The sequence below is a fragment of the Salvelinus namaycush genome, chromosome 28 (genome assembly GCF_016432855.1).
Source record: "Salvelinus namaycush isolate Seneca chromosome 28, SaNama_1.0, whole genome shotgun sequence".
In the NCBI taxonomy this organism is placed as follows: Eukaryota; Metazoa; Chordata; class Actinopteri; order Salmoniformes; family Salmonidae; genus Salvelinus; species Salvelinus namaycush.
The window spans coordinates 10,616,077-10,688,165 of NC_052334.1; the positions used below are offsets into that span (position 1 = coordinate 10,616,077).

Genomic DNA, 72,089 nt, shown 5'->3' on the forward strand with positions numbered 1-72,089 from the left:
TGCCCTGCACCTGTGGCATGTCCCAGACCAGGACCATGCTATTAGACGGGACCTACAGCGAGGCGGACACTAACAGCCTGGCCGGCTACACCTCAGGAACTATGGGGCCCGAGGAGGACATGGATATGCCCCGCGACATGATGACTGAGAAGCAGCCTCCTGGAGAACACACAGTGGTCCACCTGTCTGCCAGCAGCGAGTCAACGACAACCAAGAAGAAAGGCATCAGGGCCCTCAATATTATCCAGAATACACACGCCATCGACAAGTACTCCAGGATGTTATTCCCTGGCTCCTATATTCTATTCAACATAATCTACTGGTGTTCATACTGTATAGGAGCGTAGGGTCTAATGTTTAGGAGCGTAGGGTCTAATGTTTAGGAGCGTAGGGTCTAATGTTTAGGAGCGTAGGGTCTAATGTTTAGGAGCGTAGGGTCTAATGTTTAGGAGCGTAGGGTCTAATGTTTAGGAGTGTAGGGTCTAATGTTTAGGAGCGTAGGGTCTAATGTTTAGGAGCGTAGGGTCTAATGTTTAGGTGCAGTATTGGGCCTGGTCAATAGTAGTGCACTATCTAGGAAATAGGGTGCCATTTGGGATTCATCCCATGTTCATCAAATGAATGTGTTTAACACACTCATCAAGGAGAAGAGAGACTGTAGTTGGTGTTTACATGGACATTTGGTACTAATGACTAATATTTAGGATGGACTTTTGGCACTGGCCTATATGAAACTGATCTATACTGAAAAAATATATAAATGCAACATGCAACAATTTCAACAATTTTACTGAGTTACAGAAATCAACCAATTGAAATGAATTTCTTATATCCTAATCTATGGATTTCACATGACTGGGCAGGGGCACAGCCATGGGTGGGCCTGGGAGGGCATAGGCACACCCACTGGGGAGCCAGGCCCAGCCAATCAGAATGAGTTTTTCTCCACAAAAGGGCTTTATTACAGACATAAATATTCCTCAGTCCCATCAGCTGCCTGGGTGGCTGGTCTCAGATGATCCCACAGGTGAAGAAGCTGGATGTGGAGTTCCTGGGCTGGCGTGATTACACGTGGTCTGCGTTTGTGAGGCCAGTTGGACGTACTGCCAAATTCTCTAAAACGACGTTGGAGGCGGCTTATGGTAGAGAAATTAACATTAATTTCTCTGGCAACAGCTTTGGACATTCCTGCAGTCAGCATGACAATTGAACGCTCCCTCAAAACTTGAGACATCTGTGTTATTGTGTTGTGTGACACAACTGCACATTTTAGTGGCCTTTTATTGTCCCCAGCACAAGGTGCACCTATGTAAGTATCATGTTGTTTAATCAACTTCTTGTTATGCCTGTCAGGTAGATGAATTATCTTGGCAAAGGATAAATGCTCACAAACAGGGATGATATTTGTGCATATGGAATATTTCTGGGATCTTTTATTTCAGCTCATGAAACATGGGACCAACAATTTACATGTTGCGTTTATATTTTTGTTCAGTATATATAGGTCTGTGCTTACTATGTATATTAAGGTAAGTGTGACTCACTCGTGAAGGATGAAAGAGATGGCGAGCATCTGAGAGACAGAGACTGAGTTCTATGTGGATATTTGGCACAGATGACAAGAGAAAAGCAGAGACGTTCTTCATCATCCCACTCTAGCTTTTGTGAAATCCTCTTAATGTATTCCACAGCGTGATTGATTGCTCTGCAAGTGCGTATCAGCGGTTGTTTAAAAACTATTTTGTCCACAGAAGTCTTTTGTACAAATGTACAGTATGTCTACAATGTTGTTAACTTTGCATTCAGGTCTATTTGACCAAGTACCAGTTCAGCCTGGTAGTGGAGTATAATGATTGTGTGTCAAATGTAGTGCACGACAGTATATAGAGAATATGATGCCATTAGGGACACACACGGTGACTGTACAGTAAATTGCTCTGGATTAGAGCGTCTGCTACATACAGGACCAGTCAAAAGTTTGGACACACCTACTGATTCAAAGGTTTTTCTTTATGTTTACTATTTTCTATGTTGTAGAATAATAGTGAAGACATCAAAACTATGAAATAACACATATGGAATCATGTAGTAATCAAAAAAGTGTTAAACACATCAAAATATATTTTAGATTTTAGATTCTTCAAAGTAGCCACCCTTTGCCTTGATGACAGCTTAGCATTGTCTCAACCAGCTTCATGAGGTAGTCACCTGGAATGCTTTTCCAACATACTTGAAGTTCTCACATACAGTATGCTGAGCACTTGTTGGCTGCCTTCACTCTGCTATCCAACTCATCCCAAACAATCTCAATTGGGTTGAGGTCGGGTGATTGTGGAGGCCAGGTCATCTGATGCAGCATTCCATCACTCTCCTTCTTGGTCAAATAGCCCGTACTATCATGACTCAGGATATGACCCAGATGCAGACACAGGAGGCAGATAGTACAGTTCTCAGATGATTTATTGTAAACATGGGTCAGGCAAAGGGCAGGTCGAGGACAGGCAGGGGTTCGTGATCAGGTCTGAGTCAGGCAGGTACAGGACGGCAGGCATGCTCGGGGTCAGGTCAGGCAGAGGTTCGTAATTAGATCAGAGTCAGGCAGGTACAGGACGGCAGGCAGGCTCGGGGTCAGGGCAGGCAGAATAGTCAGAACCGGGAAAACTAGGAAACAGGAGACAAAGGGCTGTGAGATATAGGTTTAATTCTGGACACATGAAAAGTGGGATGTATACGGAGGGTACAGGGCAAAGGAAGATGAACAGCAGATGGGGAAGGGCTGATAAAATAGGGGGGACAGTTTGCGGGACAGGTGGTGGGATTAGTGGAGACGAGGCAGCGAAGAGTTGTCTCCAGGTCCTGATTGGCTCGCTCCGACTGGCCGTTGGACTGGGTATGAAAACCAGAGGACAGGCTGGCCGATGACCCAATAAGGGTGCAGAACGCCTTCCAGAACCGGCACGAGAACTGGGGACCGCGATCTGAGATCATGTCGACCGGCAGTCTGTGCTGCACCATGAGCTGAGCCGTCTCCTTAGCTGAGGGCAACTTTGGAAGGAGAATAAAATGGAAAACCGGTCCACCACTGTAAGGATGGTGGTGTTGCCATCAGACGGCGGGAGGCCCGTGGCGAAGTCCAAGGATATATGGGACCAGGGGCAGTAAAGGACAGGAAGTGGTTGAAGGAGGCCAGCCGGAGCTTGCCGCAGAGTCTTGCTCTGGGCACACACACTACAGGCGGAAATGAATGCAGAGACATCAGGAACCATGGTGGGCCACCAAAACCGTTGTCAGTCCTTGGTCCGACGGGAGCCAGGATGACAGGTGAGTCTCAAGGAATGTACCCAATCCAGAACAGGAGCACGGGCAGAGTCCGGGACAAACATCCGGTTAGCTGGGAACACTGTGCTTTGTGGACCAGACTCTCGATTCCCTAGACAACAGCAGCCACTAGACAGGAAGCAGAGAGGATGGTCTTGGGGTCCGAGGGTGTAGTAAAAGGGGCTGTACAGACGTGAGAGCGCGTCAGGCTTCACATTCTTGGACCCCGGGCGGTAGGAAATTGTGAAATTAAAGCGAGGGAATTACAGGGCCCATGTCACCTGCCTGGAGTTGAGACGATTCGCGGTGAGGAGATATTCCAGGTTCTTATGGTCCGTCCACGTCAAAAATGGCTGTTCTGCCCGTTCTAACCAGTTCCTCCACTCCTCCAACGCCATCTTGACAGCGAGTAATTCTCGATTTCCCACGTCGTAGTTCCTCTCGGCTGGGTTAAGGTGATGGGAAAGGAAGGCGCAGGGATGCAGCTTCTGATTCTGGGCAGAGCGTTGGGAGAGGACAGCCCCCACTCCAACGTCCGAGGTGTCGACCTCCACCACAAACTGACGGGACGGGTCCGGATGGATTAAGATGGGGGCTGTAGTGAATCGCTGCTTGAGGTCAGAGAATGCCCGGTCAGCTGCTGGAGACCATATGAACGGCACCTTGGGAGAGGTGAGTGCAGAGAGGGGGAAGCAAGGGTGCTGTAACCCCAGATGAAATGACGGTAGTAATTGGCAAACCCCAGGAAAGGCTACAGTTGCACTCTGGACGTGGGTTGAGGCCAATCCACCACCGCTCTCAACTAGTCAGATTCCATCTGAACACTCTCTGCAGCGATTCCTAGGAACGAGATGGTGGTGCGATGGAACTCACACTTCTCCGACCTTCATGGACAGCTGGTTCTCCAGGAGACGCTGGAGGACCTGTCGGACATGGAGGATGTGCTCTTGAGCTGACCGGAAATAGATGAGGAGGTCGTACAGGGGGAAAAAAACACAAATCGGTTCAACATGTCTCGGAGCACATCATTGACAAGGGCCTAGGAACACTGCTTGAGCGTTGGGTCAGTCCGAAAGGCAACACCAGGTACTCGTAGTGCCCACTAGCCGTGTTAAAAGCAGTTTTCCACTCATTCCCTTCCCGTATCCAAATCAGATAAAATCAAATTGTATTAGTCACATGCGCCGTATACAACAGGTGTAGTAAACCTTACAGTGAAATGCTTACTTACGAGCCCCTAACCAACAATGCAGTTAAAAAAATATGAATAAGAATAAGAAATAAAAGTAACAAGTCATTAAAAAGCAGCAGTAAAATAACAATAGCGAGACTATATACAAGGGGGTACCGGTATAGAGTCAATGTGCGGGGGCACCGGTTTGTCGAGGTAATTGAGGTAATATGTACATGTAGGTAGAGTTATTAAAGTGACTATGCATAGATGATAACAACAGAGAGTGTCAGCGGTGTAAAAGGGGGGGCAATGCAAATAGTCTGGGTAGCCATTTGATTAGATATTCAGGAGTCATGGCTTGGAGGTAGAAGCTGTTTAGAAGCCTCTTGGACCTAGACTTGGCTTGCCGTGTGGTAGCAGAGAGAACAGTCTATGACTAGGGTGGCTGGAGTCTTTGACAATTTTTAGGGCCTTCCTCTGACACCGCCTGGTATAGAGGTCCTGGATGGCAGGAAGCTTGACCCCAGTCATGTACTGGGCTGTACGCACTACCCTCTGTAGTGCCTTGCAGTCTGAGGCCGAGCAGTTGCCATACCAGGCAATGATGCAACCAGGCAGGATGCTCTCGATGGTGCAGCTGTAGAACCTTTTGAGGATCTGAGGATCCATGCCAAATCTTTTCAGTCTCCTGAAGAGGAATAGGTTTTGTCGTGCCCTCTTCACGACTGTCTTGGTGTGCTTGGACCATGTTAGTTTGTTGGTGATGTGGACACCAAGGAACTTGAAGCTCTCAACCTGTTCCACTACAGCCCCGTCAATGAGAATGGGGGCGTGCTCGGTCCTCCTTGTTCCTGTAGTTCACAATCATCTCCTTTGTCTTGATCACGTTAAGGGAGAGGTTGTTGTCCTGGCACCACACGGTCAGGTCTCTGACCTCCTCCCTATAGGCTGTCTTGTCATTGTCGGTGATCAGGCCTACCACTATTGTGTCATCAGCAAACTTAAAGATGGTGTTGGAGTTGTGCCTGGCCATGCATTCATGAGTGAACAGGGAGTACAGGAGGGGACTGAGCACGCACCCCTGAGGGGCCCCTGTGTTGAGGATCAGCATGGTGGATGTGTTGTTACCTACCCTTACCACCTGGGGGTGGCACGTCAGGAAGTCTAGGATCCAGTTGCAGAGGGAGGTGTTTAGTTCCAGGGTCCTTAGAGGGAGGTGTTTAGTTCCAGGGTCCTTAGCTTAGTGATGAGCTTCGAGGGCACTATGGTGTTGAACGCTGAGCTGTAGTCAATGAATAGCATTCTCACATAGGTGTTCCTTTTGTCCAGGTGGGAAAGGACAGTGTGGAGTGCAATAGAGATGCCATCATCTGTGGATCTGTTAGGGTGGTATGCAAATTGGAGTCTAGGGTTTCTGGGATAATGGTGTTGATGTGAGCCATGACCAGCCTTTCAAAGCACTTCATGGTTACAGACTTAAGTGCTATGGGTCGGTAGTCATTTAGGCAGGTTACCTTTGCTTTCTTGGGCACAGGGACTATGATGGTCTGCTTAAAACATGTTGGTATGCATTCCAAAGGCCCAACTTGGAGAAGATGGTTGCTCCCTGGAGAGGCTCGAAAGCTGAGGAGATGAGTGGTAGCGGTTAACGGTTTTGAACTGTAATGTCATTGAGATCCCGGTAGTCGATACACGGATGCAGGGTCTTGTCCTTCTTCTCCACAAAGAAGAACCCTGCGCCACCGGGGGAGAAGAGGGACGCATAAACCCAGCAGTGAGAGAGTCCTCAATATACCCTTCCGTTGCTTTGGTCTCCGGACCCGACAAAGAATAAAGTCGCCCCCGAGGAGGTGTAGTACCCGGTAGAAGGTCGATGGCGCAGCCATAGGGCCGATGCGGAAGAAGCGAGGTGGCACGGGCCTTGCTGAAAACCTTCCGGAGGTCCTGGTATTCCGCAGGAATGGTGGAGAGGTTCAGGACTTCTCCCAAGCCGCAGGAAGACGTCCCGGGGCAGGCAGCGCCAACTTCAGGCAATGTACATGGCAAAACGGGCTCAAACCCACAATAGAACCAGTAGCCCAGTCGATCAGAGGATTGTGCCTCTGGAGCCAGAAGAATCCCAAAACCACGGGTGCATGAGGGGATTCAATGGGCAGGAACTGCACACTTTTACTGTAATTTCCCGACACTGTCTGGTTAATGGGAATTGTAATGTGAGCGACTCTGCCAATAGAGTGCCTTTCCAACGCTCTGACGTCCATGGGAATGGAGAGGGGTTGTGTGGGGATTCCCAGCTCCAACACCAGGGTAGCGTCCATAAAGATTTGGACAGTTCACCCCACAACAGGGAAGCATGGAGAGATGTACGAGCAATGGAGGATGGGAAACTCTCCGTACGGTTCACCAGCGTACTCGTACCTACTTGATGAGCGTGGGTTTTTAATGGGCAGGTAGCCAAGAAATGTCCCGTAGCTCCACAATATAGACAGCTCTGGGTGTTAGGTCTGCCTATGCGCTCAGCCGGAGACAATCTAGCCCTGTCCAGTTGCATGGGCTCCGAAGGAGGCGAGTCGGCAGCCCTCTGTGATTCCCGAGAGAACTTGGGTGACATCGGGTTCACTCGGACATGTAGACTTCGGGGGTCTCCGGGATTCGAGGGCGAGCGAGAGCGACTGGGCACAGATTCCCTCTCCCTCCTACGTTCTCATAGCCGCCCATCGATCCGGATGGTCAAGGCTATGAGGGAGTCAAGGTCCATGGGCAGCTTCCAGGCTGTGAGCTCATCTTTGATCACCTCTGATAATCTGTGAAGGAACATGTCGAGTGCTTCCGGGTTCCAGGCACTCTCAGCCGCCAACGCGCGAAAATCCACTGCGTAGTTTGCCACACTACGGGAGTCTTGACGTAGCTGGAGCAGCTTACGAGCAGCTTCTCTCCCGGACAAGGGAGAATCAAACACCTTCTGTACTTCCGCCACAAACTCCTCCTCCCTCCCGGACATCAGCGTTATGAGGTACGCTATCCTCGAGTGGTCCGAGGGCAACAAAGAAAGCTGCAGCTCAGAGATGAGGGCGCACTGGGAGAGAAATGCTCGGCAGGTTCCAGAATCTCCAGCGTAGCGCTCCAGAGGATGTGAGCGGGGTTCTCAGGACACTGGGGTAGGCTGGGAAGAAACGGCGCTAGTGGAGGGGTTGCTGAGAGTCTGGGGGATTACTGGTGTGGCCTGCTGCCTAGTAGGGAATACGCGGAATTGCTCCAACAATGTATCGAACGCCTGGTCATGGCGTTCTGCCATGGAGTCCCTCCATAAGGCATTGCAGTAACTCCTCGTGTCTTCCAATGGCAGCTCCTTGCTGGGAGACAGCATCGTGGAATTGGTCTGAGTCTGCTGGGTCAGTCATGGACAGTTTGTACTATCACGACTCAGGATATGACCCAGATGTAGACACAGGAGGCAGATAGTACAGTTCCCATATGATTTATTGTAAACATGGGTCAGGCAAAGGGCAGGTCGAGGACAGGCAGGGGTTCGTGATCAGGTCTGAGTCAGGCAGGTACCGGACTGCAGGCATGCTCGGGGTCAGGGCAGGCAGAGGTTCATAATTAGGTCAGAGTCCGGCTGGTACAGGACGGCAGGCAGGCTCGGGTCAGGGCAGGCAGAATAGTCAGAACCGGGAAAACTAGGAAACAGAACATCAGAAAAAGGAAGACGGGAAAGCACGCTGGTAAGACCTGACAAGACAAACTGGCAACAGACAAACAGAGAACACAGGTAAAAATACACAGGATAATGGGGTGATGTGCGACACCAGAAGGAGGGTGGAGACAAGCACAAAGACCGGTGAAACAGATCAGGGTGTGACACTTACACAGCCTGGAGGTGTGTTTTGGGTCATTGTCCTGTTGAAAAACAAATTATAGTGCCACTAAGCGCAAACCAGATGAGATGGCGTATCGCTGCAGAATGCTGTGGTAGCCACGCTGGTTAAGTGTTTCTTGAATTCAACAGTGTCACCAGCAAAGCACCCCCACACCACCACACCTCCTCCTTCATGCTTCATGGTGGGAACTACACATGCGGACATCAGCAATTCACCTACTCTGCGTCTCACAAAGACACGGTGGTTGGAACCACAAATCTCAAATTTGGACTCATCAGACCAAAGGACAGATTTCCACCAGTCTAATGTCGGGTCCCGTGTGGCTCAGTTGGTAGAGCATGGCGCTTGCAACGCCAGGGTTGTGGGTTCATTTCCCACGGGGGGACCAGGATGAATATGTATGAACTTTCCAATTTGTAAGTCGCTCTGGATAAGAGCGTCTGCTAAATGACTTAAATGTAATGTCCATTGCTCATGTTTCTTGGCATAAGCAAGTCTCTTATTATTATTGGTGACCTTTAGTAGTGGTTTCTTTGCAGCAATTCGACCATGAAGGATGGTTTAAGCAGTCTCCTCTGAACTGTTGATGTTGAGATGTGTCACTTGAACTCTGTGAAGCATTTATTTGGGCTGCAATCTGAGGTGCAGTTAATTCTAATGAACATATCCTATACAGCAGAGGTAACTCTGGGTCTTCCTTTCCTGTGGCAGTCCTCACGAGTGCCAGTTTCATCATAGCGTTTGATGTTTTTTGCGACTGCACTTGAAGAAACTTTCAAAGTTCTTGAAATTTTCCAGATTGACTGACCTTCATGTCTTAAAATAATGATGGACTGTCGTTTCTCTTTGCTTATTTGAGCTGTGCTTGCCATAATATGGACTTGGTCTTTTGCCAAATAGAGCTATCTTCTGTATACCACCCCTACCTTGTCACAATACAACTGATTGGCTAAAACGCATTAAGGAAAGAAATTCCACAAATTAACTTTACCAAGGCACACCTGTTAATTGAAATGCATTCCAGGTGACTACCTCATTAAGCTGGTTGAGAGAATGTCAAGAGTGTGCAAAGCTGTCATCAAGGCAAAGGATGGCTACTTTGAAGAATCTCAAATATAAAATATATTTTGATTTGTTTAACACTTTTTTGGTTACTAAATTGTTCCATATGTGTTACTCTACTATATAGAAAATAGTAAAAATAATGAAAAACCCTTGAATGTTTAGGTGTGTCTAAACTTTTGACTGGAACTGTACGTATGTGAAATGTATGTAATATAGTATATAATAATGGTTTGTGGTTCAGGTAAGGTCTTTCTGAGGTGCTAAAACAGCTGTGTAGTTCTTAAAGCACAACAACGTAGAGCATTTCAAACGGGAAACAACTTCAGTTATAAGCTCATACGTAACCTAATGTATTAAGTAAAGAAGCTGAGAAATCATGTATAGATATGCATTTTCTTTTTTCTGATACCTCACATAATAGAATATGGTCACATTGTATGGATACATGCCATTGTACAAAACAATGTAGGCCTACAATGTATATACATCTAAAAACAAATGTCATTTTGTGCCACTGTGGCACTTCATGAAGGTTAGTGGAATGTAGGTTAGTGGAATTTCAAAACTTCTGAGGTGTCCTATGCCATCAGCCGTCATACCTTAACAAGCTACTGTAGAGCAACAACAGCACATGGCTTGAGATAAGGTGTCCCAGTGCTCTGATAAAAAGTAGTGCACTATGTAGGGAATAGGGTGCTATTTGGGATAGAAACATTGATATCTTCTTAAATGTACAGTATTGTTAATTGACCACTTGAGTCTTTATTAGTCAGGTGAGGAACTGGAATTCAACTACTTTCAGTAAACTGTAGTTTTGTGTCAAACTGTGGACAGAAAGTTACTTTAAATACATGCAGCTGTAGGTTATTTCTTCACCAGACAACCGTTTACATGAACACGTTTTGTGAAACCATACACTACTTTTGCCATTCCATTTTGAATAGAGGAGTCGGTAAAGGAATATATTTTCCTGCATCACTCCATGTGGATATTGTTGATGATGAAAATAAAATAATGTATTTATTGTATAATTTGGTGGTAATAAAATATTGATTACATGTGTTTCATGCTAAATGTTTCTGTTTGAAATTATTTTCAACTGACACTTGTGTAAGCAATAATTACAACTGTTCAGAGACTATACACCGACTCATCACACGATTTACAGTAGGCCACACGCACACACACTGGTTCCAATCGCGTTCTCCTATGACGCATAAACCAATGGTTGCGAGCTACGTTATTGACTGTCGTTGACTGACAGATTGCTATAGCATATGATATGTTTAGCTGATACGTAAAATACCTCTCCAGGCTTTGTAAAATCTGGCAGGCGTCAACAACGTCTGGGCAGAGGAACGCGCCCATTATGTCTACTCTCCAGGGTACGCCTTTCAGTTTGAATTGTTGACGTAGGACGCTCACGCCCCACGATTATCAGTTGCGGATTTGCTGCTCTCCTCTGGCTAAATCTGGTCCGCCAGCCAAAGCAGCTATAGTAGAGAGGCCTCTGCCTGTACTTCCTGCGTATGCCACAAGTTTACAGTACATATCAGCTCATTTGTGTTCAGGCACGCTAGTTGCTACTTTCACCAGATGCATATGTCGGTAAGTCGGTTCTTCATTTCATATCGACAATTATTTCGGTTATCGATAGGGCAGTTTGTGTTATGGATATTTGTACAGAAAAGAGCATGACAAATGATGGACTCCATCGTTACAAGATCACTTTGTCCGACTACAGTAGGCCTAGCCTAGGAATAGTATGTATATCCCTCTATAGGTTATATCCCAATATCAAACGTTTTAATGTCAAACCTCTTTGGTTATAGCTATAAAGGTTTACAAATGTCCCGAAATATATTTCTGCTTCAGTCGTTACTCTACTATTTCCATAAAAGTTATTTGGACTTTTTCGGTCAACGAATGCAGATCGTCTCAGTCAACACATAACGCCGTCTGAGATTGATACAATGGAGCCTTGATGAAGCCGTAGTCGTGTCGCGAGCTTATTTACGTTTACGAAGCGCGAGCTGTCAGACAGTAGATGTCGCGAGGAGGGGAGCGGCGCAGCCTACTTGTAAACTCTCAAAATACACTTTTTAAGTTTGTCTATTAAACTTGATTATTCTTGACTTTGGAACATCGATAGTTCATCCATTAAAATATCGAATTAATTACTATTGTATGGTTTTGTTCATGTTATTCTGCATTCATAGAGAATATTAAAAGATTCGGTGTAGACAGAGGAACTTGGGGCTTATTATGGGGAGTTTTGTGGTGGGGGAAAATGAGTCACGCATGAAAATTGCTCATTCTGGCCGATTTTGTGTCTTCCCTGCGGTGCCCTTCAAACCGCCCTTATTTCCTTCCTAACATTGTATTGTCATGACTAGGCCTACAATGCATTCTATTCTATTATTTTATATTATATTCTTACCTTGGGAGAGTAGTATAAACATTGAAAGTACTGTCTTTTTCAATCATACAGACCATCATGTCAAATACATTGATAACACCTCATTACACTACAACGTCATTGTTGGGTGGGGTAGGTAGATCTTAAGTTCACATTCCACAGTATGCTAATTGGTCATAGGTATGCTTTAATGCACCACCCTCATTCCTTCATAGCCGGATTCAACAGTGCAGCACTGACTGAAGTATGTTGATTACACCCATTCAAGGATTTATTTTGTGGTGTGGTCTTTGATCAGACCAGTTATGTTATGTAGGCTGTGTGAGCGATCCTCCCAAGTAAAGTCATGCTATGTCTTCTCTGAAGAAACCGTGGAGCAAAATAGTAGGCCTAGACCTAGGTAGTGATGTTGTGTAGATTTACTCAAGGATCTACAGGACCAGTCAAAAGTTTGGACACACCTACTCATTCAAGAGTTTTTCTTTATTTGTACTATTTTCCACGTTATAGAATAATAATGAAGACATAAAAACAATGAAATAACACTTATACAATCATGTAGTAACCAAAAAAAGTGTTAAACAAATCAAAATATATTTTATATTGGAGATTCTTCAAAGTAGCCACCCTTTGCGTTGACGACAGCTTTGCACACTCTTGGCATTGTCTCAACCAGCTTCATGAGGTCGTCACCTGGAATGCATAGTCACCTGGTATGCATTTCAGTTAACAGGTGTGCCTTGTTAAATGTTAATTTGTGGATTTTTTTTATTTTATGCGTTTGAGCCAATCAGTTGTGTTGTAGGGTAGGGGTGGTATACAGAAGATAGCCCTATTTGGTAAATGACCAAGTCTGTCGTTTCTCTTTGCTAATTTGAGCTGTTCTTGCCATAATATGGGCTTGGTATTTTACCAAATAGAGCTATCTTGTCACAGCACAACTGAGTGGCTCAAACGCGTTAAGAGGGAATGAAATTCCACAAATTAACTTTTAACAAGGCACACATGTTAATTGTTATGCATTCCAGGTGACGACCTCATGAAGCTGGTTGAGACAATGCCAAGAGTGTGCAAAGCTGTCATCAAGGCGAAGGGTGGCTACTTTGAAGAATCTCAAATATAAAATATATTTAGATTTAACACTTTATTGGTTACTACATGATTCCATATGTGTTATTTCATAGTTTTGATGTCTTCACTATTATTTTACAATGTAGAAGTAGTAAAAATAATGAAAAACCCTTGAATGAGTAGGTATGTCCAAACTTTTGACTGATACCTATACTGTACATCCAGAATTTACAGCTGTGAGCCAGTTGGTTGCAACATGAGGAAAAAAAGACATGCAGCAGTATCACTTCTGCTGCAATAGCCACATTATTCAGCTGTTTACCAAAACAAGTGGCGGGGTGGCTGTTGTTGTTTTTCGAATGCCTGTTTAAATGTCTCTCCTTTCCTCCACAGGCTGGTGTGTCCAGATGACTCATCAGGAGCAGCAGGAGATCCTGTTTAGGGAGAGCCTGGAGGCAGCTATGTCCTGGATGTTGGCCGTCCAGGAGCGGCTCCGGCTCAACGACAACACCCAGGGCCCCCGGGCCGCCCTGGAGGCCAGACTCAGAGAGACAGAGGTGAGACCCAACCCTAACCAACTACTCACACAACCAACTACTGACACAACCAACCACTGACACAACCAACCACTGACACAACCAACTACTGACACAGCCAACTACTGACACAACCAACCACTGCCACAACCAACCACTGACACAACCAACTACTGACACTACTAACTACTCCTGACACTACTAACTACTCCTGACACTACTAACTACTCCTGACACTACTAACTACTACTGACACTACTAACTACTACTGACACTACTAACTACTCCTGACACTACTAACTACTACTGACACTACTAACTACTACTGACACAACTAACTACTACTGACACTACTAACTACTCCTGACACTACTAACTACTACTGACACAACCAACCACTGACACAACCAACTACTGACACTACTAACTACTCCTGACACTACTAACTACTCCTGACACTACTAACTACTACTGACACTACTAACTACTACTGACACTACTAACTACTCCTGACACTACTAACTACTACTGATACAACTAACTACTCCTGACACTACTAACTACTCCTGACACTACTAACTACTCCTGACACTACTAACTACTCCTGATACTACTAACTACTACTGACACTACTAACTACTACTGACACTACTAACTACTCCTGACACTACTAATTAATACTGACACTACTAACTACTCCTGACACTACTAACTACTACTGACACTACTAACTACTCCTGACACCACTAACTACTCCTGACACCACTAACTACTCCTGACACTACTAACTACTACTGACACTACTAACTACTACTGACACTACTAACTACTCCTGACACTACTAACTACTCCTGACACTACTAACTACTACTGACACTACTAACTACTCCTGACACTACTAACTACTCCTGACACTACTAACTACTCCTGACACTACTAACTACTCCTGACACCACTAACTACTACTGACACTACTAACTACTACTGACACTACTAACTACTACTGACACTACTAACTACTCCTGACACTACTAACTACTCCTGACACCACTAACTACTCCTGACACTACTAACTACTCCTGACACCACTAACTACTACTGACACTACTAACTACTACTGACACTACTAACTACTCCTGACACCACTAACTACTCCTGACACTACTAACTACTCCTGACACCACTAACTACTACTGACACTACTAACTACTACTGACACTACTAACTACTCCTGATACTACTAACTACTACTGACACTACTAACTACTCCTGACACTACTAACTACTACTGACACTACTAACTACTCCTGATACTACTAACTACTCCTGACACTACTAATTAATACTGACACTACTAACTACTCCTGACACTACTAACTACTCCTGACACCACTAACTACTCCTGACACTACTAACTACTCCTGACACTACTAACTACTACTGACACTACTAACTACTCCTGACACCACTAACTACTCCTGATACTACTAACTACTCCTGACACTACTAACTACTCCTGACACCACTAACTACTCCTGACACTACTAACTACTACTGACACTACTAACTACTCCTGACACGACTAACTACTACTGACACTACTAACTACTCCTCTCTGAGCCTGTGTCAGTACTTAGTTAGGGTTGGGTCTCACTGTCTCTCTGAGCCTGTGTCAGTACTTAGTTAGGGTTGGGTCTCACCCTGTCTATCTGAGCCTGTGTCAGTACTTAGTTAGGGTTGGGTCTCACTGTCTCTCTGAGCCTGTGTCAGTACTTAGTTAGGGTTGGGTCTCAATGTTTCTCTGAGCCTGTGTCAGTACTTAGTTAGGGTTGGGTCTCACTGTCTCTCTGAGCCTGTGTCAGTACGTAGTTAGGGTTGGGTCTCACCAACTAACTAACTAACTAACTAACTAACTAACTAACTAACTAACTAACTAACTAACTAACTAACGACTGACTCTAACTACAGACAGACTCAGAGAGCCAGTGAGACCAAACCCTGTCTCTCTGAGCCTGTGACAGTAGTTAGTGTCAGTAGTAGTTAGTGTCAGTAGTAGTTAGTGTCATTAGTAGTTAGTGTCAGAAGTAGTTAGTGTCAGTAGTAGTTAGTGTCAGTAATAGTTAATGGTGTCAGTAGTTAGTTAGGGTTGGGTCTCACTGTCTCTCTGAGTCTGTGTCAGTAGTTAGAGTAAGACCCATCCCTAACTAACTACTGACACAGGCTCAGAGAGACAGGGTGAGACCCAACCCTACCTAACTACTGACAGTAACTACTGACACAAGCACAGAGAGACAGGGTTGGGTCTCACCATAACTAACTACTGACATTACTAACTACTGACACTAACTACTAGGGCTGGGCGATATGGCCAAAATGTATCACAGCATTTAATTATTTTTTTAATGGTGTTTTATGTTTTTGAATAATACCATTTCTAACTTTACTTTATGAGCAGTGGGTGACCCTACAGTGGCAAGACATACATTCTAAGTGATTTCAATGGGTCTTTCTCCATTTTGATTGTTTTATACTGTTCAGGTCAACTTCAACCAAAACACATTTCTTGCATTTCCATCAATTTCTGCATTTCCTGCACTCATTTCAGAACAGTTTCACTCTGCCACGTAGCACAATATGGGCAATTTTTACCAAATGTTGCAATTGTGATTTGACCTGCGATTTAGATTGAAACACTTGAGTGAACTTGTAAATAGAAAGTTCATTCTAATTCTATAGTTAGAATATAAATAATAGCGAGCGCTTTGAATTCAGTGGTGTTTGACATAACAATGAATGAAATTGCCAGGGAGGAGTTATTGTGACATGGTAGGAACCAATGTGATGGTCAGTGTTTCCTAGGGAACCCTATAATCTTTGGCTACATTAAATATTTCTTCATGTAGCCAACATATTCATGCTTCGCCTATTCCTCTTTGACAGAGAGAGAGGCCAAACATTCAAATACCGTTATAGAAGGTAGGAATGCTTTTCTAACAGTCTTGAAGGTGTTCCCACATATGCTGAGCACTTGTTGGCTGCTTGTCCTTCTCTCTGCGGTCCGACTCATCCCAACCTATCTCAATTGTGTTGAGGTTGGGTAATTGTGGAGGCCAGGTAATCTGATGCAGCACTCCATCACTCTCCTTCTTGTTCAAATAGGCCTTACACAGCCTGGAGGTGTGTTTTGGGTTATTGTCCTGTTGAAAAATAAATTATAGTCCCACTAAGCGCAAACCAGATGGGATGGCATTTCGCTGCAGAATGCTGTGGTAGCCACGCTGGTTAAGTGTGCCTTGAATTCTAAATAAATCACCCAACAGTGTCACCAGCAAAGCACCATTACACCTCCTCAGCCATGCTTCACGGTGGGAACCACACATGCGGAGATCATCCATTCACCTACTCTCACAAAGACACGGCGGTTGGAACCAAAAATCGCGAACTTATTAGACCAAAGGACAGATTTCCACCAGTCTAATGTTCATTGCTCGTCTTTCTTGGCCCAAGCAAGTCTCTTCTTATTATTGGTGTTCTTTAGTAGTGGTTTCTTTACAGCAATTCGGCCATGAAGGCCTGATTCACACAGTCTATTCTGAACAGTTGATGTTGAGATGTGTCTGTTACTTGAACTCTGTAAAGGGAAAGGGGGATACCTAGCATTTATTTGGGTTGCACTTTCTGAGGCTGGTAACTAATGAACATATCCTATACAGCAGAGGTAACTCTGGGTCTTCCTTTCCTGTGGCGGTCCTCATTAGAGCCAGTTTCATCATAGCGCTTGATGGTTTTTGTGACTGCACTTGAAGAAACTTTCAAAGTTCTTGAAATTTTCCCTAATGACTGACCTTCATGTTTTAAAGTAATGATGGACTGTCGTTTCTCTTAGCTTTTTTGAGCTGTTCTTGCCATAATATGGACTTGGTCTTTTGCCAAATAGGGCTATCTTCTGTATACCACCGCTACCTTGTCACAACACAACTGATTGGCTCAAACGCATTAAGGAAAGAAATTCCACAAATGAACTTTTAACAAGGCACACCTGTTAATTGAAATGCCTTCTTGGTGACTACCTCATTAAGCTGGTTGAGAGAATGATAAAAGTGTGCAAAGCTGTCATCAAGGCAAAGGGTGGCTACTTTGAAGAATCTCAAATATAGAATATATTTTAATTTGTTAAACACTTTTTTGGGGTACTACATGATTCCATATGTGTTATTTAATAGTTTTGATGTCTTCACTATTATTCTACAATGTAGAAAATAGTAAAAATAAAGAAAACCCCTTGAATGAGTAGGTGTGTCCAAACTTTTGACTGGTACTGTAGTAAAATACCGCTATACTGCCCAGCCCTACTGACACAGGCTCAGCGAGACAGCGTGACCGAGGGTCAAATACCTGTTTCCCACTATTGAGCCAGCCTGAACTATACTGTGCAGGCTCGGATACATCTTTTCACATTGTCCTTTCCAGCATGGCTGTGGTTATGGCTGTCCTCAACTGGCCATTCAACTTTAAACCCTGTAATACAGTAGAACCTTGGTATGTGAAACCAGAGCCGGCCTCTACATTAGTCTAATTCCAACTCTCCTTTTTCATTCCGTTGCTTCCACCATTCTCTCAGGTTTGTTTCCCTCGAGAGAAGCTTCTGTATGCTTGATCACATTATTATCTGTCATCACAAAATTCATGATCTCATCAACCCTCTCCTGTGTGTTATTGGTGGTCAGAAAATCCACCAGTCGGAGCACGAGGGTCATGTGAAGTTTGACAAGGTGCTTGTAGCTGCAGAGGTCTTACTGCAGAACGGTAACCAGGGGACGAGGAACATCACCCACGCCAGACTCAAAGAACTCAAAGCATTATGGGAGGAGACCTGCACCTACATCATCCACTGCCACAGGTAGGCTAACTCATGACTCCTCCATGACCCCTCACGACCCCTATGACCTTCCATGACTTCTATGAGAGCTGAAAATGGCAGGTCAATTACTATAATGTTTCTTTAAAAAGAAACCACAATTAGTATTAAGCCTCCTTTCTCTTTTAGAAGAAAGTCGTCCGTGTGTAAACACCAGGATATGTTACCAACACATGGATAATGTAGGCATGAGTGAATATATTCCTTCCAGTAGTTTACACATATTTGTTTAATTACATAGTCACAGCAGAAGGCCTTGTTTTTTAGTTTTTTATATATATATATTTTAAGCCATATAGCTACACATATCAGTTTTCGGAGGTCTATTGTTTGTCACCTTGAATATGCCTTCATACATGCTTAAATATTTCATAATGAAATACTTATTGATAATAGTATATAAATCGTTTATAAATGCTTGTTCATGATTATAAAGTCTTACCTACCATTCCATCTCCTCTTTCCTCAGCCGTATAGAGTGGGTGTGGCTGCACTGGAGTGAGTACCTGAAGGCGTATGAGGAGTTTGAGATGTGGCTGGTCAGTGTGCGTCGCAGTCTGGAGCCGGAGGTGGAGCTGCAGCTGGGGGTAAAGGAGAAATTGTGGCAGGTGAGCAAACACACCAGGTGTTGGGTGTCAACAATAGTGACGTTTAGCCAGGGGAAGAGAGGTAATACTACTGGTACCATTTCAGTAACCTAGCCTCAACTGTGTTCATAGGCTATTAGATTCCTACTTCTTGTAGGAAGCCATCTTTGACTTCGTAGTTGAAAACCCTAGCCACATCAATTGAACCAACGAATGCTGCCTATTAAACCTATAGAAGAGCTAGCTTGCTGATGCACCAAGTTCAAGCTGGAAAGTATCCAATGGGTCGTTCTTCAATTACAGTGGCATTTGGGATTGACATTTTGGAAATAATGAACTTAATTTTTTTACATTTGTATTTATTTAAATGTATTTGGGTCATCTTCCTATTCTAAATCAACTGATATGGCAGCTTAATGACTTTAAATCATTTGTACCATTATGATAACTTTTTGCCACAATAGGAGTAGTAAATAGATACATTTTTGGTAAATGAGGATTTTCTGAAATGGAGGCAAGAAAGGCTCAAATCTAAGGTCATCAACCCTTTAAATGTAATTTACCAAAGTGATTTGATTAATCATTTTGCTCACAATGTTATTTCCCTTCATTTAAATTGACTAACACCAAGTGACCCAATTGACTAACACCAATTTTCTTTAATATAGACCCCTACCCCAATAACAGTTTGTCACTGGAGAGAATGCTCACGGTCCTTGTATATCTTTGTAATGAGTCATTTTCAAGGTGGTAACACCAATGACAATAAACTGAGGGACAGACGTTATACTAGTAAAAAATAAAGTATTTTATTATCCTAATGTGTTTGTATTGCTCTATACCTGATCTATACAGTAGATGAAATACCTTTGTTTACTTTATAGCACTCAAAATAATAGATATACTATATATGCAAAAGTATGTGGACACCCCTTCAAATCAGTGGATTTGGCTCTTTCAGCCACACCCGTTGCTGACAGGTGAATAAAATCGAGCACACAGCCTTGCAATCTCCATAGACAAACATTGGCATTAGAATGGCATTACTAAAGAGCTCAGTGGTTCGGGCTAGGCCCCTTAGTTCCAGTGAAGGGAAATCTTACCGCTACAGCATACAGTGACATTCTAGATGATTCTGCGCTTCTAACTTTGAGGCAACAGTTTAGGGGAAGACCCTTTCCTGTTTCAGCATAACAATGCCCCCATGCACAAAACGAGGTCCATACAGAAATAGTTTGTCGAGATCGGTGTGGAAGAACTTGACTGGCCTGCACTGAGCCCTGACCTCAACCACATCAAAAACCATTGGGATGAATTGGTATGCCAACTGCGAGCCAGGACTAATAGCCCAGCATCAGTGCTGACCTCACTAATACTCTTGTGACTAAATGGAAGCAAGTCTCCACGGTAATGTTACAACATATAGTGGAAAGCCTTCCCAGAAGAGGGGAGGCTGTTATAGCAGCAAAGGGGGGACCAACTCCATATTAATACCCATGATTTTGGAATGAGATGTTCAACAAGCGGGTGTCCACATACTTTTGGTCATGTAGTGTATCTCTAAATCCCTCAAACATGTCACTACGACTCTAAACATCACTACTGGGACAAGCCAATGTGCTTACCCCAAGCCCTTTAAATAATGCATAAACATAACTTTTTTGCAGGATAAAGGACTTGTATTATGTTTTATTATTGATAAACAATTCAAAAGCCACCCTAATGTAATGTAATGTAATCTAACGTGTGTGTTCCAGGTAGACAACCAGCGCATCCTGCTGAGTGACGTCCAGAACCAGGCACTGTTGCTGGAGAGGCTGGTGGACGAGGCTGCAGCGCTGCACAACCGCATCCAGGATCCCAGTGTGGACCAGGAAGCACAGGAGAGACTCCAGCTGGCCTATAACAGCATACGGGACAAGGCTGAGGTGTGTGTGTGTCTGTATGTGTGTGTCTGTGTTTGTGCGTGTGTGTGTGTGTGTGTGTGTGTGTGTGCAGTATAATGGAGGCTTTCTGATGACTCTCATTCAAAGTCTTTCCACCTATCCCCTCGATTTCTCTGCACAAAACCCAGGCAAGCATTCCTGTATAGAGCTAACAGACAGACAGACAGACAGACAGACAGACAGACAGACAGACAGACAGACAGACAGACAGACAGACAGACAGACAGACAGACAGACAGACAGACAGACAGACAGACAGACAGACAGACAGACAGACAGACAGACAGACAGACAGACAGACAGACAGACAGACAGACAGACAGACAGACAGACAGACAGACAGACAGACAGACAGACAGACAGACAGACAGACAGACAGACAGACAGACAGACAGACAGACAGACAGACAGACAGACAGACAGACAGACAGACAGACAGACAGACAGACAGACAGACAGACAGACAGACAGACAGACAGACATGTGTCAGAGCCGTGTGTCTGGTCCAAGGGGGAATGTCTTTGTAATGGTTGATGTTCTCTTTCATATTGAAGTTGTTGCTTATTAATAGAGGAGCACATTTCTTCCCCTACACTTGGAAAGAAGCTGGACCAGCTAGTTCTAATCTAAGTTTAAAAAAATGTTATTCTGAATAAGATGCTATTCTATTATTCCCCAGTACACCAATGAGGTTTCTTTATTCAAAGCAATTTGCATGTATCTGCTCCATATTGATATGGGTTTCTTTCCTTTTATTAGCTCTTTCTCTGGTTCTGTTATTATCATAGAGCATCGTGGACCCCAGGAAGACTAACTGCTGCTTCAGCAGTAGCTAATGGGGATCCTCATAAAATAGTAAAAACTGAATCAGTGTTTTTAAAAAATGTTTTTTTTTATAAAGGTTACTTGGCTTTTAAAGGGGCAATCTGGGATTTGAAAAACAACAATCAATGGCTATATCACACATTTTTAAGTGAAAAAAATATATGTACTAATCCCAGATTTTCATTTCAACAGGAGAGGTTGTCGGTGCTGCAGAAGATGGCTGAAGAGCACCAGATGTACCAGAGAGATGTCCTGAAGTTCCAGGCCTGGCTGGTGTCCAAGACTAAGGAGCTCAACACCCTCACTGAGACAGAGGACACAGCCGAGAACAAACTCCGAGCCCTACAGGTGAGAGAAGTACACCCTAGTCACATGACTTCTGGGAGGGACAGGTGAGAGAAATACAACCTAGTCACATGACTTCTGGGAGGGACAGGAGAGAGATGTACACCCTAGTCACATGACTTCTGGGAGGGACAGGTGAGAGAAGTACACCCTAGTCACATGACTTCTGGGAGGGACAGTTGAGAGAAGTACACCCTAGTCACATGACTTCTGGGAGGGACAGGAGAGAGAAGTACACCCTAGTCACATGACTTCTGGGAGGGACAGGTGAGAGAAGTACACCCTAGTCACATGACTTTTGGGAGGGACAGGTGAGAGAAGTACACCCTAGTCCCATGACTTGCATTTTAAATAAGGTTTGATTTGACTTGATTTGATTCTGCTGGGAGACACATACCATGCCAAGAACAACCTGTAATTTCCTTAGTTTTGTGTCATGTATTTGAAAGAATATGATAAAGTGTCAGTAGGGTAGAGAATCAGGACACAGCCTAACCCTCTCTCCTCTGTCAGACCCTGGATGACAACGTGGCCAGTGAGGAGAGGACACTGCAGCACATCGAGGTCATGGCGGAGGCAGTGCGGGCCAACACGTCCCCCGGGGGGGCGGATGTGGTGGTGGAGGAAGCAGAGGAGCTGCGTCTGGACTGGCAGAGGCTGAGACAGAGCTTGTGTGAGGTCGGAGAGAGCCTGAAGAGCAGCCTGGACTCTCAGAGCCAGTACCAGAGCCGCTGCCAGCGCCTGGGGGAGGACATCAGGCAGCTCCGGGGCCTGCTCCACAGACTGACCAGAGACCTGGAGACAGCCAGGGAGGGAGACAGGACCAGAGATCTGGAGACAGCCAGGGAGGGAGACAGGACCGGAGATCTGGAGACAGCCAGGGAGGGAGACAGGACCGGAGATCTGGAGACAGCCAGGGAGGGAGACAGGACCAGAGACCTGGAGGCAGCCAGGGAAGGAGACAGGACCGGAGATCTGGAGACAGCCAGTGAGGGAGACAGGATTGAGGAACAGATGGTTGGGCAGTGGAGGAAATACATGGTGGGTTTGGGCTCACTCTCTCTATTACTTCCTGTATCATCTCTCTATCTCTCTCTCTCTCTGACAGTTCTCTATGCCACCCTCACTCCTCAACCCTATGGTTTACAGCTTTAGTTACTTGCTACAACAAGGGTCTGACACTGCATGGGTGGTTGCTCTAACTATTACCTGGCAGGAATTGCCCTCTGGCTGAATGCATTGGAGAGGTGTGGTGGAAATGAGAGAGAAGATAATGATTGTGGACTGATATTGTAACCTTACAGTAAAAACGTACATGTTGTGGGCAGGTGTGGTAGGGCAGGTTCCAACAGTCTATGTGTATCAATAGTTTAAAGTCGCTTCTTTTTGTTATCTATTGTACTTCATCCTCACTGATGTGAATAAATGGGACAGATGAAAGGAAATGCCTCCATAGGCTTTCAGTACATTGCTTACACCTGTCCTGTCTGTTCAGTAGGTTAGTGTTTTTCATCATGAATCTTGTTCTGGAGGCAGCTCTGCAGTGTTCACTAGCTGGCACAGCCACAATGTCATAAAATCTGATTTTAAACCTAACCTTAACCAAACTGATAAGCCTAACCTTAAATTAAGACCAAAAAGCAAACATTTTTGTTCATACATTTTTTACAATATAGACCATTTTTACTTTGCAGCTGGCCTATCTAAGGGGAAATTGCTCAGTACTGCCTCCAACTCATGACAATAAACGTCAACCTGCGTCTGTTCAGATCAGTGAAGATAGCGGCTAGGAAGCGAGTCTAGGAAGCGAGGCTAGGAAGCCACTGTAGAATATTTTGATTAGACTGAGAAACCAAAGCTGGCAGATGAGGCAAGCAGTTCTTAACCACTCTTTTAATCCTCAACAAACAAAATCATTCTTGACAATTCACCTTAGCGGAATGAAAGTAGCAGGCACCAAGATGCCTCTGAGGCTGTAATCGGTTAACTCTGGCAAAGGAGGAAATTAATTGGGCGTGCCCCAAGGGTCAGTACTGGGGCCCGTCCTGTTCAGCCTGTACGTTAACTTCTCTGGGATATGTGGGACGGTAGCGTCCCACTTGGCCAAAAGCCAGAAAAAATGTAGCGCGCCAAATTCAAATATACAGTGGGGCAAAAAAGTATTTAGTCAGCCACCAATTGTGCAAGTTCTCCCACTTAAAAAGATGAGAGAGGCCTGTAATTTTCATCATAGGTACACTTCAACTATGACAGACAAAATGAGGAAAGAATATCCAGAAAATCACATTGTAGGATTTTTTATGAATTTATTTGCAAATTATTGTGGAAAATAAGTATTTGGTCACCTACAAACAAGCAAGATTTCTGACTCTCACAGACCTGTAACTTCTTCTTTAAGAGGTTCCTCTGTCCTCCACTCGTTACCTGTATTAATGGGACCTGTTTGAACTTGTTATCAGTATAAAAGACACCTGTCCACAACCTCAAACAGTCACACTCCAAACTCCACTATGGCCAAGACCAAAGAGCTGTCAAAGGACACCAGAAACAAAATTGTAGACCTGCACCAGGCTGGGAAGACTGAATCTGCAATAGGTAAGCAGCTTGGTTTGAAGAAATCAACTGTGGGAGCAATTATTAGGAAATGGAAGACATACAAGACCACTGATAATCTCCCTCGATCTGGGGCTCCACGCAAGATCTCACCCCGTGGGGTCAAAATTATCACAAGAACGGTGAGCAAAAATCCCAGAACCACACGGGGGGACCTAGTGAATGACCTGCAGAGAGCTGGGACCAAAGTAACAAAGCCTACCATCAGCAAAGGCATTGAAGATGAAACGTGGCTGGGTCTTTCAGCATGACAATGATCCCAAACACACCGCCCGGGCAACGAAGGAGTGGCTTCGTAAGAAGCATTTCAAGGTCCTGGAGTGTCCTAGCCAGTCTCCAGATCTCAACCCCATAGAAAATCTTTGGAGGGAGTTGAAAGTCCGTGTTGCCCAGCAACAGCTCCCAAACATCACTGCTCTAGAGGAGATTTTCATGGAGGAATGGGCCAAAATACCAGCAACAGTGTGTGAAAACCTTGTGAAGACTTACAGAAAACGTTTGACCTCTGTCATTGCCAACAAAGGGTATATAACAAAGTATTGAGATAAACTTTTGTTATTGACCAAATACGTATTTTCCACCATAATTTGCAAATAAATTCATTAAAAATCCTACAATGTGATTTTCTGGATTTTTTTTTCTCATTTTGTCTGTCATAGTTGAAGTGTACCTATGATGAAAATTACAGGCCTCTCTCATCTTTTTAAGTGGGAGAACTTGCACAATTGGTGGCTGACTAAATACTTTTTTGCCCCACTGTATATCCAATAACGTTCCAACCGGAGAATTCCTTCATGTCTGTAGAAGTTATGGAACGCAAGGCGATATCATGAGGAAAGCGCATGACCAGGAACTGGCATTCTACCAGACCAATGACTGAAACACCTCCCACCCGGCCTCACATCACACTAGAGGCTTCATTCCACGTTCTACAGACTGTTGACATCTAGTGGAAGGCGTAGGAAGTGCAAACATATCCATATCTCACAGGGAATTGAATCGGCGATGAGTTGAACATTGACCAGTCTCAGAATTCTCACTTCCTGTTTGGATTTTTTCTCAGGTTTTTGCCTGCCATATGAGTTCTGTTATACTCACAGACATCATTCAAACAGTTTTAGAAACTTCATAGTGTTTTATATCCAATAGTAATAATAATATGCATATATTAGCATCTGGGACAGATTAGGAGGCAGTTCACTATGGGCACGCAATTCATCCAAAAGTGAAAATGCTGCCCCCTATCATAAAGAAGTTAATGATCTGCCTTCTGTCTGTACTGGGTTTGAAGTTCAAATGTATGCAGATGATACAGTGATATATGTGCATGCAAAGAGCAAACAACAAGCTGCACAAGAACTCACTACTGTAATGGTCCAGGTTACAAAGTGGCTCAGTGACTCATGTTTGCATCTCAATGTGAAAAAAAACGTCTGCATGTTGTTCACAAAGAGGACAACTGATGCTACTGAGCCAGATGTCTGTGTGTAACTGATGCTACTGAGCCAGTTGTCTGTGTTTAACTGATGCTACTGAGCCAGATGTCTGTGTGTAACTGATGCTACTGAGCCAGATGTCTGTGTGTAACTGATGCTACTGAGCCAGATGTCTGTGTGTAACTGATGCTACTGAGCCAGATGTCTGTGTGTAACTGATGCTACTGAGCCAGATGTCTGTGTGTAACTGATGCTACTGAGCCAGTTGTCTGTGTTTGACTGACGCTACTGAGCCAGTTGTCTGTGTTTGACTGATGCTACTGAGCCAGTTGTCTGTGTTTAACTGACGCTACTGAGCCAGATGTCTGTGTGTAACTGATGCTACTGAGCCAGTTGTCTGTGTTTAACTGATGCTACTGAGCCAGTTGTCTGTGTGTAACTGATGCTACTGAGCCAGATGTCTGTGTGTAACTGATGCTACTGAGCCAGATGTCTGTGTGTAACTGATGCTACTGAGCCAGATGTCTGTGTGTAACTGATGCTACTGAGCCAGATGTCTGTGTGTAACTGATGCTACTGAGCCAGTTGTCTGTGTTTGACTGACGCTACTGAGCCAGTTGTCTGTGTTTGACTGATGCTACTGAGCCAGTTGTCTGTGTTTAACTGATGCTACTGAGCCAGATGTCTGTGTGTAACTGATGCTACTGAGCCAGATGTCTGTGTGTAACTGATGCTACTGAGCCAGATGTCTGTGTGTAACTGATGCTACTGAGCCAGTTGTCTGTGTTTAACTGATGCTACTGAGCCAGTTGTCTGTGTTTGACTGACGCTACTGAGCCAGTTGTCTGTGTTTAACTGATGCTACTGAGCCAGATGTCTGTGTGTAACTGATGCTACTGAGCCAGATGTCTGTGTGTAACTGATGCTACTGAGCCAGTTGTCTGTGTTTAACTGATGCTACTGAGCCAGTTGTCTGTGTTTAACTGATGCTACTGAGCCAGATGTCTGTGTTTAACTGATGCTACTGAGCCAGATGTCTGTGTGTAACTGATGCTACTGAGCCAGATGTCTGTGTGTAACTGATGCTACTGAGCCAGTTGTCTGTGTTTAACTGATGCTACTGAGCCAGATGTCTGTTTGTAACTGATGCTACTGAGCCAGTTGTCTGTGTAACTGACGCTACTGAGCCAGGTGTCTGTGTTTAACTGATGCTACTGAGCCAGATGTCTGTGTTTAACTGATGCTACTGAGCCAGATGTCTGTGTTTAACTGATGCTACTGAGCCAGTTGTCTGTGGTTAATTGATGCTACTGAGCCAGTTGTCTGTGTAACTGATGCTACTGAGCCAGTTGTCTGTGTAACTGATGCTACTGAGCCAGGTGTCTGTGTTTAACTGATGCTACTGAGCCAGTTGTCTGTGTTTAACTGATGCTACTGAGCCAGATGTCTGTGTTTAACTGATGCTACTGAGCCAGTTGTCTGTGTGTCAGGGGAGAAGCTCCAGGTGGTATTCCATGTTAAGTACCTTGGCATCATACTTGATTCCAACCTCTTTAGAAAAAAAAGCAGTTGAAAGGGGGAACTCAAATAACCAAATTCAACCTAGCTAATTTCCGATTCATATGAAATTGTTTGTACTTCAATGCTATGATATTCCCCACTTATTATACTGCTTGACTAGTTGGACCCAAGCTCGCTGTACAACATTAAAACCTATTCAGTCTGTCTACAAACAGGCTCTCAACGTGCTTGATAGAAAGCTCAATATCCATCATCACTGTTACATCCTCAGAAAGCATGAGCTCCTGAGTTGGGAAAATCTTGTGCAATACACTGACGCATGTCTTGTGTTCAAGGAAAAGCACCTTTCGTCAATCTACTTTCTCTGTGAGAGCTTCCCATGTCTGGAATACACTGACATCAGAGAGACACAACTGCACCACCTATCACACCTTCACAAAAAACATTAAGACATGGCTAAAGGCCAATCAGACTTGTGAACATAATCCCTAGCTGTGTTTTGCCGCTTTCCATGTTGTCTGTAGCTTATGAGGTGTGTAAACACTTTTTTATGTATTGCATTTATGTGTTGCTTTTATGTATTTTGTTTAGTTGCTTTTTGTGCTATTGCTCTGTCTGCTTGCTACATGTTGCTTGTCCTATGTGCTCACTGCTCATTGTTTGTCTGTATTGTTATTGTAAAGGTTTTTAATAACCTGCCCAGAGTCTGTGGTTGAAAATTAACCATCTGGCTAAAACTGTCACTTTTACTGAAATGTTGATTAATGTGCATTGTCCCTGTAAAAAAACTAAATGAACTCAAACTCAAGTTGGTGTTTATGCCAATTTGGTTGTTGATGTTGGTGTGTGATTGTTTGGGTGTAGAGAATGAGCTGCCAGGTGGTCTAGTCTTGTCTCTGGATATGTCCCAAATGGTTTCCTATCCCCTTTGTAATGCACTCCTTTTGACCAGGGCTCCAAAAGGTAATATGCACTGTGATGTGTATTTTTCCTTATTTCTCTCTGTTGGTATTCCTCCACTCAGAACATCCGGAATACTTTATTGGCAGAGGAATCCCAGGTGGAGCACCTCAAGGCCCAGCTTAAAGAACTCTTCCGCTTTTCCCAAGATTCCCAGCATCTCTCTGTCGACGTCCTGGCTGTGGTGAAGGAACAGCAGAGGTGAGTTGACATGGAGGATGTGTCCCAAATGGAACCCTATCCCCTATTTAGTACACTACTTTTGACTAGTAATGGGGGGGGGGGGGGAATCGATACTTTGACTCCAACTATCGATTTGTAAATAAAAAAATATTTTTTTTGCTTGGTAGTGTTAGCTAGCGCTGGTCATCCTATATCTTGTTTTCCATCTTATTTTTAAATAGTAAGTCAACATGTTCTCAGTACTTGTACCATGCTCTCTCTTGTCTCTCTGCAGCAATATATTTGGAACATCACAATACATATAGAACCGTGAGAATCTCAATACATATAGAACCGTGAGAATCTCAATACATATAGAACCGTGAGAATCTCAATACATATAGAACCGGGAGAATCTCAATACATATAGAACCGGGTAATCACAATACATATAGAACCGGGAGAATCACAATACATATAGAACCGGGAGAATCTCAATACATATAGAACCGGGAGAATCTCAATACATATAGAACCGGGAGAATCACAATACATATAGAACCGGGAGAATCTCAATACATATAGAACCGGGAGAATCACAATACATATAGAACCGGGAGAATCTCAATACATATAGAACCGGGAGAATCACAATACATATAGAACCGGGAGAATCTCAATACATATAGAACTGTGAGAATCACAATACATATAGAACCGTGAGAATCACAATACATATAGAACCGTGAGAATCTCAATACATATAGAACCGTGAGAATCTCAATACATATAGAACCGGGAGAATCACAATACATATAGAACCGTGAGAATCTCAATACATATAGAACCGTGAGAATCTCAATACATATAGAACCGGGAGAATCACAATACATATAGAACCGGGAGAATCACAATACATATAGAACCGGGAGAATCACAATACATATAGAACCGTGAGAATCTCAATACATATAGAACCGTGAGAATCTCAATACATATAGAACTGGGAGAATCTCAATACATATAGAACCGGGAGAATCTCAATACATATAGAACCGTGAGAATCTCAAAACATATAGAACCGGGAGAATCTCAAAACATATCGGGTCGGCACCTAAGTATTGTGATAATAACGTATCGTGAGGTCCCTGGCAATTCCCAGCCCTAATTTTGACCAGAGCCTTATCGGCCCTGGTAAAAGGTAGTGAACTACACCTCCCGAGTGGCGCAGTGGTCTAAGGCACCGCACTGCTAGCTGTGCCACTAGAAATTCAGGGTTCGAGTCCAGGCTTTATCGCAGCTGACCGCGACCGTGAGACCCATGGGGCGGAGCACAATTGGCCCAGTGTTGTCCGGGTTAGGGGAGGGTTTGGCCAGCAGGGATGTTCTTGTCCCATCGCCGGGCGCAATGCACGCTAACACGATCGCCGGGTGTACCGTGTTACCTCCGACACATTGGTGCGGCTGGCTTCCAGGTTCAGCGGGTATTGTGTCAAGAAGCAGTGCAGCTTGGCTGGGTTGTGTTTCGGAGGACGCATGGCTCTCGACCTTCGCCTCTCCCAAGTCCGTACGGGAGTTGCAGCGATGGGACAAGATTAGCTACCAAGTGGATACCACGGAATTGGGGAGAAAAAGGACAAATTAAAAATAAAATAAAAACTTTTTTAAAAGGTACTATAACGGGAATGCATCATTATCCATACTCTAAGATACTTCATATTAACTAATGTGAGAGAGTTGGAGAGGTGGCATCTGCCATATTTGCTCTCATTCTCTCTTGTTCAATGATTTCTATTAAGTGAAGCAGAAGGAACAAGGAGAGGAAGATGTTTTTTCAGACTATTGACATTCACCTTCAGAGGGATGGTTCAGCAGAATTTGCATAAGCCAACTGTCTATATAGGCCTGATGTGCTTTTTCTTCCATAGGATATCAGGTTCCATGCTTTCATGCTCTAACTTGTCATAACTAATGTGACAGTTAGGAATCCTAACACCTCTGTGGTCTAATAAAGGGCATAACATGTGGAGATCATCCGTTCACCTACTCTGCGTCTCACAAAGACACGGCAGTTGGAACCAAAAATCTAACATTTGGACTCATCAGACCAAAGGACAGATTTCCACCAGTCTAATGTCTATTGCTTGTGTTTCTTGGCCCAAGCAAGTCTCTTCTTCTTATTGGTGTCCTTTAAATCAAATCAAATCAAAGTTTATTTGTCACATGCGCTGAATACAACAAGTGTAGACCTTACAGTGAAATGCTTACTTACAGGCTCTAACCAATAGTGCAAAAAAATGTATTAGGTGAACAATAGGTAAGATAAGAAATAAAAACAACAGTAAAAAAGACAGGCTATATACAGTAGCAAGGCTATAAAAGTAGCGAGGCTACATGCAGACACCGGTTAGTCAGGCTGATTGAGGTAGTATGTACATGTAGATATGGTTAAAGTGACTATGCATTTATGATGAACAGAGAGTAGCAGTAGCGTAAAAGAGGGGTTGGCGGGTGATGGGTGGGACACAATGCAGATAGCCCGGTTAGCCGATGTGCGGGAGCACTGGTTGGTCGGCCCAACTGAGGTAGTATGTACATGAATGTATAGTTAAAGTGACTATGCATATATGATAAACAGAGAGTAGCAGCAGCGTAAAAATAGGGGTTGGGGGGGGCACATAATGCAAATAGTCTGGGTAGCCATTTGATTACCTGTTCAGGAGTCTTATGGCTTGGGGGTAAAAACTGTTGGGAAGCCTTTTTGTCCTAGACTTGGCACTCCGGTACCGCTTGCCATGCGGTAGTGGAGAGAACAGTCTATGAATGGGGTGGCTGGGGTCTTTGACAATTTTTAGGGCCTTCCTCTGACACCGCCTGGTGTAGAGGTCCTGGATGGCAGGCAGCTTAGCCCCAGTGATGTACTGGGCCGTACGCACTACCCTCTGTAGTGCCTTGCGGTCAGAGGCCGAGCAATTGCCGTACCAGGCAGTGATGCAGCCAGTCAGGATGCTCTCGATGTTGCAGCTGTAGAACCTTTTGAGGATCTCAGGACCCATGCCAAATCTTTTTAGTTTCCTGAGGGGGAATAGGCTTTGTTGTGCCCTCTTCACGACTGTCTTGGTGTGTTTGGACCATTCTAGTTTGTTGTTGATGTGGACACCAAGGAACTTGAAGCTCTCAACATGCTCCACTACAGCCCCGTCGATGAGAATGGGGGCGTGCTCAGTCCTCCTTTTCCTGTAGTCCACCAATAATTTCCTTAGTCTTGGTTACGTTGAGGGATAGGTTGTTATTCTGGCACCACCCGGCCAGGTCTCTGACTTCCTCCCTATAGGCTGTCTCGTCGGTGATCAGGCCTACCACTGTTGTGTCGTCTGCAAACTTAATGATGGTGTTGGAGTCATGCCTGACCATGCAGTCGTGGGTGAACAGGGAGTACAGGAGGGGACTGAGCACGCACCCCTGGGGAGCTCCAGTGTTGAGGATCAGCATGGCAGATGTGTTGCTACCTACCCTCACCACCTGGGGGCGGCCCATCAGGAAGTCCAGGATCCAGTTGCAGAGGGAGGTGTTTAGTCCCAGGATCCTTAGCTTAGTGATGAGCTTTGAGGGTACTATGGTGTTGAACGCTGAGCTGTAGTCAATGAATAGCATTCTCACATAAGTGTTCCTTTTGTCCAGGTGGGAAAGGACAGTGTGGAGTGCAATAGAGAATGCATCATCTGTGGATCTGTTTGGGTGGTATGCAAATTGGAGTGGGTCTAGGGTTTCTGGGATAATGGTGTTGATGTGAGCCATTACCAACCTTTCAAAGCACTTCATGGCTACGGACGTGAGTGCTATGGGTCTGTAGTAATTTAGGCAGGTTGCCTTTGTGTTCTTGGGCACAGGGACTATGGTGGTCTACTTGAAACATGTTGGTATTACAGACTTAATCAGGGACATGTTGAAAATGTCAGTGAAGACACCTGCCAGTTGGTCAGCACATGCCCGGAGCACACGTCCTGGTAATCCGTCTGGACCCGCAGCCTTGTGTATGTTGACCTGTTTAAAGGTCTTACTCACATCGGCTACGGAGAGCGTGATCACAAAGTCGTCCGGAACAGCTGATGTTCTCATGCATGCCTCAGTGTTGCTTGCCTCGAAGCGAGCATAGAAGTGATTTAGCTCATCTGGTAGGCTCGTGTCACTGGGCAGCTCACGGCTGTGCTTCCCTTTGTAGTCTGTAATAGTTTGCAAGCCCTGCCACATAAGACGAGCATCAGAGCCGGTGTAGTATGATTCAATCTTAGCCCTGTATTGACGCTTTGCCTGTTTGATGGTTCATCGCAGGGCATAGCAGGATTTCTTGTAAGCTTCCGGGTTATAGTCTCGCTCCTTGAAAGCGGCAGCTCTACCCTTTAGCTCAGCGCAAATGTTGCCTGTAATCCATGGCTTCTGGTTGGGGTATATACGTACAGTCACTCGTACCTCGTCTAGTTTATTGTCCAATGATTGCATGTTGGCGAGTAGTATTGATGGTAACGGCAGCTTTCCCACTCGCCTTTTCCGGGTCTTTACCAGGCATCCGGCTCTTTGTCCTCTGTACCTTCCTTTGTCCTCTGTTCCTTCCTCTTGCAAATAACGGCGATGTCAGCCCTGCCGGGTGTTTGGAGAATGTCTCGTGCGTCTTGTTTGTTGAAGAAAAAAACTTTGTCTAATCCGAGGTGAGTGATTGCTGTCCTGATATCCAGAAGCTCTTTTTTTGCCGTAAGATACGGTTGCAGAAACATTATGTACAAAATAAGTTACAAATAACGCAAAAAAACCCACATAATAGCACAATTGGTTGGGCGCCCATAAAACTGCTGCCATTTCTTCCGGTGCCATTTTTAGTAGTGGCTTCTTTGCAGCAATTCAACCATGAAGGCCTGATACACACAGTCTCCTCTGAACAGCTAATGTTGAGATGTGTCTGTTACTTAAGCTCTGAAGCATTTATTTTTGCTGCATTTTCTGAGGCTGGTAACTCTAATGAACTTATCCTCTGCAGCAGAGGTAACTCTGGGTCTCCCTTTCCTGTGGCAGCCCTCATGAGAGCCAGTTTCATCATAGAGCTTGATATTTTTTGAGACTGCACAAATTTCCCAGATTGACTGACCTTCATGTCTTAAAGTAATGATGGACTGTCGTTTCTCTTTGCTTATTTGAGCTGTTCTTGCCATAATATGGACTTGGTCTTTTACCAAATAGGGCTATCTTCTGTATACCACCCCTACCTTGTCACAACACAACTGATTGGCTCAAACTCATTAAGAAGGAAAGAAATTCCACAAATGAACTTCTAACAAGGCACACCTGTTAATTGAAATGCATTCCAGGTGACTACCTCATGAAGCTGGTTGAGAGAATGCCAAGAGTGTGCAAAGCTGTCATCAAGGCAAAGGGTGGCTACTTTGAAGAATCTCAAATATAAAATATATTTAGATTTGTTTAACACTTTTTTGGGTACTACATGATTCCATATGTTATTTCATAGTTTTGATATATTCTCTATTATTATACAATGTAGAAAATAGTAACAATAAAGAAAAACCCTTGAATGAGTAGGTGTGTCCAAACTTTTGACTGGTACTGTACATTCCTCATACATGTAACCATTAACTTCTGGTGTAGCAATTATTTCAAAGTACAACCCAACACCGTATACAGGGGTATTTTTGAAATACGGACGGGATGATTTTCAATACCCTAATGCTCAGGGTGTGTGTGCTACACCGCTGCTTATAAGTTAATTATGTAAGATATAAATTATCTCCAGCTCGGGTCCAGCTATGAATCTGGAGTGGCTAGCTGCTGGATCAAGGTCCTTGCTGCCTAAATTCGTTTTGTGCGTAAAAACAAAATAGTATGTATATAGCTTTTTTTTTTGTAGCGCCCCTTGTGTTCACTGCCTGTAATACCGTATACCACGTTATGAAAATCTGCTTACCACCCAACCCTAGTACATATGTCTTTAATTCATGTAAAGTTAAAACATACCTAAAAAATAAAATAAAAAATATCTTCAGCAATCTTGGTCTTTGCATGAAAAGCACCATATCTAACCGGTCTTATGCTCATTTCCTTTGTCCCCGTGCAGTGTGAAGTGTCGTGCTGTGAAGCTATGTGTGGAGTCAGAGTTGGGGCTGAGACAAGTGCTGCAGGACCCTCTGCATGGATTCTCTCAGTGGAGTCAGGTTGTCTCTCAAGTGCTGGAGTCTTCTGCTGAAGTGTCTGAGTTCTCACACGTCGCCATGCTGGTGCAGAACATCCAGGTAGGAACAGCACACTGCAGACTACTACTGATTTTAATCAACTATTATTCCACCAGGCTTAAAACTGGAATTATTTATGGTGAAACGGCCATGTCCGTTTAGGATATTACAACAACAAACAAGTTATTGTAAAAAAAATGAACACTGTTTTTTTCCTCGGACATCATTGCCCACGCGATAGAACAGCAGAATATGTACTGCAGTAATGTTTTACACACTGCTGGATGCACCTCACCTTCATTTCATTCACAAAGTAAAAACAATAACAGAGGTGCATGGGCAGACTGGCCTTGCCTCCCCTAATGCAGATTCCATCTTTAAAAGGGATGTAGCAGGACGTAAACAAACAACAAAATAATTTTAATACAGTAAAGTAAAATACATAGAGAAAAAGTTAAACTCATATTTACAGTAAGAGTCACTCCCGTCAATCAAACCGCTAAACCAGGATTGTGTTCATAAGGGGGAACATTAATGTCTGAATCTCAGTCGTAACTGTGGCTCTTAAGGCCTAGAGATGGTAATGAAAAGAGAAAAGCAGATCTTCAGTATTCATGGTACCTTAATTAGGCCAGCTAGGGAAATGTAATCATCCCTACATACAGTACTGGAACTGGACAGAGATTGGCTTAGAATGCGTCCCAAATAGCACCGTATTCTCTATTTGGTGCACTATTTTTGACCAGGGTGCAGTTTGGGACACATGTCGTGGAAATTCATTACTGAGAGAGACTTGGTAATTTCTTCAAACAATCATCTTTATTTAATATCGATTAATTATTGCAATAACGAAACTGTCAACCCAACAGTCTTGACTGTCGGACTGAGAGTCTGAATCATACAGAGAATACCGGGTCTTTATATACCAAACCTAAAACTGCTTCAACCATGGCTGGCTCAACCCCCCCCGTGCAGATTGGGCACCATTACCCACCCTGGGTTCATCCTGTTGTTTCTCTGCACGAGGGGGTTCTACTCCTCCAGGCTAATTTCCCAGATGTTTCCCAGATGCAAGGATATTCCTCCAGGCTATCTCTATCTCGGTGACACACACATCTCATCTATAGAATGCAGGCCCAGTTAGACCAGAGACATATGTCTCACATGCACCACTATTGATAGACTGGAATGTGGCTGTTTGGTTTTTTATCACCAAGACATCAATCAATTGTCAGCTTCAAGCTATCTCTAGTAAAACCCATGTCCTCGACACCCAGACTAGCTGCAGGAAGCTAGAGTGGACACCATAAAACTCAGCATTAGCAGGCCAGTCTTACTCTAAGTTAAATATATAATAGTTTACTATTAATATCCACCAAATCAGGTAAGTATGTAATTTTTTCTTTCACACGCGTCCTAGCCTTCTCCATCAGAAAATGACTTCCTCCTAATCTAAACTCCCCTCCAGATATGGGAGTAATGACAGCAAAGGTCAGGGAGCTCAATCAATCCCTGATCTGTGAAAAAGAAGATATGCTTGCTGTACTTTGACACCAAGAAATGTGTGATCTATCTACTAGAGGGACATATTTCTACTACACATAGCTTTCATCTGTGGTGTGTTCCCTCTTAAATCGTTATTTTTCTTTGTATCTCCCCCTTTTTTCTCTCCTTCCCCTTTCAATATCCCCTCAATGTCTTCCATCTACACACTTACACTTTTCTTGATTTATCCCCTGCCTATATATTTTATTTTTTATTTTCCCTCACTGCCTTTCCCTATTTCGCTCATTCCCCCTACAGAGGTTGCTGAAGCACAGTCTGCAGCTGCAGGAGCAGTTGCGTTTGATGCTGTTGAAGAGAGATCTGCTGTGTTCAGTGTTCGGCTCAGACAGAGCAGAGAGTCTAATGACAGAGCTCAATGACACCGTGAGGAGCAGGGAGTTACTGCACAACCAGCTGCTGCAGAGGAAAGCAAGATTGCAGGTGTGTGGTGTGGTGTGGTGTGTGTGTGTGTGTGGTGTTGTGTGGGGTGTGTTTGTCATAGGGCTCTGGTTGAATGTAGTGCATTATTAGGGAATGGGGTGCCATTTTAGATGCAACCCCTAATTTCTGATATGTCCTTTCTTTTAGGGTTTGATCTCAAGGACAAAGGACTTTGGGGACGCCTGCAAGTCAATCAGGAACAAGCTGACCCTGCTGAGAGAGAGACTGATCTCAGCAGACAGCCTCCAGCCAGACATACTGGCCAAGAAGAGCCAGTCAGACCAGCAACGGGTGGGTCACTCACTGCCATGTCATTGTTTCATACAATATATTACCACATATGATCAGGTTTTAGAATTAACATTTTCCTGACCAAGATGGCTGTTTTGTTGCCAACGTCCATTCTAGTGTTCTATTTAATTCTGTGCTCACGGTATCTATACCTGTGTCTCTCAAACTGGTTTCCTCTAGCCAGTTCCAGTGTGTACTAGGAGAAGCATATACTGTACATAAGCAAAGCATTTATAAGCATTTATAAGGCATTGATAATTTTTTTACTATTAATAAGCTACTGCTTGTGTCCTCTCTCAGGTGATCAAGAAGGACTTGGAGGACTGTGAGGCCCACATCACAGCTCTGGAGACTCTGGTGTTGTCTAGCTCTGCTAACAGGACACAGTTTGAGAGGCTTTACGGAGACTGGAGAATCCTTTACAAGTCCGTCAGGGTAAGAAGGGCTCTGAGAGAGACGGCAACTCCATGCTTTCTTCACAGATTAACAATGACCCTTTTCATGCTACTGAGCCAAGCTGGGCATTTTAAAAATTATTTTACCTTTATTTAACTAGGCAAGTCAGTTAAGAACAAATTCTTATTTTCAATGATGGCCTAGGAACAGTGGGTTAACTGCCTTGTTCAGGGGCAGATCAACAGATTTGAACCTTGTCAGCTAGGGGATTTGATCTTGCAACCTTTCGGTTACTAGTCCAACGCTCTAACCACTATGCTACGCTGCCACCCCGGCTTTCTGGTGTTACGCATCATTATAGTTTCTGGAAGCGTGCTGGGAAGGACAATGTGAAAAGAAAATATCCCAGTCAACAGTACGGTTAAGGTTGGCACTATAGTGTTAATCAGGCACATATATGTACTGTATTTGTGCATTCATGTTTGGATGTGTCTCTCTCTGTGTCAGGTAAAGGTGAAGGAGAGTGAGGAGAGCATCGGGGAGCACGAGAGTTTCCACGAGAGCCTGCTGAACGTGGAGAAGTGGCTGATGATTATGAGGCAGAAGCTGGAATCCTACCGCAGTTCTACTGGGGAGTGGAGCCTGGACAACAGACAGCAAGAGGCTGAGGTACTGACTTTACACATTTATCTGTTATGTTCTGGTATAGTATGGTATGTTATGTCTAGGATAGTATGTTGATGGGACAACAGACAGCACAAGACTGAGGTACTGGTCTGTTATTTTAAAGGGCAAAGCCACCACTTACTTTTCAACTTCATTTTCAGTATCTCCGGCACAATACCAATGTCAACATATGTGAAAACGGCAAATTGTTATGTTTTGTAGAGTTGTTTTTATTTTTTTATTTTTAACTAGGCAAGTCAGTTAAGAACAAATTCTTATTTATAATGACGGCCCACCGAAAGGCAAAAGGCCTCCTGCGGGGGCAGGGCTGGGATTCAAATTTATATACATTTTATAAAAATATAGAACAAAACACACATCACAAAAGAGAGACAACACAACACTACATAAAGAGAGACCTAGACAACAACACAGCATGGTAGCAACACAAGATGGTAGCAACATGGCAGCAGCACAACGTAGTAGCAGCACAAAACAGGGTACTAACATTATTGGGCACAGACAACAGCACAGAGGCCAAGAAGGTAGAGACAACAATACATCACACAAAGAAGCCACAACTGTCAGTTAGTGTCCATGATTGAGTCTTTGAATGAAGAGATTGAGATAAAACTGTCCGGTTTGAGTGTTTGTTGCAGCTCGTTCCAGTTGCTAGCTGCAGCGAACTGAAAAGACAAGCAACCCAAGGATTGGGCTCCCGAGTGGCGCAGCAGTCTAAAGCACTGTATCACAGTCGGTTGTGATCACTGTATCACAACCGGCCGTGATTGGGAGTCCTTAGAGTGGTGCACAATTGCCCCAGTGTCGTCTGGGTTTGGCCATTGTAGTCCGTCCATTGTAAATAAGAATTTGTTCTTAACTAATTTGCCCAGTTAAATAAAGGTTTAATAAAAAAATAAAAAGATTTGAGTGCTTTGGAGCCCTTTAAAGATAAAAAGTTCTCCCCGATGACATCATCAAAAGTGAAAACATTTTAACAGTGATTTTCTAACACTACGAGATTCGCGGTGACGTGGGGAGCAAGAAATGCCCTCCCTCTGGCTAGAAACTTGTTACATGTTTTGAAAATGTTTTTTAACTTTTAATCCTACCCTGTAATGTCAGAGAAGCATTTAAAACATATATTTTTAACCACAGATCATAGAAACTGACTGTTTTCACATGTAGACACTGATTTGGTGCAACTTGTTTGAAAAAACGGACACTGATGAATATGTTTCTGTTTTCATATGTTTTCATAACTCTCTATGTGGCCACAGCCTAAGTCCCGTCCTGTCCTGTTATTCTTCCTCCGACCCTGTAGAGGGCACTAGGTGAGTTCCCAGAGAAGGAGCTGCAGCTGCACCAGACAGAGGTGCAGGGCCAGGGGGTGCTGGAGAGGACCTCTGAGGAGGGACGAGTGCACATCCTCAGGGACATGAAGCACCTGAGGGAGTCCTGGATGGCCCTCCATGACCTCAGCCTCAACCTCTTCAGGTACACCACACTACTTCGGGCTGGATGCAAAACTCATAGAATTAGATATAGAACACAAGAAGGGTTATTTATTCCTGACCAAGATTTCTGCCATTATCACATTCTATAGCTATGCAGGTCTATGACATCTGCCACTCTAGTGAATGGTATGGTCTCTAAGGGAGAAGTAATCTAGCACCACTACTAATACTACTACTACTACTACATCTGTAGTTTAGTGGATTTCAGTTGAGGTCCTCAACAACCTCTTATGGCTTGTGCACATTTATCTCCAAAAACCTTCTACATAAAAGTAATTATATTACATATGCTGTCCCTGCATCTGAGTGAAAAGTATTTAATGCGGCCAATTGCACAATCTTAAGAGATGCCTTAGGTACTGACTGTCTGTTGTTCCGTTCCCAGGCTGCTGAATGGGCACAGCTCTGAGGACCCTGACTTAGACACCCAGAGGGAGAGGGTGAGAGGCCAGGCTGGGGAGAGGCCAGGCCCAGGCAGGGAGCTCTTTCCTGGGGAGGGAGGAGACATGATCAAGGGTAGTGGCTCCAGCAGCAGTAGGGAGGGTGCTCTAGAGAGATCCCCAGGAGAGGGCCATGGGGTCTGGCTCTCTCAGAGCTCTGGGGTGGGGGCTGGGAGAGGGGGAAGAACAGGGTTAGGAGGAAGGTTGGAGCAAGGGGAAGGAGTGGAGAGTTTTGGAGCAGAAGAGGGTATTTGGGTCGAGGGAGCGTTTGAGGGCAGTATGGAGGTTATGGATCTCTCTGAACATGGAGAGAGACAGGGCAGGGATCGACAGACTCTTGGTCAACAACTGAGTCCTATGACGTTAACCTTGGCGGGCAGTCAGAGACGGAGACAGGGCGGTGGGAGTGAAAGCAGGGACAGGGAGAGGGAAAGGGAGAAGGAGAGGGGTGGCGGTGAGCACAGCCTGGGTGTAGAGGAGGTGGACTCCTCCATCGTTTGGAGAGGGGGGTATGGTCAGAGGGGAGAGGAGGGAACCACAGGGATGACATCAGGCCACACAGGGGGCAGAAGCACCCATGGTGGAGGAGGTGGGGGGGTGGTGGTGGTGGTGGACTCTGGCTCCAGGGTTAGCGGGGTGGTGGGGGACTCTGGCTCCAGGGTTAGCGGGGTAGTGGGGGACTCTGGCTCCAGGGTTAGGGGGGTGGGGGGGGACTCTGGCTCCAGGGTTAGCGGGGTAGTGGGGGACTCTGGCTCCAGGGTTAGCGGGGTGGTGGGGGACTCTGGCTCCAGGGTTAGCGGGGTGGTGGGGGACTCTGGCTCCAGGGTTAGCGAGGTAGTGGGGGACTCTGGCTCCAGGGTTAGCGGGGTAGTGGGGGACTCTGGCTCCAGGGTTAGCGGGGTAGTGGGGGACTCTGGCTCCAGGGTTAGCGAGGTAGTGGGGGACTCTGGCTCCAGGGTTAGCGAGGTAGTGGGGGACTCTGGCTCCAGGGTTAGCGGGGTGGTGGGGGACTCTGGCTCCAGGGTTAGCGAGGTAGTGGGGGACTCTGGCTCCAGGGTTAGCGGGGTAGTGGGGGACTCTGGCTCCAGGGTTAGCGGGGTAGTGGGGGACTCTGGCTCCAGGGTTAGCGGGGTGGTGGGGGACTCTGGCTCCAGGGTTAGCGAGGTAGTGGGGGACTCTGGCTCCAGGGTTAGCGGGGTAGTGGGGGACTCTGGCTCCAGGGTTAGTGGGGTGGTGGGGGACTCTGGCTCCAGGGTTAGCGGGGTGGTGGGGGACTCTGGCTCCAGGGTTAGCGGGGTGGTGGGGGACTCTGGCTCCAGGGTTAGTGGGGTAGTAGGGGACTCTGACTCCAGGGTTAGTGGGGTAGTAGGGGACTCTGACTCCAGGGTTAGCGGGGTGGTGGGGGACTCTGGCTCCAGGGTTAGTGGGGTAGTGGGGGTCTCTGGCTCCAGGGTTAGCAGGGTGGTGGGGGACTCTGGCTCCAGGGTTAGTGGGATAGTGGGGGACTCTGGCTCCAGGGTTAGCGGGGTGGTGGGGGACTCTGGCTCCAGGGTTAGCGAGGTAGTAGGGGACTCTGACTCCAGGGTTAGCGGGGTAGTGGTGGTGGAGGTGTCTGGGTCCAGCAGTCGCGGGGGGACAGAGGAGTGGGTGGCTGGGCAGAGGTCCAGAGGGATGGCTGAATCCCTGGCCATGGAGGTAGATGTGGGGTTAGGGTCAGGCTCTGGGCTAGGGCACGGCAGCAGAGGCAACTACGAAGAGGGAACAGGTGAAATGAGAGACCACAGTGAAGGGGGACATCTGAGACACAGAGGCTTTTTCCCGCCTATCAAGACCAGGATGGAGGATTCAGTCATGGATGGTCTCACTCTTTCATTCCAGCAAGGCTCTGCTAGAAAACCCTCTGGAAGGCTACAGGGCTCAAGTCACCACACCACGGTCTGGTTTCTCCACCCATTCTATTAACTCCAACCATAATAATCACATTTTCATAAAGGAAGATATAAACTTCAAATTGGCATGCTATAACTGACTCGTCTCTCAATACACTGTAACCCATATTCAACTGCCGTTATAAACTGAAATATTAAGAAAATTAGCTAGCTGATTTTTTTTAACATATATTTCCTACAGTAAGTTGATGTTGTTGCTGATCATGTTGTTGTTGGGGTCCTTCAGGCAGGTGTTGGGGCAACCCTGAGTGCAGGGGACTATGAGGACAGGAGGAGGGAGTTTGAGGCCTGGCTACAGAAGGAGAACGATACACTCTCAGGGATTCTCAGCACAGAGGGACCGCTGAGCACCAAAGAACTCAAGATCAGGCAGAACACACTCATGGTTGGTGCTGATGTTTCTTCTCAGAAATATACACTATTGCATTTCCAGTATTTCATTCCTGTTTATATTTACACAAAAATGATAAGTTACTCTAGGTCTGTGGCCGTCTTATGGTTAGTAATATGCATGCTACATGATAACTTCATAAAACATGTGTATTTCATCTGGAGGACATTATGTTCAGAGTGCACCAAACAAAACCCTAGGATGGTATAAACAAACCTTACAGCGAGGCCCTGACAAATTCACAAATCTTCTGGCCTTCTAGAAGACTAAAATAACTTTTGGCAGCTGAATTGACAGACAGTTACATCACAAGCTGCCTGACAGTCAGACAGGTTACATCCCAACCACAAGCTGCCTGACAGTCAGACAGGTTACATCCCAACCACAAGCTGCCTGACAGTCAGACAGGTTACATCCCAACCACAAGCTGCCTGACAGTCAGACAGGTTACGTCCCAACCACAAGCTGCCTGACAGTCAGACAGGTTACATCCCAACCACAAGCTGCCTGACAGTCAGACAGGTTACATCCCAACCACAAGCTGCCTGACAGTCAGACAGGTTACATCACAAGCTGCCTGACAGTCAGACAGGTTACATCCCAACCACAAGCTGCCTGACAGTCAGACAGGTTACATCCCAACCACAAGCTGCCTGACAGTCAGACAGGTTACATCCCAACCACAAGCTGCCTGACAGTCAGACAGGTTACATCCCAACCACAAGCTGCCTGACAGTCAGACAGGTTACATCCCAACCACAAGCTGCCTGACAGTCAGACAGGTGACATCCAAAATGGCACCCTATTCTCTATTTAGTGCACTACTTTTGAAATAGGTCTGTGGTTCAATATAGTGCACTATAAAGGAAATAGGGTGTCATTTGGGACACTATCAGGCCATGTTAGTGGTTAGGGTGTATCTGTCAGTATGGGACCACAGAGAACGCTTCAAATTCAGTCAGCAGACGATGGACATTGATTCAAGGCAGACGGGGGATTGGAGATGTTTGATTGGGGATATACTGTGTGTGTTTCAGTAGATTTGAAGGATTATTGCTTCAGGATTTACTGCGGCCTGAATTCTCCTGTGCAAAGATCCTGTGTAGACATTACTCACTGACACATTACTTATTGTTATTACATGATGCAGCAATTCCTCTGCTTATCCCTCAGCCACATGCAACAGTTCTCCGTCCCCCTGTTGTTCACTCCCCTTCTCTCTTCCCCCTCTCTCTCTCTTCCTCTCTCTTTCTATCCCTCCCTGTCTCTCTCCCCCTCTCTCTTTCTTCCCCCTCTCTCTCTTCCTCTCTCTTTCTATCCCTCCCTCTCTGTCTCTTCCCTCTCTCTCTCTTCCTCTCTCTTTCTGTCCCTCCCTCTCTGTCTCTCCCCCTCTCTCTTTCTTCCCCCTCTCTCTCTTCCTCTCTCTTTCTATCCCTCCCTCTCTGTCTCTTCCCCCTCTCTCTCTTCCTCTCTCTTTCTATCCCTCCCTGTCTCTCTCCCCCTCTCTCTTTCTTCCCCCTCTCTCTCTTCCTCTTTCTTCCTATCCCTCCCTGTCTCTCTCCCCCTCTCTCTTTCTTCCCCCTCTCTCTCTTCCTCTCTCTTTCTATCCCTCCCTGTCTCTCTCCCCCTCTCTCTTTCTTCCCCCTCTCTCTCTTCCTCTCTCTTTCTATCCCTCTCTCTCTGTCTCTTCCCCCTATCTCTCTTCCTCTCTCATTCTATCCCTCCCTCTCTGTCTCTTCCCCCTCTCTCTCTTCCTCTCTTTCTATCCCTCCCTCTGTCTCTCCCCCTCTCTCTTTCTTCCCCCTCTCTCTTCCTCTCTCTTTCTATCCCTCCCTCTCTGTCTCTTCCCCCTCTCTCTCTTCCTCTCTCTTTCTATCCCTCCCTGTCTCTCTCCCCCTCTCTCTTTCTTCCCCCTCTCTCTCTTCCTCTCTCTTTCTATCCCTCCCTATCTCTCTCCCCCTCTCTCTTTCTTCCCCCTCTCTCTCTTCCTCTCTCGTTCTATCCCTCCCTCTCTGTCTCTTCCCCCTCTCTCTCTTCCTCTCTTGTTCTATCCCTCCCTCTCTGTCTCTTCCCCCTCTCTCTCTTCCTCTCTCGTTCTATCCCTCCCTCTCTGTCTCTTCCCCCTCTCTTTCTTCCTCTCTTTCTATCCCTCCCTCTCTGTCTCTCCCCCTCTCTCTTTCTTCTTCCTCTCTCACCCCTCCCTCTCCTCACTCCCACAGACCTTGCGGTCCAGTGTAGACTGGGGTCAGGAGCAGTTCCAGCTACTACTGATGGCTTGGGCTGTAGCCGGGGCCAGGGCTGACCGTGGGGCTGAGGATGTGGGCATGGAGGAGATACGTTATCGCTGGATGCTCTACAAGTCCAAACTGAAGGACGTTGGAGACCTCAAGGCCCTGTTGAATCTCAAGGTAAACAATACTGTGCAAATATTGTATTGTGCCTCTAAAATGGCATCCTATTCTCTTTTTATAGTGCACTATTTTTGACTAGGACCTATTCATAAGTTGCACCTCTGTCACTTGGTCATGTCATGCCATTGTTATGAACATTCTCAAGCTGCCCTCTACCAGTGGTGTGGTAGAGCTGCTCTGAAGTCGTGATAAGCCCAGTCATTCTGGACAGAGGCTAACGACTGCCTGGAAATATGATTACGTTGCTAAAGTAGTCAAATGTTTAGTAGGAAACAACTTTGCCAGCATTATCATGTCGTCAAATTTACTTTAGACAAATGGTAATATTGTCATTAGCTAGCAAAGTTTTGCTAAAATAGCCAGCAATGCTAACGGTAGCTAGCTAAAAGCCAGTGTTTACCCCTCAATCGTAGCTAACATTATACTGCATTTAAAGTCAATCTGGCGACATCAAAATGATGACACAAGGTTTTCCTACTAATTATTTACCTCCTTTTGAAGGGCATTGTATTTCCAAGCCACTGTAATGCACTTCTGATGAAATCTTCATCAGCACTCATTGATTATGCATTGTGTAGGATGCTCAGATAGGCATCAGTCCAGAACGAACGAAACAAGCCAAGAATATACTGTAGCTCTGGACAAAAGTAGTGCAATATATAGGGAATAGGGTGCTGTGTAAAATGTATCTCCAGCAGAGGGCGTTAAAGAGTATCCTATAATAAAGAGATGATACATTGGTCTACCACAGGGATGGGCAACTTAGATGTTTTGGGGGCCACAAAAAAAACTACATTTATCATGAGGGGTGGCTCTACATACCCACATCCATACCCCCCCATCTTGCATTTTAGTGGCATTGAAGAGGGGGAAAAACACATTTTAAAGTTTGTTTCCTGCAATTTTACACATTTTGCTATGGAGTTGGAGAGAACAATTTGCAGTTTTACAGCTAATTTCCTGCAATTCTACACATTTTGCCATGGGGTGGAGGCAGATGTTTGCCATTTTTAATATGATAACTGATGATCAATGGGCCCCACCCCGGTTTGTAATTCAACCATTCCTACTCCAAGTTTAGATAGCTGGCCGCCAGACTAACTTAACAATCTAAAAGGTTTTGGGCGACATGGGCTAATTGAGTGACTGCTGATACACAACCCAATTTAGAAATTGCACCTTGTGTATTCTATTAATCCACCCCCTCCCCCCCGTTCCCCTCCTTGGTCTTCCAGAAGGTAGCAGTGTATCATCAATGTTAGGTAATGGTCTGGCTGCACTGTTCTGTATAAATCACATGCAGTATATTGACCTGTATGTTTTCTTGCTTTATTTCCAGCAGGGTGCCAGTGCTGCTGGCCGAGAGGAACACACCAGGACAGCTAAGGTACAGTTAACAATCGGTCTCAATGATTTTGTCTTGGTCAAACATTCCTTTAATATTCAGTGTAGTTCAAACTGGGAAAAACGTGTGGCCTGGGGTGGTCCAGTGGTCTAAGCTGCAGCCTGAGGAATGCAAATATCTCTACAGTCAGTATCTGGATAATATGTGTGAAATGCTTGATAATGTATGTGATATCAACAGAGAAGCATATTTTCTGGGTGATTGAAATATTGACTGACTCTAATCAAGCTGCCCACTCAGGAAAAAACGTAAAACTGTAACTAGTGCCTGCAACCTGGTTCAGGTTATCAGTCAACCTACCAGGGTAGTTACCAACAGCACAGGAATTAAATCATCAACATGTATTTATCACATCTTTACTAATGCTGCAGATATTTGCTTTAAAGCAGTATCCAAATCCATAGGGTGTAGTGATCACAATATAATAGCCATATCTAGGAAAATCAAAGTTCCAAAGGCTGGACCTAATATAAGAGGTCATACAATAAGTTTTGTAGTGATTCATATGTTGATGATGTAAAGAATATTTGCTGGTCTGTGGTGTGTAATGAGGAGCAACCAGACGCTGCACTTGACGCATTTATGAAACTACTTATTCCTTTTACTAATAAGCACGCACTCATTAAGAAAATGACTGTAAAAACTGTTAAATCCCCTTGGATTGATGAGGAATTTAAAAATGTTATGGTTGAGAGGGATGAGGCAAAAGGTATGGCAATTAAGTCTGGCAGTCATGTGACTAAACAAAACAAAAAAACTACACTATGAAACAAAGAGAAATGATATAACGAATGATAGTAAAAAAGCTTTGGGGCACCTTAAATTACATTTTGGGTTTCAGGTTTGGGGAAATGAAACTCTAATTGTTTTATATTTTAAAATGTTGCCAGGAATGCAGATCTGTGGGTTCTGCTGTGGTGCCGTGGTTGTACAGCCTTTCCTCTACAGTGAGCCAGGTTTTCCTGTGTCTACCCTTCTCAATGGCAAGGCTGTGCTCATTGAGCCTGTACTTTGTCAAGGTTTTTCTAAGGTTTTGATCAGTAACCATGGTCAAACAGTTAGCCACGGTGTACTGTCGATTTAGGGGCAGGTTGCACTGCATTGTGTTTGTGCTTGTGTTTCCCAATGAGGAATGTAGTTTTGTTTTGACTGTGTTGTAATTTGTTTTATTCTGATTGATTGGATGTTCTGGTCCTGAGGCTTCAGTGTGTTAGTAGAACAGGTTTGTGAACTCAGCCCCAGGACCAGGTGGATGAGGGGACTCTTTTCTTTGCTCAGCTCTTGGCATTGTAGGGCTTGGGAATGATATGAGATATTTTAGATGTTTCCGAAACTTAATTGCTCTTTTTTGAGTTTGTATTATTAGTGTATATTGGCCTAATTCTGCCCTGCATGCATTGTTTGTAGTTTTGCAAGTGGACCCACCACCTCGCTGCCATAAAGTGCAATTGGTTCAATGACACATTCAATTAGTTTTAGCCACATTTTAATAGGTATTTCAATTTGAATGTGTTTTTTATTGGCGTAGAAGGCCCTGCGTGCTTTATCTCTCAGTTCATTTATTGCCTCATTAAGGTGTCAGTTGAGCTTATTTTTAAACCTAAGTAATAGTAGTCTGTGCAGTACTCTATATATTTTGTACCGATTGAGAACTTTGGTCTAATTCCCTGAGATCTGGATCTTCTCTGGAAAATCATTATTTTAGTCTTTTTGGGGTTTACTGCCAGGGCCCAGGTCTGGCAGTACTGCTCTAGCAGGTCCAGGCTTTGCTGTAGACCATGTGCTTTGGCTGACAGCATGTATAGGTCATCTGTGAAGATCAGGCATTTAACCTCTGAATTGTGGAGACTAACACCAGGGGCTGAGGATTGTTCTAGAATTGTGGCCAATTCATTGATGTAAATATTGAAGGGTGCAGGGCTCAGATTGCAACCTTGGCGAACCCCGCCCCTGGTTAAAGAATTCGGTAATTTTCTTGCCAATTTTGATGCTGCACATATTGCCAATTAATTATGTCATTTGTTTAGCTCCCTACACCACTTTCAATAACTTTGTAGAACAGTCCTGTATGCCAAATATAATCTAATTATTTTTGGAAGTCGATAAAGCAAGCATACATTTTGGTATTATTTTGGTGGACATGTTTATCTATCAGGGTGTGTAGGGTGTGAATATGATCGGTCGTGCGATGTTTTTGTATAAATCCAATTAGGATTTTACTCAAGACATTGTGCTTATTAAGGAAGTTTAGAACTCTTAGATTTATAATACTACAGAAAACCATCCCCAGGTTACTGTTCACACAAATGCCTCTGGAATTGTTAGGGTCAAATTCGTCTTTGTTCTTAAAGATTGGGGGTATGAGTCCTTAATTCCAGATGTCAGGGAAATAACCTACACTCAGGATCAAATTTAACAGTTTTAATATAGCCAATTGACATTTTGCACTAGTGAGTTTTAGCATCTCATTTAGGATGCCATCAGGTCTGCATGCTTTTTAAATTTGAGGGCCTGAAGTTTCTTATAGAGCTCCTGGTCAGTAATATGGGAGTCCAATGGATTTTGATTGTCCTCTATAGCTTTTTCAAACCCATTCAACTACTCATGAATTTGGCATTGTTCTGCGTGTGTGTCAATTTGAACAGTGTTGTAGAGTGTTTTAAACTAGGCTGTCCATATGTCACCATTTTGTATCGCTAATTCCTCTAGATTATTGGGGGGTTTCCAATTTTGAAACAGAAGTTGTTTGTGTTTATGGACTCCTCAATTAGTGTCAGCTGCTTGCTGTTGTACTGTGCTTTTTTGTTTCTGAGTGTACATTTATAGGGTTTTAAAGTCTCACAGTAATTAAGGTGTAATTCACCATTATTTGTGTATCTGCTTTTGGTTTGCTAGTGGTTTTCCTTATAATTTTACAATCTGCATCAAACCAGTTGTCATCTGTGGTCTTTTTTGGTTCGTTTTTTTAATCAATTTCAGTTGTGCTTCTTTTGCCATTTGCCTGAATATATTATTGATGTTTTTTACTGCTAGATTGATGCTAGATTGATGCCTTCTTTACTCTGTCTCTTTCTGTCTCTCTTTCTGTCTCTCTTTCTGTCTCTCGCTCTGTCTCTCGCTCTGTCTCTCGCTCTGTCTCTCGCTCTGTCTCTCGCTCTGTCTCTCTCGCTCTGTCTCTCTCGCTCTGTCTCTCGCTCTGTCTCTCGCTCTGTCTCTCGCTCTGTTTCTTGCTCTGTCTCTCTCGCTCTGTCTCTCTCGCTCTGTCTCTCGCTCTGTCTCTCGCTCTGTCTCTCGCTCTGTCTCTCGCTCTGTCTCTCGCTCTGTCTCTCGCTCTCTCTCTCTCGCTCTGTCTCTCTCTCGCTCTGTCTCTCGCTCTGTCTCTCGCTCTGTCTCTCGCTCTGTCTCTCGCTCTGTCTCTCGCTCTGTCTCTCGCTCTCGCTCTCGCTCTCTCTCTCGCTTTCTCTCTCGCTCTGTCTCTCTCGCTCTGTCTCTCTCGCTCTGTGTCTCTCGCTCTGTCTCTCGCTCTGTCTCTCGCTCTGTCTCTCGCTCTGTCTCTCGCTCTCTCGCTCTGTCTCTCGCTCTGTCTCTCGCTCTGTCTCTCGCTCTGTCTCTCGCTCTCTCTCTCGCTCTGTGTCTCGCTCTGTCTCTCTCGCTCTCTCTCTCGCTCTGTCTCTCGCTCTGTCTCTCGCTCTGTCTCTCGCTCTGTCTCTCTCGCTCTGTCTCTCTCGCTCTGTCTCTGTCGCTCTGTCTCTCGCTCTCTCTCTGTCGCTCTCTCTCTGTCGCTCTCTCTCTGTCGCTCTCGCTCTGTCGCTCTCGCTCTGTCTCTATCAGTGAGCTGTGAACACAGCAGGTGCATGGCTGGCTAAAAATGAGGAGGATAGCTAACTAAGTTTACCCCCAGGTTGTTGATATGGGAAAAATAACAGCAGACACAGATGAAAGAAACTGTAGTGTCACTCACAGCAAAGTCTTGGCAGTTGATGGAGCAGTCTTGTTAAGATAGTGAGCATGAGTGAGTGGGTGAGGATTTTCTCGCTTCACTTGGAAGAACACTGTGTGTGTGTGTGTGTGTGTCTGTGTGTCTGTGTGTCTGTGTGTGTGTGTGTGTGTGTGTGTGTGTGTGTGTGTCTGTGTGTCTGTGTGTCTGTGTGTCATCACAATCCTGATTATATTGAGGGAGCTGTGAGCCTTTTCTATGTTGTTTACCTAACTAGCTAACACTGACCCTACTGTGTGACCCATGTTGAAGTGACACAGTATACACTCCCTTAAAAGAGACTATCATTTTGATCCCATGGATGGTCCGTCTTTGCTCTGTCTATGAATTTTCTTTTCTCAAACCCAGCTGTTTACCCCCCAATAATTGATGGGTTGAATTACGTGAATTTAAATTTGTTTGTTTGTACACACTAGGGTTGTTTGGGAGTGTGTTTGTGTATTTGACTAGGTGCATGTGTATGTGTGTGTGTTCCATGTGTATATATACAGTGTGTGTGTGTGTGTGTAACGTCTCTATATTGACTCCCTGCAGGAGAAGACTCCAGGCCTGCTGTACCGTGTGTGTCGAGTGGCCCTGCCCCTCTGGCTCCTGCTGTTGGCTCTGCTTCTCTTTGCCTTCTTCCTGCCCTGGATGGACGAAGGCTCCAGCTGCTCTCTGTCCAACAACTTTGCCCGCTCCTTCAACATCATGCTCCGTTACCACGGACCTCCACCCACATAGGAGAGGAGATATAGGACTATGAAGACCATTGATCTTCACCCTCAATCCATTCTGTGTGTGTGTCAGTTTGGGTCAGTGAGTGTGTGTCAGTGTGTGAATGAGCTACTGCTGTATGTGTCAGTGTGTGAATGTGTTTCTGCTGTATTTGTCAGTGTGTGAATGTGTTTCTGCTGTATTGACAGTGTGTGAATGTGTTTCTGCTGTATGTGTCAGTGTGTGAATGTGTTTCTGCTGTATGTGTCAGTGTGTGAATGTGTTTCTGCTGTATTGACAGTGTGTGAATGTGTTTCTGCTGTATGTGTCAGTGTGTGAATGTGTTTCTGCTGTATTAACAGTGTGTGAATGTGTTTCTGCTGTATTGACAGTGTGTGAATGAGCTTCTGCTGTATGTGTCAGTGTGTGAATGTGTTTCTGCTGTATGTGTCAGTGTGTGAATGTGTTTCTGCTGTATGTGTCAGTGTGTGAATGTGTTTCTGCTGTATGTGTCAGTGTGTGAATGTGTTTCTGCTGTATTGACAGTGTGTGAATGTGATTCTGCTGTATGTGTCAGTGTGTGAATGTGTTTCTGCTGTATTGACAGTGTGTGAATGTGATTCTGCTGTATGTGTCAGTGTGTGAATGTGTTTCTGCTGTATTGACAGTGTGTGAATGCGTTTCTGCTGTATTGACAGTGTGTGAATGTGTTTCTGCTGTATGTGTCAGTGTGTGAATGTGTTTCTGCTGTATTGACAGTGTGTGAATGTGTTTCTGCTGTATGTGTCAGTGTGTGAATGTGTTTCTGCTGTATTAACAGTGTGTGAATGTGATTCTGCTGTATGTGTCAGTGTGTGAATGTGTTTCTGCTGTATTGACAGTGTGTGAATGTGTTTCTGCTGTATTAACAGTGTGTGAATGTGTTTCTGCTGTATTAACAGTGTGTGAATGTGATTCTGCTGTATGTGTCAGTGTGTGAATGTGTTTCTGCTGTATTGACAGTGTGTGAATGTGTTTCTGCTGTATGTGTCAGTGTGTGAATGTGTTTCTGCTGTATGTGTCAGTGTGTGAATGTGTTTCTGCTGTATTGACAGTGTGTGAATGTGTTTCTGCTGTATGTGTCAGTGTGTGAATGTGTTTCTGCTGTATTGACAGTGTGTGAATGTGTTTCTGCTGTATGTGTCAGTGTGTGAATGTGTTTCTGCTGTATTGACAGTGTGTGAATGTGTTTCTGCTGTATTGACAGTGTGTGAATGCGTTTCTGCTGTATTGACAGTGTGTGAATGTGTTTCTGCTGTATGTGTCAGTGTGTGAATGTGTTTCTGCTGTATGTGTCAGTGTGTGAATGTGTTTCTGCTGTATTGACAGTGTGTGAATGCGTTTCTGCTGTATTGACAGTGTGTGAATGTGTTTCTGCTGTATTGACAGTGTGGGAATGTGTTTCTGCTGTATTGACAGTGTGTGAATGTGTTTCTGCTGTATTGACAGTGTGTGAATGTGTTTCTGCTGTATTGACAGTGTGTGAATGTGTTTCTGCTGTATTGACAGTGTGTGAATGTGTTTCTGCTGTATTGACAGTGTGTGAATGTGTTTCTGCTGTATTGACAGTGTGTGAATGCGTTTCTGCTGTATTGACAGTGTGTGAATGCGTTTCTGCTGTATTGACAGTGTGTGAATGTGTTTCTGCTGTATTGACAGTGTGTGAATGTGTTTCTGCTGTATTGACAGTGTGTGAATGTGTTTCTGCTGTATTGACAGTGTGTGAATGTGTTTCTGCTGTATGTGTCAGTGTGTGAATGCGTTTCTGCTGTATTAACAGTGTGTGGATGTGTTTCTGCTGTATGTGTCAGTGTGTGAATGTGTTTCTGCTGTATTGACAGTGTGTGAATGTGTTTCTGCTGTATTGACAGTGTGTGAATGCGTTTCTGCTGTATTGACAGTGTGTGAATGCGTTTCTGCTGTATTGACAGTGTGTGAATGTGTTTCTGCTGTATGTGTCAGTGTGTGAATGTGTTTCTGCTGTATTGACAGTGTGTGAATGTGTTTCTGCTGTATGTGTCAGTGTGTGAATGTGTTTCTGCTGTATGTGTCAGTGTGTGAATGTGTTTCTGCTGTATTGACAGTGTGTGAATGTGTTTCTGCTGTATGTGTCAGTGTGTGAATGCGTTTCTGCTGTATTAACAGTGTGTGGATGTGTTTCTGCTGTATGTGTCAGTGTGTGAATGTGTTTCTGCTGTATTGACAGTGTGTTAATGTGTTTCTGCTGTATTGACAGTGTGTGAATGTGTTTCTGCTGTATTGACAGTGTGTGAATGTGTTTCTGCTGTATGTGTCAGTGTGTGAATGTGTTTCTGCTGTATGTGTCAGTGTGTGAATGCGTTTCTGCTGTATTGACAGTGTGTGGATGTGTTTCTGCTGTATGTGTCAGTGTGTGAATGTGTTTCTGCTGTATTGACAGTGTGTGAATGTGTTTCTGCTGTATTGACAGTGTGTGAATGCGTTTCTGCTGTATTGACAGTGTGTGAATGCGTTTCTGCTGTATTGACAGTGTGTGAATGTGTTTCTGCTGTATGTGTCAGTGTGTGAATGTGTTTCTGCTGTATTGACAGTGTGTGAATGTGTTTCTGCTGTATGTGTCAGTGTGTGAATGTGTTTCTGCTGTATGTGTCAGTGTGTGAATGTGTTTCTGCTGTATTGACAGTGTGTGAATGTGTTTCTGCTGTATGTGTCAGTGTGTGAATGCGTTTCTGCTGTATTAACAGTGTGTGGATGTGTTTCTGCTGTATGTGTCAGTGTGTGAATGTGTTTCTGCTGTATTGACAGTGTGTGAATGTGTTTCTGCTGTATTGACAGTGTGTGAATGTGTTTCTGCTGTGTTGACAGTGTGTGAATGTGTTTCTGCTGTATGTGTCAGTGTGTGAATGTGTTTCTGCTGTATTGACAGTGTGTGAATGTGTTTCTGCTGTATTGACAGTGTGTGAATGTGTTTCTGCTGTATGTGTCAGTGTGTGAATGCGTTTCTGCTGTATTGACAGTGTGTGAATGTGTTTCTGCTGTATTGACAGTGTGTGAATGTGTTTCTGCTGTATTGACAGTGTGTGAATGTGTTTCTGCTGTATTGACAGTGTGTGAATGTGTTTCTGCTGTATTGACAGTGTGTGAATGTGTTTCTGCTGTATTGACAGTGTGTGAATGTGTTTCTGCTGTATTGTCAGTGTGTGAATGCGTTTCTGCTGTATTGACAGTGTGTGAATGCGTTTCTGCTGTATTGACAGTGTGTGAATGTGTTTCTGCTGTATTGACAGTGTGTGAATGCGTTTCTGCTGTATTGACAGTGTGTGAATGTGTTTCTGCTGTATTGTCAGTGTGTGAATCCGTTTCTGCTGTATTGACAGTGTGTGGGTGGGTGACCTCAGCTGTTCTCACACAGTCAGGCCAATTCAGCTCCTCTATCACACAGGCTGGCAGCATTTCACAGAGAACAGCGCTCCACACTCCTATTCACACTATAGTAGCTAATGGCCACCAAACACTTAGCATAATGTTGGAGTAGGGAGCGGAGATGATGTGGGATAAGGAGGTGGATTTTATTGCCTTTATTTAAGGGGTGAAAGGATGCTTAGATAACTTAGATAAATAACTGAGTGTGATCTATCATATACCAAAAAATACCTATCATGGTTTGCTGCCATTTTAAAGACTGGTGTGGATAACACTTTTTTAAACTGCTTTTAACCCTCACAAATAACCTTATGCTTTTTTTTCTTGGATGAGTGTAAGATGTTTTTAAAGCTTTATTTTGAACCTGTACATAATGGCTTTTGCACAGATTACCCTTATCAATTGTAGCACTGTGTTAATGACAGCCTAGCGCTTCAATGATCAGGAATAGTAGACATTCTAGATGCAGGATGTTCTCATGTCCACCAAAACACTATATCTGTTCTATCATGAGTCAAGTCAAATCTAACACATACTGATGATAAAGCAAGTCAGTCAGTAATGGTATACAGGATGTCCCACTTTTGACTGTCTAAATACATCGTACTTATACTGTACTGTACTGTAGGTATGCATGTTTGAACAATATGCTTTCTTTTCTCAAGGTTCTATGCTATATTTGAACACTTTCGTAATGATCCCTTGGCACAGTTAAACCGTTTGGTGAATATAGCAATTATAATGCCTTGTACTATGGTCCCTGACTTTTTCTTGGACCACAGAGTGTTCTAGATGCTAAATTTACTTTGGTTTTTATACGTTATGTTCAGCAGGGCCCAGATTATAAAATGGAAATAGCCGCTGTTATGGGAGAGGGGGCTTTTTTGAGCAGACTCTTAAAATGACGCAATGAACCTCTCAACCTTGACCTTTTCCCCTCTCGTTCTCTGTTGCTCGCTCGCGCTCTCTTTCTATCTCCCCTCTCTCTCCCCCTCTGTTTCAAATCAAAGTTTATTTGTCTATTTCTTCCTCACTCTCTCTTTCTACCATCTCCCTCCTCCTCCTCCCCCTCCCTCTCTCTCTCTCCTCACTCTCCTCACTCCCACTGATCTTGCGGTCCAGTGTGGACTTCTGTCATTCACTCACTTTTCTATTTGTCCCTGTACGTGTGTCTTACTGACCTAAGGTTTGCTAGGGAAATGGAGACCAAATCCAGTTATTCTATTAGTGTCTTATCACACATGTCTTTACGAGGTTATAACCCACAAATAGCTTGGCGATGTTTTAAATTTGATTACATTTGAACTGTTAGCTTTTGTTGGCAGTGGGGGACAGCGTGTGTTAGTTCGACTGAAACCTGTCTCGTCTCAGAATGTTGAAGTATAATCTGTGTCTGTTCTCTGTCTGGGAAGGTCTCAGAGGGCTGTCTTCGTCTGTCATTGTGAACGTTAAATGACTGAACAACTTTATTCTTAAGGAAAAATAGAAGGAAAGTGCATGCCGGCCCTACTTGTACAAAACTGTATTGAAGGCATACATAGTATTACAGTTGAGTGCATGCTGGATTTGAACTGAATATTTATACCAGTCTACTGTTATCTATAAACAACTTATGCAATGCGCTTCTTCAATATATTTATCCAACATATCTAGCGCTTAGGAGGCTTTTAAATTAATGTTAAACTTAAATACAATATATAGCACAAAACATCACCATACTTATACCACAGGGTGATATGCTGCATTCTTTTGAGTAGCAATGGCTACAGTGGGCCTACCTGCCAACTCTGCTTCTTGCACTGCTATATTGAGTAAGACACATATACAACCTTTTACAATCGAACACAGGTTCAAATGCCTAGCCAGCCATGAACTGTATGTCTGTAGTCATACATAAGGAACATCCATATGGACTTTCACTTGAACCTAAAGAAGTGCTCCTCTTGAAAGGATCTGGGAATCAAGGATAGGAGAAGGATAGTGTTGGGGGATGAAGGTCAGAGTTAGCCCGGTTGCCAGTCTTTATAGCTAACAGTACACTCCTTGACACGGAGTAGCCTTCAAGGAGTGGAATGTTAGCTAAGCAGACACTGGCAACAGGCTAGGTCGGAATATTATAATGTACCGTAGCAGATTTAGGGTTGCAAAATTTCAGTAACTTACAAAATTCCCAGGTTTTCCAAAAATCCTTGGAGGATTCTGGATTTCTTGCTTATTCCTTACTGATTCCGGCAATCTACCAACTGGGATTTCTGCAAAATCTGGGAATATTTGGAAAGTTACTAGAATTTTGCAACCCCTAATTAGATTCCTCTGCAGTGTGTTATGGGCAGGAGTAGCTTTACTAAGTGCTCTGCTAAATGTATTCAAAATGGAATTAGCGTAGATTGGAATAGTGTGTTATGCAAATTAGTATCTGCTTTACAAAAATGAAAGGCTTTTAAACACACATGCCGGTAGGAATGAAGATTCAAAGCTTTTGTAAAACATTAAAATATTATACTCTATTTTGTTACTATATTTTGAAATGAACAAAATGCTTAATGTTTCAACACAGAGCTTTTATTTAACCAATATTTTTGTATTGTACTCAAACTGGAAATAAATATGCAATGTGTATACCTGACAGAAGTCTATGAAGTGTCAATCATTGTTGAGCCTACAGCCTACTGATCAAAAATATATAACGCAACATGCATCAATTTCAGATATTTTACAGTTCATGTAAGGAAATCAGTCAATTTAAATAAATTCATTAGTCACTATCTATGGATTTCACATGACTGGGCTCTGGGGAGCCAGACCCAGCCAATCAAAATGAATATTTCCCCCACAAAAGGGCTTTATTACAGACAGAAATACTCCTCACTAACAGGGATGTAAACAAATTTGTGCACAAAATTTGAGACAAATATGCTTTTTGTGTGTATGGAACATTTCTGGGATCTTTTATCTCATCTCATGAAACATGGGACCAACAGTTTACATGCTGCGTTTATATTTTTGTTCAGTGTAGAATCACTCATGATGATTGCAGTCAAACTGCAGTGGTCTGAGGGGCTACGTCCGTTCTAGTGATACTATTTCTATTGTTGAGCCACTGTTGTTGTTGGGGGTAAATTACTAACTGGTTTAATATGAGGAGTAAAATGCCAGAGTTACCAGGTGTAAAGTGTAGCAGGCTGTTCGTTTAACCAGCCTCTGGTTTGTCACTGATTGAAAGGCTCTATGCTGAGCAGGTCTTGGAGTACGCACACACTTCCTTATCCTATACCAGGATGTTTGTGAGGGTTGCACCTCTACAGGTCAGCATTTCATTCCAAAAAATATCTTCCCTCCTTGCTGCCCTTGTTCACTCCCCTTTGTGGATCTGAGATGAGATGACTGAGTATGTAGATCAATTATCTTTTTTTTAAATGCACCTTTATTTAACCAGGTAGGCTAGTTGATAGATGTGCAGAAGATGAATGTGCAAGTAGAGATACTGGTGTGCAAAGGAGCAAAATAAATAAAATAAATAACAGTATGGGGATGAGGTAGTTGGATGGGCTATTTACAGATGGGCTAAGTACAGGTGCAGTGATCTGTGAGCTGCTCTGACAGCTGGTGAGCTTGCGGTAGGAATCCGGAGATATGGAGAAAAATAAGTTTGATATGCCCTGGTTTGAATCGCTCTGTGCAGACTGACGAGTTGTCTGGGCTAAAGGTTAGCTGATGACCTCTAGCAGTGGCTAGCTGACTACTAGCTAGTAGCTAGTTAGCTGGCTAGCCCCTGTTGGGGGTTCCGGTTCAAAAGTAAAGAAAATAGCAGATCCATACCACATTGGGTGAGGCGGATTGCAGGAGAGTATGTTGAAGTTGAGGTTAAGAAAATATTAAAAAGATATATGCGAAGAAAAAAAATATGAAAAGATATATACATGGTACACGACAAGACAAAGACAAAGACATCTGACTGCTACGCCATCTTGGATGATTGCTTCACCACCTAGTTTCCTGTGATATGAAAAGAGGGTTAGGTCTGAACGTGTCTGATAAGCTAGACCACTGTGAACACACCAGTCACACTGACACCCAAAACCTGACACACACCAGTCACACTGACACCCAAAACCTGACACACACCAGTCACACTGACACCCAAAACTTGACACACACCAGTCACACTGACACCCAAAACCTGACACACACCAGTCACACTGACACCCAAAACCTGACACACAGACACCCAAAACCTGACACACAGACACCCAAAACCTGACACACAGCCAGTCACACACCAGTCACACTGACGCCCAAAACCTGACACACACCAGTCACACTGACACCCAAAACCTGACACACACCAGTCACACTGACGCCCAAAACCTGACACACAGACACCCAAAACCTGACACACAGCCATTCACACACCAGTCACACTGACGCCCAAAACCTGACACACACCAGTCACACTGACGCCCAAAACCTGACACACTGACGCCCAAAAGCTGACACACAGCCTCACAGTCAAATATGAAGCATTAGCTCCATCTCTCTCTCTCTCTCTCTCTCTCTCTCTCTCTCTCTCTCTCTCTCTCTCTCTCTCTCTCTCCAGCTCTCTCTCTCTCTCTCTCTCTCTCTCTCTCTCTCTCTCTCTCTCTCTCTCTCTCTCTCTCTCTCTCTCTCTCCAGCTCTCTCTCCAGCTCTCTCTCTCTCTCTCTCTCTCTCTCTCTCTCTCTCTCTCTCTCTCTCTCTCTCTCTCTCTCTCTCTCTCATAGCTTTCTCCAGATTTCTCTATCTTATTTCATCGTTGACAGTATGCTATTGTTAGATTTGACACTAACAAGAGAGCTGGCCATTTCCTCACTAAAGCCAGTGTTATGATATTCAGGCCTACAGTACAGTGTTTATTTGTCTATTTTACTATACTGAGATACAGTACACACCACAGGAACTCTGCAGTTACGGAAAAACAGCTCAGGAGATTTGCAGTTGTGCTGTAGTATGACGTTCTCAGTAGATTCATTTGGCTGTGATTTAGGACACCAGCAAAAGCAAGAGCAGCTCGCCTCATCTGAGGAAGGCATATGGCTGCCTGCCAAAACATCTGATTTGTTAGAGATGAGCTCCAAAATCTACACATACACACAAACACACCCTCCTGGCAGACAAACAATATTTACGTCTGGGGCTCAACCTGTGCATGACAAGCACTCAGGTGCAACACTCAGGTGACTGTTTGCCTTCCAGGTGTGGGTGTGTTTGTGGACTCTGCCCTACCTGGCAAATGCTGATAGCGACAGTGGCACACTTTGCTCTGTGCGGTAGCCCTTGTTTTGGCCTAATTCATTCAACTGGAAGCTCCTCTTGGTGTAGTTGGCCAGTTGGTGTAGTTCTCTCCTCCCCTCTCTGTTCTAGGTGTGCAGTGTACCACCAACCCATTCACTGCATATGGAAATACCAGACAACAAGCAATTTGGAGCTCAAATCTCTGTGTGTGCATGTGAATGTGCGTGTACTCGTGGGATTTTGAATGTATTTCCCTCCTACCCACGTACAGAACAGTTAACAAACTCTTACATAATACTATACATCTCTAGTGTGTGTGTGTGTGTGTGTGTGTGTGTGTGTGTGTGTGTGTGTGTGTGTGTGTGTGTGTGTGTGTGTGTGTGTGTGTGTGTGTGTGTGTGTGTGTGTGTGTGTGTGTGTGTGTGTGTGTGTGTCTACCCATCCACCTACTCTCTGCAGACTGCATCTTCATTCACACACAACCCTGCTTTTCTCAGCTCCACCACTGAGACTCAATCTGGCCTGGAAATAAATCTAATAGAAATACTTCTTACTCCCAAAGCCTTCCTGTATGAGATGTAACACTTCTAAGAGAATATGGAAACCAGGCTGCTGAGGGGAGGACGGATCATAATGATGTCTGGAATGGAGTGAATGGAATTGCATCAACCACATGGAAACCACGTGTCTGATGTGTTCGATATTATTCCATTTATTCCATTCCAGCCATTACTATATGCCCATCCTCGGGGGCTTCCGAGGGGCGCAGCGGTCTAAGGCACTGCATCTCAGTGCTTGAGGCGTCACTACAGACACCCTGGTTCAAATCCAGGCTGTTTCACAACCGGCTATGATTCGGATTCCCGAAGGGTGGTGCGCAATTGGCCCAGCGTCGTCTGGGTTTGGCTGGGGTAGGTAGTCATTGTAAATAAGAATTTGTTCCTATTTAACTGACTTGCCTAGTTAAATAAAGGTTAACTGTAAAAATGTAAAAAACGACACAGTTACTGTTAAAACGCATGACTGCGTCCCATTGTGATTCAATGAAAAGACATCACTAAACACACATTTCATTGCATCTTTTCTCTGTGAATTTGGTCAGTGGCTTCTGTATGTCTCCGCTATGTGCTGTTGTAAATACCAGAATGAAAAGAACAAAACAAGGACAGAGAGTATGTAATCAAATGCCTCATCAAACTCTGTCTAATCAAATGCTCAGCAGTTGACAGTCGCCCCACTATCTGCTTCCCAAATGGAACTCTATTCCCCATTTAGGTCTCTGTTCAAAAGTAGTGCACTATGTAGGGAATAGTGTACCATTTGAGAATCATGCACTGGGGCTGGACAAATGACCGGAGATAGTTAGCTAGCTACATGCCTGCCTGCTTCCCTGCCAGCCGGCCGGAACAGTAGGCTGTTGATTTTATTACAGTAACCAGATTCAGCCAATTCTCATTAGACTGCAGAGTGAACAGAAGAGAGAGTGTATATTCAGGGAGCGAAGGGGAGATGCAGCACCGATGTAAACAGTCTCTTATCACATTACTGGAGCAGGAAACCTTCTCTCTGTCTGACAGGTGGGAAGAAAGGAATTCTAGGCAGGGGATCGTTGGATTTTAGGGAGAGGCTATGATTGAGATCAATAAAGAGAGAGAGAGAGATAATGACTTTATTATCCCCAAGAGGACATGTTGGTGTGACAGAGCTCTTGTCCTGGTTAGGGTCAGAGAAGACCGACATAGTGGCACAAGACGATCCAGGACCGACATACACAGTATGTCTATATTTATATGACTGTGTGTCACAGACAAACCTTTGACAATCCAGTACCAAGACAGTCATAGACAGTCATAACACATCTTAACATCAGTAGTCCTTGCACAGTCAGTCAGGGCTCTCTCTCAGCTTAAAGGTGATCCACTCCAGTAACAGCAGTATAGTCCCCTGATCACTTAGCCTGCTGAAAACACCTCTCAGTTACCCTCTCTGCCCTGTCTCTGCACCTGGCCCTTTTCTCCTGCTACTGCTGTCTGCTGACCGGACCACCACCATTTTGTACTTTGATTGGCTGACCGACACCTCACCACCCACACGGACTCGTCTCTGCTCCTCACAACAGCAGAGACATCCATTCTGTCCCTTTTAAATATTGAATCCTTCACTGCGTTGCCATGGCAGCTGCTGCGTTGCTGTCACAAGGTGTCCCTTGGGGATGACCTCGTCAATCTAGACATGATGACCCTGTATAGCTACGCTAGTCTAGGTTTGAAAACTGGAATACCTCTCTCTTCTCATCTCTTCTCTTCTCCTCTTCTCCCTCTCTCTCTCTCTCTTCTCGTCTCTTCTCCTCTTCTCTCTCTCTCTCTCTCGTTCTTTTCTCTTCTCTTCTCCGCTTCTCTCTCCCTCTCTCTCTCTTCTCGTCTCTTCTCCTCTTCTCTCTCTCTCTCTCGTTCTTTTCTCTTCTCTTCTCCGCTTCTCTCTCCCTCTCTCTCTCTTCTCGTCTCTTCTCCTCTTCTCTCTCTCTCTCTCTCGTTCTTTTCTCTTCTCTTCTCCGCTTCTCTCTCCCTCTCTCTCTCTTCTCATCTCTTCTCCTCTTCTCTCTCTCTCGTTCTTTTCTTCTTACCAGGTTTAGCAGGTTAATGCTAACACTGATTCCTTATGTAAATTTGTATTTTTGGGGGGTGAAATACTGTATGTGCACATCATAGGAGGCTGCAGAGGGGAGGACAGCTCATAATAATGGCTGGAATGGAGCGAATGGAATGGCATCAAACATAGAAACCGTGTGTTTGATGTGTTCGATACCATTCCGTTATTCTGTTCCAGACATTACTATGAGCCCGTCCTCACCATTTAAGGTTTCTGTGGTGCATATTGCATCATTGAATATGCACAAACCCTGAATTGTAAAAGGTTGATACCTCTCTATCTTTGGGCTACAGTCGTTTGGAAAACAAAACCTCAGTTTGAAGGTGATAGACCAGGGCTGTGTCCTGTCTCTGACCCGCAGGCTGTCTGTCATTGTGTGTGTGTGTGTGTGTGTGTGTGTGTGTGTGTGTGTGTGTGTGTGTGTGTGTGTGTGTGTGTGTGTGTGTGTGTGTGTGTGTGTGTGTGTGTGTGTGTGTGTGTGTGTGTGTGTGTGTGTGTGTGTGTGTGTGTGTGTGTGTGTGTGTGTGTGTGTGTCACAGAGGCTTGTCATGGAATGTGACCTGGCATCAATCTGTCCCAATAGAGTTACAGCTCTTTCTCCGATTGTATTGTTTTCACGACACTATCACCGCCCGGCGGCCAATTTAACTCCTCCGTTTCTTTTAATCATTTTTTTAAATGATAGAAATAGGCTTAAATGAAGAGTAGACAGAGAGAGGGGAAATCTAGAATTGAAGGCCGGTACGGCTGGGATACAGTCCTATGACGTAGGCATTGGAATCATACTATTACAGAGAGTGGCGGCCATAACCCACAGGAACATGTTTTACTCCTTCTATACAGTCATCTCAGTTCAGCAGTGATGATGTAACTGATCCTTATCTATTTACATTCCAAAGGAAAATGTAACTAATGTTTTTTCTGACAGTTTAGGGACAGAATGGTTGTCTTTGTTGTTGTGAGGAGCAGAGACGAGTCAGTGTGGTCTGACAGTTTAGGGACAGAATGGATGTCTCTGTTGTTGTGAGGAGCAGAGACGAGCCAGTGTGGTCTGACAGTTTAGGGACAGAATGGATGTCTCTGTTGTTGTGAGGAGAAGAGATGAGTCAGTGTGGTCTGACAGTTTAGGGACAGGATGGATGTCTCTGATGTTGTGAGGAGCAGAGACGAGCCAGTGTGGTCTGACAGTTTAGGGACAGAATGGATGTCTCTGTTGTTGTGAGGAGAAGAGATGAGTCAGTGTGGTCTGACAGTTTAGGGACAGAATGGATGTCTCTGTTGTTGTGAGGAGAAGAGACGAGTCAGTGTGGTCTGACAGTTTAGGGACAGAATGGATGTCTCTGATGTTGTGAGGAGAAGAGACGAGCCAGTGTGGTCTGACAGTTTAGGGACAGAATGGATGTCTCTGTTGTTGTGAGGAGAAGAGATGAGTCAGTGTGGTCTGACAGTTTAGGGACAGAATGGATGTCTCTGATGTTGTGAGGACAAGAGACAAGTCAGTGTGGTCTGACAGTTTAGGGACAGAATGGATGTCTCTGTTGTTGTGAGGAGAAGAGACGAGTCAGTGTGGTCTGACAGTTTAGGGACAGAATGGATGTCTCTGTTGTTGTGAGGAGAAGAGACGAGCCAGTGTGGTCTGACAGTTTAGGGACAGAATGGATGTCTCTGTTGTTGTGAGGAGAAGAGACAAGTCAGTGTGGTCTGACAGTTTAGGGACAGAATGGATGTCTCTGTTGTTGTGAGGAGAAGAGACGAGCCAGTGTGGTCTGACAGTTTAGGGACAGAATGGATGTCTCTGTTGTTGTGAGGAGAAGAGACAAGTCAGTGTGGTCTGACAGTTTAGGGACAGAATGGATGTCTCTGATGTTGTGAGGACAAGAGACAAGTCAGTGTGGTCTGACAGTTTAGGGACAGAATGGATGTCTCTGTTGTTGTGAGGACAAGAGACGAGCCAGTGTGGTTGGAGTTATTTGTATTGGGCCGTGACGATGGTCTCAGGGGGAGTTACATTGATTGGTAGGATAGATTTCAGGAGAGCTCGATAATACAGGTGGTTGTAAAATGCTGTCACCGAAATGTGACTATTATACAGACTATTATACTGTAGGTTATGGTATGTGGTTACAGTTAGTTACAGTTAGTTACAGTTGGTTACAGTTAGTTACAGTTAGTTACAGTTGATCCATTCAGAATTAGACATGGTCTTTTTTGTGTTTCATGATCAATACAGTGCTTATTTTAGTGCTATAATGCACCATTTTTGTCCCCAATTTGATGGCACATCTGTATATTCCTAATCCGCACACATCTGTTGATTACTAATCCAGACAGATCATCAGTTAGTGTCACGCATATCATGCTTCTGTGTGCTCATCAGGCATTACCAGTTTTGTCAAATGCAACTTCCACTCTCTTGCTGACTGTAGAACTATACACAGGGGAAATACGTCTCGGGTAGTGGTTCCCAACCCTTTTCGGTTAGTGTACCACCAAATTATTTTTGCTCTGCCCGGAGTACCCCTGAAGTACATCCCTCTTGTGCATTTTACCAATAAGCCTATGGTCTCATGAGTCTTCTCAAGTACCTATGGATAGACCAAGTACCCCAGGTTACTAGTACCTGGTACCTAGTAATGGTCTAGAGAACTACGTCTCTATGGTGGTGAAATTATGTCAAAATAACAAAGCAGGGTGGAAGTGGTAGAGGATGTTTTAACACCTGACACCTCCATTCATATTGTATTGGTATCATGTATTTTACCCCAGGTTCTGTATTATATTAGAGAATGTGTGTGTGAGCTGGACTGATCCTTAAGACTGTATGTAGACCAGGATAGTGTCTGTGTACTGACACACACTGTGTGGTTGACGCATGTACAGTGTGTGTGTTGTTAAAAGGCTGCTCTCCCTCTGACCTCCAAGCTCCATATCCAGCCAATCAGGCCGACAGATGGACGGAGAGATGGACGCTGAGCTCTGGGAGGAGTTGTTTATTTGTTTCTGTTTGGGAGCTTGTCACAAGTGACACTGACTCTTCCTGAACTAGAGACTGCCACTCTACCTGATATTTATATTATCAGCATGTCTTCTTGTTTTTCTACCATCCCCTATTTGACCAGTGCCTTTCGCTTACAGTATGTGTGCTGTGTTATTTACAATCTTTAATTTAACTCCTTACATTCTCACGTGTGAAATTGAATTGAATTGCATGAACTGTTTGCTTGCTTTGCATGGTGTGCTGTGATTCTACAGAATGGCATGGACTATATTGACTAAGAGACAGCTGTTGCCAATTCCCTATTACCTCCTACCTCCCCAAACTAATTGCCAAACGCACCCAGAACTAGACGCAAAAGGAAATGGACACCTACCGCCAACTCGCCGTTCGACCACTCCACCGTCGGATGTCTGACTCTTCATTGCTCCTCGACCTCTGTCCCTCTCCGCTGATCGCCTGTGCCTGTGGGAAAAAGACTCATTACAACGCTCTCTATAGCACTACTAAAGGAAAGTGACTCTCATTGTGGATCAGTACATTCTCTAGTTGTATGTTTGTTGTCCCCTGTGACTACAGACACGGGGGACATGCCCGACGCAGCTGAGAGAGGCTGTGGACGCCACAACACAGTCAGCCCGTATGGGTGGGAGGGAGAGCCCAGCAGCCAGCCATCGACTACTGACAGCGAAGGAACTAATTAATGTCAACCACTGCTCTGTGAGTGAAGAAACTGTTGCTGTTAGTTTTACCCCTGGGCTCATAGTGATACTTATAGTCCTAACTCCTAGGGGTTCTTCTTCACTGAACCAAGTGGTTCCATATAGAACCCATAGGTTCCACATAGGGTTCTATACGGAACCAATTTTCTAAGTGTGTTGTTGTCTTTACCGTGGGATTCTAGAACCTTTTTGACATGTGTGAGTTCGGCTATATGGCTGTACACGTGTGAGTCCTGCTATATAGCTGTACATGTGTGAGTTCGGCTATATGGCTGTACATGTGTGAGTCCTGCTATATGGCTGTACATGTGTGAGTCCTGCTATATAGCTGTACATGTGTGAGTTCGGCTATATGGCTGTACACGTGTGAGTCCTGCTATATGGCTGTACATGTGTGAGTCCTGCTATATGGCTGTACATGTGTGAGTCCGGCTATATGGCTGTACATGTGTGAGTTCGGCTCTATGGCTGTACATGTGTGAGATCGGCTATATAGCTGTACATGTGTGAGTCCGGCTATATGGCTGTACACGTGTGAGTTCGGCTATATGGCTGTACATGTGTGAGTCCGGCTCTATGGCTGTACATGTGTGAGTTCGGCTATATGGCTGTACATGTGTGAGTTCGGCTCTATGGCTGTACATGTGTGAGTTCGGCTATATGGCTGTACATGTGTGAGTTCGGCTATATAGCTGTACATGTGTGAGTCCGGCTATATGGCTGTACACGTGTGAGTTCGGCTATATGGCTGTACATGTGTGAGTCCGGCTCTATGGCTGTACATGTGTGAGTTCGGCTATATGGCTGTACATGTGTGAGTTCGGCTCTATGGCTGTACATGTGTGAGTTCGGCTATAAGGCTGTACATGTGTGAGTTCGGCTCTATGGCTGTACATGTGTGAGTCCTGCTATATGGCTGTACATGTGTGAGTTCGGCTCTATGGCTGTACATGTGTGAGTTCGGCTATATGGCTGTACACGTGTGAGTCCTGCTATATAGCTGTACATGTGTGAGTTCGGCTATATGGCTGTACATGTGTGAGTTCGGCTATATGGCTGTACATGTGTGAGTCCTGCTATATGGCTGTACATGTGTGAGTTCGGCTCTATGGCTGTACATGTGTGAGTTCGGCTCTATGGCTGTACATGTGTGAGTTCGGCTCTATGGCTGTACATGTGTGAGTTCGGCTATATGGCTGTACATGTGTGAGTTTGGCTATATGGCTGTACATGTGTGAGTTCGGCTCTATAGCTGTACATGTGTGAGTTTGGCTCTATGGCTGTACATGTGTGAGTCCTGCTATATGGCTGTACATGTGTGAGTTCGGCTATATGGCTGTACATGTTAGAGTCCTGCTATATGGCTGTACATGTGTGAGTTCGGCTATATGGCTGTACATGTGTGAGTTCGGCTATATAGCTGTACATGTGTGAGTCCTGCTATATGGCTGTACATGTGTGAGTTCGGCTCTATGGCTGTACATGTGTGAGTTCGGCTATATGGCTGTACATGTGTGAGTTCGGCTCTATGGCTGTACATGTGTGAGTTCGAATCTATGGCTGTACATGTGTGAGTCCTGCTATATGGCTGTACATGTGTGAGTCCTGCTATATGGCTGTACATGTGTGAGTTCGGCTCTATGGCTGTACATGTGTGAGTTCGGCTATATGGCTGTACATGTGTGAGTCCTGCTATATGGCTGTACATGTGTGAGTTCGGCTATATGGCTGTACATGTGTGAGTTCGGCTATATAGCTGTACATGTGTGAGTCCTGCTATATGGCTGTACATGTGTGAGTTCGGCTATATGGCTGTACATGTGTGAGTCCGGCTATATGGCTGTACATGTGTGAGTTCGGCTATATGGCTGTACATGTGTGAGTTCGGCTATATGGCTGTACATGTGTGAGTCCGGCTATATGGCTGTACATGTGTGAGTTCGGCTCTATGGCTGTACATGTGTGAGATCGGCTATATAGCTGTACATGTGTGAGTCCGGCTATATGGCTGTACACGTGTGAGTTCGGCTATATGGCTGTACATGTGTGAGTCCGGCTCTATGAGTGTACATGTGTGAGTTCGGCTATATGGCTGTACATGTGTGAGTTCGGCTCTATGGCTGTACATGTGTGAGTTCGGCTATAAGGCTGTACATGTGTGAGTTCGGCTATATAGCTGTACATGTGTGAGTCCGGCTATATGGCTGTACACGTGTGAGTTCGGCTATATGGCTGTACATGTGTGAGTCCGGCTCTATGGCTGTACATGTGTGAGTTCGGCTCTATGGCTGTACATGTGTGAGTCCTGCTATATGGCTTTACATGTGTGAGTTCGGCTCTATGGCTGTACATGTGTGAGTTCGGCTATATGGCTGTACACGTGTGAGTCCTGCTATATAGCTGTACATGTGTGAGTTCGGCTATATGGCTGTACACGTGTGAGTTCGGCTCTATGGCTGTACATTTGTGAGTTTGGCTATATGGCTGTACATGTGTGAGTTCGGCTATATGGCTGTACATGTGTGAGTCCTGCTATATGGCTGTACATGTGTGAGTCCGGCTATATGGCTGTACATGTGTGAGTTCGGCTATATGGCTGTACATGTGTGAGTTCGGCTATATAGCTGTACATGTGTGAGTTCGGCTATATGGCTGTACATGTGTGAGTTCGGCTATATTGCTGTACATGTGTGAGTCCTGCTATATGGCTGTACATGTGTGAGTCCGGCTATATGGCTGTACATGTGTGAGTTCGGCTATATGGCTGTACATGTGTGAGTTCGGCTATATAGCTGTACATGTGTGAGTTCGGCTATATGCCTGTACATGTGTGAGTTCGGCTATATAGCTGTACATGTGTGAGTCCTGCTATATGGCTGTACATGTGTGAGTCCTGCTATATGGCTGTACATGTGTGAGTTCGGCTATATGGCTGTACATGTGTGAGTTCGGCTATATGGCTGTACATGTGTGAGTTCGGCTATATAGCTGTACATGTGTGAGTTTGGCTCTATGGCTGTACATGTGTGAGTCCTGCTATATGGCTGTACATGTGTGAGTTCGGCTCTATGGCTGTACATGTGTGAGTTCGGCTATATGGCTGTACATGTGTGAGTTTGGCTCTATGGCTGTACATGTGTGAGTCCGGCTATATGGCTGTACATGTGTGAGTTCGGCTATATGGCTGTACATGTGTGAGTTCGGCTATATGGCTGTACATGTGTGAGTCCGGCTATATGGCTGTACATGTGTGAGTTCGGCTCTATGGCTGTACATGTGTGAGATCGGCTATATAGCTGTACATGTGTGAGTCCGGCTATATGGCTGTACACGTGTGAGTTCGGCTATATGGCTGTACATGTGTGAGTCCGGCTCTATGAGTGTACATGTGTGAGTTCGGCTATATGGCTGTACATGTGTGAGTTCGGCTCTATAGCTGTACATGTGTGAGTCCGGCTATATGGCTGTACATGTGTGAGTTCGGCTATATGGCTGTACATGTGTGAGTTCGGCTCTATAGTTGTACATGTGTGAGTTTGGCTCTATGGCTGTACATGTGTGAGTCCTGCTATATGGCTGTACATGTGTGAGTCCTGCTATATGGCTGTACATGTGTGAGTTCGGCTCTATGGCTGTACATGTGTGAGTTCGGCTATATGGCTGTACATGTGTGAGTCCTGCTATATGGCTGTACATGTGTGAGTTCGGCTATATGGCTGTACATGTGTGAGTTCGGCTATATAGCTGTACATGTGTGAGTCCTGCTATATGGCTGTACATGTGTGAGTTCGGCTATATGGCTGTACATGTGTGAGTCCGGCTATATGGCTGTACATGTGTGAGTTCGGCTATATGGCTGTACATGTGTGAGTTCGGCTATATGGCTGTACATGTGTGAGTCCGGCTATATGGCTGTACATGTGTGAGTTCGGCTCTATGGCTGTACATGTGTGAGATCGGCTATATAGCTGTACATGTGTGAGTCCGGCTATATGGCTGTACACGTGTGAGTTCGGCTATATGGCTGTACATGTGTGAGTCCGGCTCTATGAGTGTACATGTGTGAGTTCGGCTATATGGCTGTACATGTGTGAGTTCGGCTCTATAGCTGTACATGTGTGAGTCCGGCTATATGGCTGTACACGTGTGAGTTCGGCTATATGGCTTTACATGTGTGAGTCCGGCTCTATGGCTGTACATGTGTGATTTCGGCTATATGGCTGTACATGTGTGAGTTCGGCTCTATGGCTGTACATGTCTGAGTTCGGCAATATAGCTGTACATGTGTGAGTCCTGCTATATAGCTGTACATGTGTGAGTTCGGCTATATGGCTGTACATGTGTGAGTCCTGCTATATGGCTGTACATGTGTGAGTCCTGCTATATGGCTGTACATGTGTGAGTCCTGCTATATGGCTGTACACGTGTGAGTCCTGCTATATGGCTGTACACGTGTGAGTCCTGCTATATGGCTGTACACGTGTGAGTTCGGCTCTATGGCTGTACATGTGTGAGTCCTGCTATATGGCTGTACACGTGTGAGTCCTGCTATATGGCTGTACATGTGTGAGTTCGGCTATATGGCTGTACATGTGTGAGTTCGGCTATATGGCTGTACACGTGTGAGTTCGGCTCTATGGCTGTACATGTGTGAGTCCTGCTATATGGCTGTACACGTGTGAGTCCTGCTATATGGCTGTACATGTGTGAGTTCGGCTATATGGCTGTACATGTGTGAGTTCGGCTCTATGGCTGTACATGTGTGAGTTCGGCTATATGGCTGTACATGTGTGAGTTCGGCTATATAGCTGTACATGTGTGAGTCCTGCTATATGGCTGTACATGTGTGAGTTCGGCTATATGGCTGTACATGTGTGAGTTCGGCTATATGGCTGTACATGTGTGAGTTCGGCTATATGGCTGTACATGTGTGAGTTCGGCTCTATGGCTGTACATTTGTGAGTTCGGCTATATGGCTGTACATGTGTGAGTTCGGCTATATGGCTGTACATGTGTGAGTCCTGCTATATGGCTGTACATGTGTGAGTCCGGCTATATGGCTGTACACGTGTGAGTCCTGCTATATAGCTGTACATGTGTGAGTTCGGCTATATAGCTGTACATGTGTGAGTCCTGCTATATGGCTGTACATGTGTGAGTTCGGCTATATAGCTGTACATGTGTGAGTCCTGCTATATGGCTGTACATGTGTGAGTTCGGCTCTATGGCTGTACATGTGTGAGTTCGGCTATATGGCTGTACATGTGTGAGTTCGGCTCTATGGCTGTACATGTGTGAGTTCGAATCTATGGCTGTACATGTGTGAGTCCTGCTATATGGCTGTACATGTGTGAGTCCTGCTATATGGCTGTACATGTGTGAGTTCGGCTCTATGGCTGTACATGTGTGAGTTCGGCTATATGGCTGTACATGTGTGAGTCCTGCTATATGGCTGTACATGTGTGAGTTCGGCTATATGGCTGTACATGTGTGAGTTCGGCTATATAGCTGTACATGTGTGAGTCCTGCTATATGGCTGTACATGTGTGAGTTCGGCTATATGGCTGTACATGTGTGAGTCCGGCTATATGGCTGTACATGTGTGAGTTCGGCTATATGGCTGTACATGTGTGAGTTCGGCTATATGGCTGTACATGTGTGAGTCCGGCTATATGGCTGTACATGTGTGAGTTCGGCTCTATGGCTGTACATGTGTGAGATCGGCTATATAGCTGTACATGTGTGAGTCCGGCTATATGGCTGTACACGTGTGAGTTCGGCTATATGGCTGTACATGTGTGAGTCCGGCTCTATGAGTGTACATGTGTGAGTTCGGCTATATGGCTGTACATG

At 44.7% G+C, this 72,089-nt stretch overlaps 2 protein-coding genes across 2 annotated transcripts in view; both read left to right on the plus strand.

Moving 5' to 3' along the window:
• The window catches only part of LOC120023036 (gamma-aminobutyric acid receptor subunit rho-2-like), a 22,065-nt gene extending 21,718 nt beyond the window's left edge, over positions 1–347 (plus strand). The window contains exon 9 of the mRNA XM_038966985.1: positions 1–347. This exon is cut by the window's left edge and continues 4 nt beyond it. Coding sequence (XP_038822913.1) covers positions 1–347 — 347 coding nt within the window.
• A 10,577-nt stretch (positions 348–10,924) lies between these two features.
• Positions 10,925–51,329, plus strand: LOC120023037 (nesprin-3-like). The gene is made up of 19 exons (XM_038966986.1): positions 10,925–11,046; positions 13,322–13,485; positions 18,192–18,364; positions 18,852–18,990; positions 20,727–20,897; positions 21,933–22,088; positions 22,599–23,126; positions 28,680–28,816; positions 34,899–35,073; positions 36,817–36,999; positions 37,147–37,290; positions 37,591–37,725; positions 38,194–38,355; positions 39,677–39,849; positions 40,255–42,244; positions 42,485–42,643; positions 44,869–45,057; positions 46,400–46,447; positions 50,997–51,329. Exons 2-19 carry the CDS (start codon positions 13,336–13,338, stop codon positions 51,183–51,185), a joined length of 5,001 nt encoding a protein of 1,666 aa, XP_038822914.1. The 5' UTR covers positions 10,925–11,046; positions 13,322–13,335; the 3' UTR covers positions 51,186–51,329.
• Positions 51,330–72,089: the final 20,760 nt, after the last annotated feature.

What these genes read in the sequence shown, in the direction of transcription:
- LOC120023037 (XM_038966986.1), top strand. Translation starts at nt 13,336, where the DNA reads ATGACTCATCAGGAGCAGCAGGAGATCCTGTTTAGGGAGAGCCTGGAG. An exon ending in GCATACGGGACAAGGCTGAG is followed by an intron (nt 20,898 to 21,932) that starts GTGTGTGTGTGT and finishes TCATTTCAACAG; the next exon opens with GAGAGGTTGTCGGTGCTGCA. An exon ending in TCAGGCAGAACACACTCATG is followed by an intron (nt 42,644 to 44,868) that starts GTTGGTGCTGAT and finishes TCACTCCCACAG; the next exon opens with ACCTTGCGGTCCAGTGTAGA.